This window comes from Myotis daubentonii, chromosome 12 (assembly GCF_963259705.1).
Source record: "Myotis daubentonii chromosome 12, mMyoDau2.1, whole genome shotgun sequence".
NCBI classification, from domain to species: Eukaryota; Metazoa; Chordata; class Mammalia; order Chiroptera; family Vespertilionidae; genus Myotis; species Myotis daubentonii.
Window position 1 is genome coordinate 78,245,001 of NC_081851.1, and position 68,614 is coordinate 78,313,614.

The 68,614-nt window shown below is 53.6% G+C and overlaps 1 protein-coding gene across 1 annotated transcript; it reads right to left on the reverse strand.

Annotated features, from left to right (window-relative positions):
• Positions 1–2,162: 2,162 nt before the first annotated feature.
• TAF1B (TATA-box binding protein associated factor, RNA polymerase I subunit B) lies at positions 2,163–41,347 on the reverse strand. Its single transcript, XM_059660583.1, has 15 exons — positions 41,248–41,347; positions 39,268–39,366; positions 35,876–35,963; positions 32,968–33,065; positions 31,745–31,840; positions 31,457–31,583; positions 29,965–30,121; positions 26,402–26,501; positions 13,494–13,641; positions 10,612–10,789; positions 10,005–10,051; positions 7,597–7,687; positions 5,921–5,991; positions 4,982–5,204; positions 2,163–2,611 (listed from the first exon to the last, which is right to left on the reverse strand). The coding sequence occupies exons 1-15, from the start codon at positions 41,263–41,265 to the stop codon at positions 2,410–2,412; spliced, it is 1,743 nt and encodes a 580-aa protein (XP_059516566.1). The 5' UTR covers positions 41,266–41,347; the 3' UTR covers positions 2,163–2,409.
• Between the last annotated feature and the right edge of the window lie 27,267 nt (positions 41,348–68,614).

A 68,614-nucleotide genomic window follows, 5' to 3' on the forward strand; every position in this document is an offset into this window, starting at 1 on the left:
GGAGACTTTCATTCTGGTGTGAATTGAACATGGTTTATGCTTCCTGACCCTCTGACATGGTAAAAAACATTGTTTTTCTACTTTTCACCTGAGAGTTGTAAAATTCAGAGACCACCTTTCTCATTGTAGGTAATGTTTACCTTAATCTGAATGACTGTGGATGGCAATGGTGACAAAAGGTAATTACATTTAAGTGATATTTTAACTTAAACATTCCTTTGGGAATACCTGGGAGTCACCCAGTTCAATACAACTATCCACCCAACATGCACGAGTTGTTCCAGAAGCAAACAGTGCTGCGGAGGGAGAGGGCCGCGCGGCGGCAAGACCGGGTCCCAAACCTCTAGTCCATAAAGGAACCCTTCCCGGCTCCTCACGCCCGCGCATTGCGGGCAAGCCTGGCACTGGCATCGCTTTGCCCTAAACACTTCACAGGGCACAACACGGGCAACGGAAGCTGAGCTTCTTGGAAAACATTCTGTGAGGACTTCATGCTGCGTGGACTTACTCAGCTCTCAGGAACGCAGAGGCATCTAAACGGAGGCAGTCGGCTGCGACCCAGGACACACCCGCCCTTTCTATGCCTGCGGAACAGAGCAGCTCACGCTCTCCGCAGCCACACTGGGCGTCTGCTCCGGCTTCCTGAGACCCAGGAAGAGGGCTCCTCCTCCTCTAAGCAAAGTGTCCTTCTGGGGAAAGATGTGCAGGGTGGATTAATACTGGGGTTTTTTCCCTTCCTCTTAGGTGGCTTTGTGCCAATGGAAGAAAAAAACACCCAAAGATAACAAAGACCTGTAGACACCCCCAGCCCTGGGCTGGCCTCCTTTCTTTGGGCGTTAAAAGGCTCCCCTTGTGTGTGGCAATGACAGGCCTGCCACCCCCTCCGGTGAGATAAGGCGCCCTGGCTCAGCGCCCTGTTAGCCATCATTACATCCCCGTAATCCTGCTGCCTGACCTGACGGGCCAGGAGCCAGAGCTGGCAGGGAGAAGACACGCCCTGTGCATTTAAGTCGAACACAGACTCTCAAACTGCCTAAAGAAACCCGCTTTTTTATTTTTTCAAGGATTATGAGGGAACAACCCCACACACATCAAAACTATGTTCAAAATGTATGAGATATCCCGGTAGATTAATGAGGCTTTGGGGCCAATGTTCTGTATTCTCATGGGAATAGACTCTCATTTACATTCACTGATTTAATTTTTTAATTAAAAAATTTAAAAGCTTTTGTTTTAACCTACTGTGCCTAAACCTTTAATTGCTATAGTTGTAGGTAGATTTCTCTAGTTATATTAAATGAGAAAATATAATATTCAGTACAAGACAGGTGTGTAATAACTGTTTCACGTGATGTTCGGATGATCCAAATTTGATGCTAAGCCCACTAAAACCATGACATTTAACTCGACTTCTGCACATACCTGCACAAACCTGCTGTATTTGCGTGGCTCTGAGCTGAGACGAACCACTGAGAGACCTGAAACATGTAAAGACTCTCTTCCCCCCCAAGGATCTCTGCCTTCCGTTCGCAGCCCCAGAAGCCTGCCTTCGCGCTCTTACAATTCTCACTGGGTCTGAGACCACGTGCAATCTCACCGCAGCGGTAAAGTTAGGTTTCACTGCAGTGGCATGGAATTCAATTTAAAAAGATAGATGAGATTCGTTCATAAAAGAGATTCCACCCAAGTCAGCAAAGATCGCAAGTCTAGTGGCGAGTACGCCTGAGCCGCCCTGGAAGGACATGGCCGTCAGGTAGCGTGTCTCTGGAGCAGGCGTGAGGCTGGGCTTCCTGTTACCTTTTTTCATATCTCCTGCTCAGCCTGTCACACCGCTAGTGCTTTAAAAGGATTATTGATCCATTCAGGAAATCATTCCTTCAAACGCTACCAATTTCTCTTCCCAGTTTCCCACTTGCCTTTGACTGTAGTCACATGATCAATCTTGCCTTCTGCCTCTGGTTTTCAGGCTTAGGAAGTCCTTCACTGTCCCAAGATCACCAAAGCCTTCGGACTTGTTTTCTCCTAATACTTATAAACGATGAGAGTGTTGTGACCTTTGATCCATCTGGGATTTCCTTTGGGACATAGAGAGTAAGGAAGCGATCTAGCTTAAAAAGCAAATTCAGCTCTCAAATACAATGAATAGAAATACCTGGATACCATTTATGTAACATTGCTTTTTAATTTTCTCAAAAATACTTTTAATTAAAAAAATAAACTCAAAGCTCATTTATATACACTTCATAAGCACAATCGACACATAGATGTACTATAGGTATGCATATCTATGTATGGATATATAGGCCAAAAAAATTATATTTTCCACACTTCTCTGGAATGTTACATTACTATTTGACATTATTGTCACTATTAAAATATTTTCCCTAGGAAGTTTCTATTTTATTTTTCTCATTTTCTCACTTTCCTGGATCTTGAAGATTTTGTTTTTGCTGTACTGTATTTTTTTTTAAAAAGTCTCTTTTCAATTAAGCTCACTTCTTCATGGAGGGAGTAGGTCTTTATTCTTAGCAGGAAGGAGAAGAGATTGATTATAAACTGGTAAGTCAGTGAGAAATTGGATTCTTCATAGGTTGTCACATGTTTACAGTAGCTGGAAGGAAGCAAAGGAAGATGTTATCTTTCCATGGCCACCTGGAAAGCATGCCTCTACCCCCTGAACAGCTCCCAAATAATTGAACAAGTAGATATGTTTAGGCTTAAAATAGTCATCTGAATTGAAAGGAAACTTAGAACAATTTGGTAAAACTCCTTAATTTTGCCAAGGGAAGAGCTGTGGCCCTGCCCCTGGCCTCACGCCAGGGACACACAGGCGGTGCTGGAGCCAGCTCTTCCCGCTCCTGGTTGGGGCACTGCCCCTCCTTCCCAGGATCCCCCACTTCTTACCAGGATCAAGGTAACCAAAGCAGAAGGGAGAGATTCTGGACCCATTTTTAAAACAAACCAAAGAAAGCAAATACTCCCCCACTCGCACTCAAACTAAGGCACAGACTTGATGAGGGAGCTCCAGTCCTGTGCGTATCACAGGAAGAGTCTACACAGCAGCTCCACTTATTCTAAAGCAGCAGACCCTGCATCTAATAAAACCTCTACCCACCACCACATCTCTCATTCAAATCGCGATCTCTACCTCTGTCCCGAGGCGGGCAGTCCGGGGACACGGGACCGTGACACCATCTATATGGTGCGGGAAGTTGTGCAGAACTCATGACTGCATTACTCAGCCAGTAAAACGCAAGGGGCCAGAGGAGATAAAGGAGGAATTTACCAACTAAACCCCTTAAGGGATATCTCAGCCACATCCAACGTATGGCTCTCATTTGGATTCTGGGTTATTTAAAAAAGTACACAACAATTGGGAAAATCTAAAAGTGACTGCATGTTTGATAATATGAAGGAATTGTTATTAGTTTATGTTATGTCTGGTCATGGTATTATGGCTTTGCTTTAAAAATATATATTTTGCCCTAACCGGTTTGGCTCAGTGGCTAGAGCGTCGGCCTGTGGACTGAAGGGTCCCAGGTTCGATTCCAGTTAAGGGCATGTACCTGGGTTGCGGGCACATCCCCAGTAGGGGGTGCACAGGAGGCAGCTGATCGATGTTTCTTACTCATCGATGTTTCTAACTCTCTATCCCTCTCCCTTCCTCTCTGTAAAAAATCAATAAAATATATATATATATAAATATATATATTTAATCAACACTAATAAAAGAGAAAAATGGTAATTGGCGTACGACGATACCCTTTTCATTGGCTAATCAGGGCTATATGCAAATTAACTGCCAACTAAGATTGGCAGTTAACTGTCAACAAGATGGCGGTTAATTTGCATATGTAGGCACAATGCAGGGAGGAGAAAGGGAAAGCAGGAAGAAGCCCCCTGCCACTGACAGTGATCGGAAACCCAGGGGGGAGCTAAGAGCTGGGGGCAGGGCATAGGCGGCCCTGGGGCCGCCTTTGCCCTGCCCCCCAGCCATAATCGGAGAATCAGGTGCCTTTGCCGCCCTGGCCAGTGATAGCAGGAAGTAGGGGTGGAGCCAGCGATGGGTGCTGGACACGGTCGAAGCTGGCAGTCCCAGGAGCTAGGGGCCCCTTGCCTGGGCCTAAAGAGAAGCCCACGATCGAGGGGCCGCTGCAGCTGTGGGTCCCCGCTGCCCGGGCCGGACGCCTAGGCCAGAGGCATCAGGCCGGGGCAAGGGGCCAATCCTGCGATTGGAGGGTGATGGGGGTCAACGCCTGAGGGCTCCCAGTATGTGAGAGGGGGCAGGCTGGGCTGAGGGACACTCCCCCCCCCCCGCCCACACACACCCAGTGCACGAATTTCGTGCACCGGGCCCCTAGTATATATATATTATTCTTAGCCCGGCTGGTGTGGCTCAGTGGTTGAGCACTGACCTAGGAACCAGGAGGTCACAGTTCTATTGACCTAGGAACCAGGAGGTCACAGTTCTATTTCCGGTCAGGGCACATGCTTGGGTTGTGGGCTCGATCCCCGGTTTGGGGCGTGCAGGAGGCAGCTGATCAGTGATTCTCTCTCATCATTGATGTTTCTCTTTCCCTATTCCTTCCTCTCTGAAATCAATTTTTTTTTAAATCCTTAGCCAAGGACATGGTTTTTTAAAAAACATTTTTATTTAAAAAAAATTTTTTTAAAAAATATATGTATGTATTGATTTAAGAGATGAAAGAAGAGGGAGAGAGATAGAAACATCAATGATGAGAGAGAATCATTGATCGGCTTCCTCCTGCACGACCCACACTGGGGATCAAGCCCACAACTCAGGCATGTGCCCTGACCGGGAATCGAACCATGACCTCCTGGGTCATAGGCCAACGCTCAACCACTGAGCCATGCTGGCCGGGCTATATGTGACTTTTTTAATTAGAAAAAAATACTCCTTCAGGGAAAACTAGAGATCTTATCGTGTTTTCGATCCTTTACTTCCGCGAGTCCCACCCACCTTTTACAGAATTTCTGTGTACTGAGCCAGTAGAGTGAGTTCATGGTCGTCACTGACTGGCCTTTCTTGTACAGGATGCCCTGGAGGCTGTGCCCATGGAAACAGGTTCCTCCGGTGACTGCTTCAGTCCAGTTGAACTGAAAACTTGAAGGGCTGTTTTTTGGAGCAGTTGGTGTTGAGTCAACCAGTGTGCTAAACTGTTTTTGTAGATTCACCACCATCTCTGGAAATGGAGGAAAAGGAAAGAAATAAAACTAATGTTAAATTCCAATAAAATCTGTAGTTCACTTGATAGTAAGGCGCCAATGCTGGTTTCTCAGTATGACAGACGCATCGTCAATAACATTAGGGGAAACTGAAAGTGGGTGAGGGGTGTAGGGGAACGTCTTAAAAAGGCTGAGATGGTAAATTTTATTCTATATGTTTTACCACATTTATGGGTAAGACAACCTGGGGCAATTCTCCACACAGAGTTCTGGAAGCCATAGGAAGAGTGTTGAGATTTGGCGGGAGCCTCTGCTATTTGGGGAAGTAGCTTCCTGGGGGATTTCCTGAGGGGGCGGGGGGGGGGGTGATGTGGCCCCGGGGTCCTTTGGGGGGGGGTGATGTGGCCCCGGGGTCCTTTGGGGGGGGTGATGTGGCCCCGGGGTCCTTTGGGGGGGGGTGATGTGGCCCCGGGGTCCTTTGGGGGGGGTGATGTGGCCCCGGGGTCCTTTGGGGGGGGTGATGTGGCCCCGGGGTCCTTTGGGGGGGGTGATGTGGCCCCGGGGTCCTTTGGGGGGGGGTGATGTGGTCCCGGGGTCCTTTGGGGGGTGGGGGGTGATGTGGCCCCGGGGTCCTTTGGGGGGGGGTGATGTGGCCCCGGGATCCCAAGAAGAATGTCTCGCACTCACTTTCCCAGCCAGGACCCAGGCATTAATGAGAGAAAAGGCGGCTCACCCCTTCGCTTATACACCACTGATCTGTCGATGGGCGAGTGGTAGAGTGGCTTCTTGCTTTTCCACACGAACCTGTGCGGGGCAGAAACACCGCTGGAGCAGGAGGAGAAAGGGCCGCACCCCGCCAGAGAGCGGCTCTGAGGAGGGCCTGCAACGCCTGCCCTTCGGGGTGAAAGCTCTGCCTCAGGCGCCCCCTGACACAGGCTGCAGAGCGACGCCCTGCAGAGTGAAAGCGCCCCGCTCGGTGCACAGAACAAGCCCCAGCAGCTGTGCTCCTCCCAAGAGCCTCCAGGGCCAGAGACCCCAGCTGTGCTCCCCCCAAGAGCCTCCAGGGCCAGAGACCCCAGCTGTGCTCCCCCCAAGAGCCTCCAGGGCCAGAGACCCCAGCTGTGCTCCCCCCAAGAGCCTCCAGGGCCAGAGACCCCAGCCTCCCAACCACACGCAGAGTGGAGGCGGTCCCGCGCCAGGAAGTGCCCGCTGCCCATCCCAGGGAGTGAAGCCACTGGCCCTGAGCGGGGGGTGAAGTCAGTGGTTCTGATTCGGATGCACAGACGCCTGGAGGCCAAGCTGACCCTGGTGAGGAGGAGGGGGGGTCTGGGTTCCAGCAGACACAGTCCTACCAGCCCCTGAGCTCACCCTCGCACCTAGACAGCCGGCCAGGGCGGTGCCGCTGTAAAGTGGAGGGACCGCAGTGCTCCCCCAAATACACACAGCGTCCCCTGCAGAGCAGAGACCCAGGGCATGTGGGCCCTCCCGGGTGGGGGGCAGCCCAGGCAGGAGGCCGGGGCGACAGGCTCCATTCCGAGCTCTTCCCTACGGTGGACGGGTCTCCCGATTCACAGCAGGAAGAGACCTGCCTCCTTCGCGCCCAGGCCACGCTCTTCCTCTGAGACAGCGTGGCAGCAGGCAGGGGCCGGGCTCTGCCACCTCCACGCGTGACCGCAGGCGTCACATGTGACAGATGCTGGAGTTCCAAAGGCAGAGCCCGTCTCCTTCCCGGGCCCCCAGGCTGGCGGGAACGGCGCGTGGTGAGGACTCATTTAAGCGTCTGGTGAGGACTGACTGGACGGATAAATGAACAAACCAAGAGACTCATCTCCAAGTCTGCCCACCTTCACGGGCTGTTGTGAGGAAAAGCCAAGGCCGTGCCGTAACCCTGCACCGCTGTAGGAAGCAGTTCCTACCCAGGCTGACGAAGTGTCTGGCTAGTAGACACTCAAGAAATATCTGTGGGTTTTCTACCCAAAAAAGCTGGCGAGGAATAGAGAGTCAGAAACAGAGGTTCATGTACGAGCAAACTCAATCCCCGTGCACGGAGACCACGGGTTCAGTAACTTGCCCGCGGGCACAGAGCGAGGCTGCCCACAGGCAGGGCCCCCAGCGCGCAGGCTCTCTCCCCTTCACCACAGGGACCCTCCTCGGCACAGAGTTCAACGCCAGGGAGACAGCCTGAAGCAGAGGCCCTTTGGCTTCCCTTTGTTGTCTTTTGGAGGGATCTCTATTTTAGGAGAACTTTCCAATTAAAGAAAAAGGTTATTAGAAAATAGCAGCTAATATTTCCAGAACAGAAGCGTGACAATGCTGATGAATCTATACTGATGACCCTTCATCTTCCAAATGTAAAGTAACAGACTTGGAAAGAAGTAGGTGAATCTAAAACTAGCAGAGATGACGTACTTTGCCCTGGCTTCCTCCCATTTTTGTTTTTTCTCATCAAAAGACTTCTTCATAACTTGGTACCATTTTCTGAAATCAAAACATGGCTTATCTGAAAAAAAAAAAAAAAGCATGATAATCAAATTAGTCACATTATAATAATATACATTATTCATCTGAATCTCCATTCGCTGGCATAATTAAACACCTCTACAACAGCTCTTGGAAATGACGGATGGAGTCCATGTTCTGGATTCTACTCGAGTCCTGAGCAACAGTCACCCCTCCTCTGAGTTTCTACCGATGTCACAGCCCCAACTAGATGCCATGGAAGCTGCCCTTTGTGTGTCTGCTTCTCGCAGATTGGACTCCCACCTCCCTGAGGACACAAGACATATTCCGTTTCCACTCCCCACCAGGCTTCTTCCTCCCAGCCCAGCGCCCAGCAGGGCCTGGCACACAGCTGCCCTGTGTCGGAGGCCACATGAGGAAGGGACTGATGGCCGCTCCGTGTGTGGAAGGGCACGACAACAGCTGAATCCAGAGCCTCGGGTTTCATCAGCTCCCACTCCCGTTCTCCCTACTCCGATTCCAAACCCAGAGCTTCGGGGTAAGTGGGCAAGCGGGCCGCCCCGCACAGCTGGCGTGTTTCGGATGTCAAGGTTAGAGCTATCGGGCTGCATGGAGTCCAGCTCGGCCACCCAGCGCTCTCTATTCACTCTACCTGGGGGGTGGGACGAGCAGGGAGGGGAAAGGAAAGGAAAGGAAAAGCAGAAAAGAGATCCGCGTGAGGGAGGTAGAGGGAAGGAAGGCTGACAGGAGGAGGAAAAGGCTGCGTACGTCTAGTTTTCCATGTTCTCTCATGAAGACAGTCTCCCTCCAGGTCTAGTTACAATTCTTTTCAACTGGCCTAAATGGTCATCTCTCAATCCCACAGGGCCTTGGAGGCCACACAGCCACCGGGGAGCGGCAACTAGCAAAGAGCTACAGACAGAGGGACACCTGCCAACAGACCCTAAGCAGTCACAGCTTCTCTAAGGGCAAGTTCACTGATGACATAGGGACGGTGGGCACCAGAGCAGAAGAATGGAGATGACCCTGCCCGCTGACAGCTCAGGCTCCGGGTCAGAGGAGGTAACATGTTCGCGTGCTCCGCCTGCTCCACTCGGCTCCACAGGCTGGGGCGACCCTACAGCCGGGAGGGCGCCAGGAGCCGGCCTGGCCACAGCCACCCTCAATCTGTGCGGGACCAACGTGAGGCGGCCGCTGAGCGAAGCACTTGCGTGTGCTCTGGAGTCACACACACCAAGGGCCACGCACGTGGAACCTTAGGAAGTGAAGCTCGTAGGAAGAGAGATGTGGTCGCCGGGGCTGGGGCGGGGGATCGGGACAGCTGGCCACAGGCACAGACTTCCAGCTCTAACATGAACAAGGACTGAGGATCCGACGACAGAAAGGCAGTGACAGCAGTTGATAACACTGTACGGTATAGTTGACATTTGCTAAGAAAGTTAAACTTCAATGTTTTCACACACACACACACACACACACGTTACATACGTGCGGGCATGAGTGTGTTAGCTGACTGGACGGCAGGAAGCCTTTGACATGGACATGCATCAAAGCACAAATGTTCACTTTCAATGTCTTATACGTCAGCTATTCCTCAATAACACTGAGAATTCAGGAAGGACAACCCACATGAATCCTAGTGAGGACACTGAGGAACTGGAATTGCGTGTAAGAGTTCGCGTATTTATCACGTTACTGAGTCTCTTCGGCCAGTCACCATGGAGGGAGCACAGATCCGTTTCTTCTAAAACAGTAGGAAGGAGATGGCCCCGCCCTCTCGCCGCTCCCCACCTACTTGTCTGCTGTGATGTATGTAGTGCCTATTGTAAGTCAAACGGGCTTCCACGCACTTTACAAATACGGACAATCTACTAGGGACAGACGTGCTCAGTCCACGGGCGGTCATTCAATGGGCTAAACATCTAATGGAAGTTGGGCGGGAGTGGCTGTGGCAGGAGCGATTGGTCCTGATTTGGAAAAGGGGATGGGGAGCAGGTGAGAAGAGACAGTGTTCCAGTGCACCTTGAAGAGTGCAGAGGGACTTGCCAGGGCTGGGGCCTGGGGGGCTGGGGGAAAGGGGGGAAAAGGGAAGAGCACTTCAGGTAGGAGAACCAGAGTGAGCAAAGGCTGAAGGCATCGGAACAGCGGCCCAGCCATAACGCTGCCCGGAGGTCACTGCCCGGCGTGGCTGCGAGCTGGCCTTTGCACACAGTAGGAGGGCACGGACGTTCTTGGTAGCCGAGAGCTATAAGCAGATAACTGTGTGAAAACAGAATCCGGTACAGTAAATCCCCACATTGATTGATCTTTTAACCCGCTGCTTATCTTTGAATGTGACTGATAAAAAAAGCAAGTACCTTCTTTGTTCTCTTCGTTGTATGTCTCAGCAATAGCAGACAAAGACCTGGAGACACCAACAGACAAGTCAGTTTATGTAGAAATCCCTCATCTGAAGAGTGAAATTTTGAATTCTTCGGAAAGAAAAGTACACGCAGTCCTTGACACTGAGGCGACTTCAGTGGAGAGGCCCTCCCTGACACAGGGGGAGGACACCACAAGTGCTGCCACTCCCTGCTGGTCTCCGGGAGGGTCTCATTTTACAGTTCCTTTACTTCCCCAAAGGATCTGAGACGCACGGTGCCAGGAGCCGCAGGCATGCAGATGGAGGGGGAATGATTCTCTAGGACTGTGAAGGCTAACACTCAGGAAGGAGCCAGTGGAACAATGAGAAACGTGTATCTACCCAGAAACTAGAAATAAAACACGATACAAGAAACGTACTAAAAACACACACGCACGAAGTCAGGATGACACTTGCCAACCGCCGCGTCCCTCCGGCGTCAGGAGGAAGTGCTGCTGCCGGCCCTTGCCCAGAGCCGCCGAGCTCGCTCTCCACGGGGAGCGCATGGCGTTCACTCCGATGAGGTACAGCAGCAGTCTCCCCGAGACAACCGACACACTCACCACTCTACGTTGTCATCCAACAAGAAGAGCAGCTTCAACACTGTCACAATGACGGCCACCGCCTGCACATCGTACTTCACGGTCCTTCCCTTCCTGGCTATGGGGTCGAATGTCAGGAAGTCCGCCTCTCCGACGCCAGCCATCTTCACCACCTGGCAGGTGAAATCGTACATCTCGTCTGTGGAAGGAAAGACAGTGCAATAGGAATAACAAAAACACTAACGTGTGTGTCTAGACAACGAGCTTTATCTTCAAACACCGTGCTGCCCGGCCAGTGTGGCTCAGTGGTTGCACATTGACCTCTGGGCCAGGAGGTCACGGTTTGATTCCCGGTCAGGGCTCATGCTTGGGTTATAGAAGCACAGTCTCTTCTCACATAATTTAGAAATGGGAGCCATGTTATTATTATAAAGAATGACATTTCTTGAAAACTATTTACTTTATTTTATTTTATTTATTTATTTTTTTAAATATATTTTATTGATTTTTTACAGAGAGGAAGGGAGAGAGATAGAGAGTTAGAAACATCGATGAGAGAGAAACATCGATCAGCTGCCTCCTGCACATCTCCCACTGGGGATATGCCCGCAACCCAGGTACATGCCCTTGACCGGAATCGAACCTGGGACCCCTCAGTCCGCAGGCCGACGCTCTATCCACTAAGCCAAACCAGTTTCGGCTACTTTATTTTAAATTAATATCTTCAACTGCTTCTCTTACCAAAAGTACAGAGTAATAAAAAGGCAAATGGGCCCTGGCCAGCAGGGCTCAGGGCTGGGGCGTCAGCCTGTGCACCCAAGGGTCTCGGGTCTGATTCCAGGTCAAGGGCATGTTCCTGATTGCAGGTTCAGTGCCCAGCCCCGGGTTGGGGCGCATGCAGGAGGCAACCATTCGACGTGTCTCTCACATCAATGTCTCTCTCTCTCTCTCCCCCTCTCTCTCCCCTCCTCCTTTCTACTCTCTCTGAAAATCAATGGAAAACAAATATCCTTGGGTGAAGATTAAAAAGAAAGAAAAGAAAATGGAAGAAATCATGGGAAAGGAAGAGCGGGGGAAACTGAGGCGTGCGGGCTCTGACCCAGAGCGCAGCGTGGTGGACACTGGCTCTGGGACGTGAAGACCGGGTGCCAGCGTGTCCTCTGCCACCCGCCGGCCAGGCCCGGAGCCTTGCTAGCTCTCATGTCAGTGAGGCTCTGCACGTGGCAGTGCGGGAAATGCTCAACTTCCCCACAAGATGCACACAGGACGGTGAAAGCTGCCGGGAACCCTCTGGAGCGGCACCCAGCCCGGTATGAGGAACAGGACCGGAAAATGGGTGGGAGCTCATTCAGAGCCGGCGGAGCCAGTGCTGACTCAGCAGGGCGTGTGCGCTGGAGGACACCTCCGGCTGCTCCGAGACCACGGGTCACACGGGCGGGCTCTGGGGCGGGCACTGCTGGCAGCGAGCTGAGCACTGCGCTCAGCTCCTGGGCACCCGCGAGAGGGCCGCCAACATCCTAGTCCAGGGGTGGGCAAACTTTCTGACTCGAGGGCCATAATGGGTTCTTAAACTAGACCGGAGGGCCGGAACAAAAGCATGGATGGAGTGGTTGTGTGAACTAATATAAATTCAAAGTAAACATCATTACATAAAAGGGTACGGTCGTTTTTTTTTTTTTAGTTTTATTCATTTCAAACGGGCCAGATCCGGCCCGCGGGCCGTAGTTTGCCCACGGCTGTCCTAGAGTCTCCCTACAATCCTATGGGTGGTGTGCAAACCAAGGCCACAGTTCAGACTCTAACCCCCGAGGTGCAGGGGGAGCACATCTTAATTTGTAGGTCATCTGTTTGTTGTTTCCCCCACTACTAATAATACAACCTCAATACAGGACATTCATAAGACACGGGAAGGTAGAAGGAAGGAAAACGCATAACCGTACCCTAGAATAGCACTGTAATAGCTGGCATATTTACTCCTAATATTTTTATGAATACTTTCATGTTATGTAGCTGTAGTGATGTTATATATAATTTTGTAATTTGGGTCATTTCACTTTTTTATTGTATCACAAACATTTTATTGTAACACAAAAAGCTTAAAATTATTTTTGTTCCTTCAAAAATATTTTTAAATTACAGACTTAATGTTTATACTTGTGTATATGTTACTAATTATATTTAAATTATAATTAAAATACTGTACAGTTTCACAAGCTGCTTTTCTCATATATTTCTTTTCCTTGTCTATTAAAAATATACTCGGTCACAACTTTGATACTCTAAGCAATAGTAGAGTCACCCACGTTTACATTTTCTCCTAAAAATAAAAGTCCTGAACTCACATTTCTGGTTCAGCCAGAAATTCAAGGACTCTGCGGGCAGCCTGTGCCGGCGGTGAGCGCGTCTACGCGGCCCTGCGTCCGGTGTGGCTGCCTCCCGAGCTCACGTGCGCCACTTGGAGCGCCACTTGTTTTAGGGACGGGAGGCAGCATTAGGTTTCCAAACCATAAACATGTCGTCTAATAAAAATTAGCTTCTGGGTTTTTTTAAAATTAGGGTTCCTTATGCAATAATCCTGCTTCATGCACATGAAGAAGTGCTGCTTGGGGGGCAGCGGGCACGGGTAACACGCCGGAAGCGTCTGTCCCGTTACCTGCACGCAGCGAACTGACTGTCAACCCACTGTGTGCTCTCAGCACAGCCTCGCCCCGCAGAGCCCCTCACTCCCGAGCAGCGCCCTGCCGCTGGGCCAGGTGGCCTGCGATGCCCTGGGAAGGGCTGTGAAATGAAGTTCCTGTTGCGACGGCTCTGCCGGGTGGAGCTGCTGGTCTGGGACCTGCGAGGACGCCCCACTGTGCTCACCAGGGTTCTAGAAGCTTCTCACCACCGATAGCCTTTCTTACCGGGAAGGTTGACTTCCATCAAGTACTTCCGACACAGGATGTTCGGGTGGAGGTAGCAGTCCTCCGTGATGGCCGGGAAGCGAGGCAGGTCCAGGAAGGTGGCGACGCCAATCATCTGCCTGTAGACGTCCTCGTAGCCGGGCCACGACTGAAACCAAGTCCAGCAGCAGTTTCCGCACGTGAGTGAGTGCTACAGCGTTTTCTGACCTAAAGTCTCGTGTCCTCACTGAGCAAGGCTGGGGATGTGGGGGAAAGCATGCGGGAGAACACGCACACATCCCACTGTCCTCGCTCAGCACTTTAGACGGTAGTAACACTGAATCAAAAGGGCACTAAGGTTCGATTTGGCTCATAAGACTCTTCCTGGGCGATGTGGCGAGAGCCTAACTTCCTGCCAATCACAGAAGAATCGGGGCGCAGACGACGCTGCGGGTCGGACCCCCGTGGAGTGAGTGTGGTCAGGCCGCTCTAACGCAGGCACCGCCTCACTAACCTTCCAGCTCACAGCTAACACGTGGAGGTCACGTTACATCCCATTCACGTGCTTCCACGGGACTCACACGGATGCTGGAGCCCATGTTCACAGCAGCATGACTCGTGAGAGCCAAAAGGTGAACAGCGAAGTGTCCAGGAATGCCTGGCTCCCCAGACGGGCCTGTCCATACCACAGCCCACGCGTCGGCCTTAAACAGGAACGCGACCGACATGGCGCACCGAGCCTCCCGTTGGGAAGATGGGAAGGCCGGCAGGCGGACGGTGGTGATGGCGCCACGTAAATGCATTTAATGCTACTGAACCGCACACTTCAACATGGTTTGCTATGTCATGTATATTTTACCACAATTTTAAGAAAGTATAAAAAAGGAAGCTAAACATCACCTAAAGGAAAATTATAAGCTAAAGATGTAAAAAATGCAAAGTACATAAATTCTACAAACATCTTAGCAAGAGAGGCATACATCTGGGGGGAGTCAATGATTAAACTGTAACTATTACACATACAGCATCAGGTATAGCGAGTGCCTTGCCCACAAGACCAAACACGCTGAGCACAAAGCAGTGTGCACGCGCTGGGCCCCCTGCTCAGGGTTCTCTGCCCAGAGGCCGTGCCGGGGACACTGGGCGCTCAGGCCGAGGCTGGCAGATCGAGTGCCTCAGCTGAGGGAAGCCCCGCCACTTCGGTCCCAGGGAGTCACCAGGAGGACCAGCCACCTCCTGCCTCCGATATCACCTGAAATGGTGGCCCAACTGTCCCTGCACATCGGCTCCGATTCCTGGGGGCCGGCCCTGCACGCTCAGCAGGGACCTAACTTGGCAGAGGCCGAGAGCACCGTCCGCAGCGCTGTTCTAGAGGCTCAGCCCACAGTGAACCCTGTTTGCTTCTGTCCCACTGGCCTTGCCCAGGGAGGCGAGTCAGGCTCTAATTCTGACAAGATTCTAACACATGGAAAACTATCACGATAATTACAGCAAACGCTTAATGACTGCGTTAGAATGATCTTATTTTGACTTTTAGAAAATGTGTTCGTGCATAGGGAAGGGCCTCATAGAAGCTGCCAGGTAGTCACACCACATTTTCACTGGGAATCTCTGATGGATTAAGAAGAATGAGAGGCCGACCAGAATTCTGGGATAACAAGGTAGAATGGCATCTGTTCTATACTGGACTTTGGTTATCTGCTAATTAGTCTAATTCTACCTCAAATATTTTGTGGAACGAGCTGGAAAAATAAGAGGCAGAGAGATAAGACTGGTCTGTCCTGCTCAAAGCACCCTCTCTGTCAGAATCCTTTGCAAGATGCTTGTTAAAAAGGCGCCTTCTGTCCTGGCTGGGGTTGGTCAGTGGTTAGAGTGCCAGCCCTCAGACGGAAGGGTCGCGGGTTTGATTCCTGGCCAAGGGCATGCACCTGGGTTGCAGGTTCAATCCCTGGCCCTGGTTGGGGCAGGTGTGGGAGGCAACCAATAGATGTTTCTCTCTCTCTCCCTTACCTCCTTACCTCCCTTCCTCCCTCCCTCCCTCCCACTATCTCTGAAAATTCAAGAGAAAATCAAATACACATTCCTAGACCCCACACCAGACTTACTGCAGAACCTGACAGTGGGTCTAAGAATCAGGGTTTAGACAAGCTCTCCAGGATATTCTCACGCAAAATAAACGAAGTGAAATGAAGCACAGTGTTTCCCAACCTCGTCCCTGCCGCCTGAGGAGACCCTCTCATGGTTTACCCACAAGCCTGACGACAGAGCTGCACCCACACATTCCAGGGGTGGGTGCGATGCTGTGGGAGGCCGGGAGGAAAGGAACCATCAGCTGGTTTCTCCTCCTGGGCCTGGCAGGAGGGAGGTGTGGGGGCGAGAACACCTGCTACCCTGACACTCACCTCGATTCCTCCCAGGAGGACCTCCAGCCTGTCCGAGTGTCACCCTAACAGGCTGCACAAACTACCCCTGGAGCTAGTGTGACCTACAGAGCCACACGTGAGCACATGGGAGACTGTCCGAAACTCATCCTGGAAGTGACTGACGGCCTCCGGGCCTCTCCCCGTCAGTCTGTCAGCAGGGACCCAGTTTCACCTGGGCGAGACTGCTCCGGGCGGAGTGAGTCACCCTGGCAGCGTGCCTGCCCTCGGTGGGGCTGGCTGAACCAGTGACACCTTTTCTTTTTACTCATTCAGAGAGATCAGAATGTTGTTGATCAACATTCAAAATCCTGGAGCAGTGCTGGGGGGACTCCCAGCCCCCCCCCCCCCTGCGGAGCGGGAGGGGTGACGGCAGGACGGCCTCCTGCAAGGACTGGGAGACACTGCAGGGACCACGGCAGAGGCCTGCTCCAAAGGATCTGTTTAGAAATTGGTCTGTGGGTTGAGAACATACAAAAATGAAGCAAATCAAGGCTGAAAAGACAGAAGCAGCGCCAGTGGCAGGAAAGGCGGCGTCTGTGGTAGAGACCGGTGTCCGGCCAGCCTCGGCGCCAGCAGTGACTGGATATTTGGGGCCTGCACAGGCAGGGTGTCCCCGAAAGAGACCAGATGTTCAGTTCTTTCCACCAGAACAACTACAAGATTTTTGCTGGAAGAAAATGATGCTTCGAATCAGTACCATGCTCCAGAAACTCGAGTCAAAAATAAAACAGCAGATGAGGCAAAGGCAGATAAAGGAGGTTGTCTTCAGATTAAGTCAAAAACAAAAACAAAAAAGACAGACAGAACGGCTACCGACCTGGAGTTGGGAATCACAAAGAGAAATACCAAACGTAATTAGCACCCCTGCCCGCCCCTGCGCTTCGCTCTCCGCCGAAAGGAAAACAAACCCCCATCTCCGCACGCTATGCAGGCCCGGGTCTGAGGGGGCCTCGTCAGCTGTTTTTACCGGGACAGAGGGGCCCACTTAAATCCGAACAGAGCAGCTTAATGGAAAGAACAGTCCACGGGGATGAAGGTTTAGGGTCTTTAAAGCGCTCTCTCTTTTTCTGGCTTGTTTTTTAAGGTGTGCTCGGCTTGCTGGAATAACAAAAACAAACTAAAACCAAACACAGAAGGAAAACAGTCCCAGCAGCCCACACACACTCCGCACCAGCTCCGCCGCCAGCGCCAGAACAATCGCACCTTTTGTCATTGCTGGTGGAGGCACAGCTGCCGGGGAGCCAGGCCCGGGAGAACGCGGAGGCATGGAAGGAAGGAGAAAATGCGTCCTTTGTTAGCGAAAAGCGTTTCCATTTAAAAGTTTCAACACACTGTGGAAGAGTGAACGCACTTCTGCGAGCAAAGGCACAGCATGCGATGAGGAAAAGCTGCCTGTCGATGACATCAACTGTCATTTGAACGTGAGAACCTCCCCCCTTTTCCCTGAAAACCGAGGGGACAGGCAGGAGGGACTGTGGACTCTAGCTGAGGCTGAAGATGAGTCTACAGGGTACATACAGCCCTAGCCGGTTTGGCTCAGTGGTTAGAGCGTCTGCCTGCGGACCATAGGTCCTGGGTTCCATTCCGGTCAAGGGCACGTACCTCGGTTGCAGGCTCCTCCCCAGCCGGGCCCTGGTGGGACCTCGTGCAGGAGGCAACCAACCCATGTTCCTCTCACATGGATGTTTCTCTGTCTTTCCCTTTCTCTTCCACTCTCTCTAAAAATCAGTGGGAAAATATCCTCAGGTGAGGATTAAAAAAATGTAACAAAAAAACAAAGGGTACGTCCATACAGAAAACATGACACACTGGGCTTGAGTGGTACAGATTCATTTCATTACAAAAGTGAAAAACCACAGGGTTACATTTTCCGAAAGACCACGAGGCTACGACGAATTGTCCTCGCACGCATTAGAAACGAGTGCTGGGAAAGCTTTTTATTGAATTTCACAAATATTTCAGCGCGTTTATTTTCCTTCGTGAAGCAATGCCCTAGGACAGGTCAGGACACGCTGGAGTTTCTGTTGCACAACAGCGGCCTGTGATAGCCGACTGCAATGCCTGTCAGAGGTGAGCGCTGCGAGCCTCACCCTTCACTCACTGTTGTTCTGCAGCGCAGATGCGACTGAGAAGCTAATGCTACCGGCACCTGCTAATCCAAACGTAAAGCCAGACTCTGTGTCCCAGAGCACAGCCAACAAGGAAGAAAAGCCGGTCAGCAGTGATGACAAAGCTCTGCTCTGCGCTGTGTGTGGAGGGAGGGTATGAATTCCACACGCATTGTGAACCTCCGCAGTGCGCCTCGCATTTCCAGCCGCTAGGATTATCTTAATGGTTGTAAACCTACCAGTCGTCACAAACAATACTTTTCTATGTCAAAGTCTAGTCTGCTGGGCGTCTGCGGCGAGCACATTGCTTTCTGTGAAATACAGTCCTGGTCCTGGGGGTGAGTTTAGAAATGGTGTCGGCTGCACAGACACATCTTATGAATAAACACAAATGTATGGCCCTGACCGGTTTGGCTCAGTGGCTAGAGCATAGGCCTGTGGACTGGGGGACTCCCAGGTTCGATTCTGGTCAAGGGCATGTACTTTGGTTGAGAGCACATCCCCAGGGGCGGTGTGCTGGAGGCGGCTGGTCGATGTTTCTCTCTCATCGATGTTTCTGACTCTCTATCCCTCTCCCTTCCTCTCTGTAAAAAATCAATAAAATATATTTGAAAAAACAACGAACAGCCCTGACCGGTTTGGCTCAGTGGATAGAGCGTCGGCCTGTGGACTGAAGGGTCCCAGGTTCGATTCCGGTCAAGAGCATGTACCTTGGTTGCGGGCATGTCCCCAGTGTGGGGTGTGCAGGAGGCAGCTGATCGATGTTTCTCTCTCATTGATGTTTCTAACTCTCTATCCCTCTCCTTTCCTCTCTGTAAAAAAAATCAATAAAATATATTTAAAAAATAAAAACAAAACAAAACAAAAAAAACACACACAAATGTATGAACTGATGGCCAATAAAGAATTGCCAACAGACCTAGCCAGTTTGGCTCAGTGGATAGAGCGTCGGCCTGTGAACCAAAGGGTCCCGGGTTCAATTCCGGTCAAGGGCATGTACCTTGGTTGCAGGCTCCTCCCCGTCCTGGGCCCTGGTTGGGGCACATGCTGGAGGCAACCAATTGATGTGTTTCTCTCAAATAGATGTTTCTCTCTGTCTTTCCCTCCCTCTTTCACTCTCCCTAAAAATCAATGGAAAAATATCCTGGGGTGAAGGTTCACATAAAAAAAAAAAAAAAAAAAAAAAAAAAAAAAAAAAAAAAAGACTTGCCAACAGAATGGGAGACAAGAACTTGTTTGGCCCCAGGATCAGAGCGAGGAAAAACCCACAGAGTCCTACTCCTCCTTTTTTTAAAAATATATTTGTATTGATTTCAGAGAGGAAGGGAGAGGGAAAGATAGAAATATCAGTGATGAGAGAGAATCACTGATCGCTGCCTCCTGCACGCCCCCTACTGGGGATGGAGCCTGCAACCGGGGCATGTGCCCTGATCGGAATAGAACCTGGGACCCGCCAGTCCACAGGCTGCCGCTCTATCCACTGAGCCACACCAGCCAGGGCAAGTCCTCCTTCTTAAGGGCCTCTATTCTCCAACTGTTCTGCTGATGCTGCAGGACTTGGTTGAACCCACATATCTGTGCTGCGGGGATGAGAGCTGGGATCCAGAAGAGCGGATAACCCCCAAATAAGTCTTATCTGGTCTCGGAGGGTTATGGGATTATCTTTGCAGCGATGCACCTGTGTCATGACTCAGTCTCCCGTGGACTAGCACCCAGCCTGGCCCCTACTCTGCTCCTGGAAGCAGAGGTGAGGGCGGACTGGGCTGAGCATGCCAGCTACTGGGAGGTACTGGCCCAGAATCAGACCAAATCACAGACAATCCACATTAAGACACTGGTTTCACTTAGCAAATCAGTGTAGCTCACGCAGACATTTTCTGACCGAAGCAATTCACTCCTGGGTTCAGTATATTGGTAAAGAGCACAAATTAACTGATAAGATTATTTATTTCACACACTGGTTTTCATGAGTGATACTGACACACCCATAATTTGCATTGTTAATATCCTTGCTTATAAGCAGAAATTATATCACTTAGATATTTATCACTAAAATATCAATAGAATGCTTTTTTATTTTGTCAATCAAATGCCACTACTTAATGGCCTCCCGATATGTTACATAATAAATACACCAGAAGCAGTCTGGAAGTTTCCTACTTACGTGGGAAAGCTCCCCCCAAAATTTGCGATCTTCTAAAAATAAAGTATTTAAACGTATCCTGTTTTCTTTAGCCATTTCAAGTAACACAGACCGAGTCCTGACCATGTGTACAGAACTGCATCAGGTCTATGGATAAGAAGTATTAAATGTGGTCCCTACTCTCAAAGAGTATTGGGGTGCAAGGCATACAGAAATAAACCCATGCATTACACACTGCCTTTACTCCTCTGGGTCAGAAATTCTATTTAGACAACACCTCTAGCTGCCTTTAAAACCTTGAAAAACACAGAAGAATACATGTAACATACTGTAAGCTATGTAATAAAATGAGTACCCATGGGATGAAATGTTAACAACAGTTGAATCTGGGCAAAGGACATATAGGTGTTCCTGGTACTTTTTTGTATTGTTTGTATTTTTGCGACTTTTCTGTAAATCTAAAATTTTTCCAAAATAAAGTTTACTTAAAAAAAGAAAAACTCTTCAAGATGTAAGTGAAAAGGGCAAAGTGCAATGGTTATTGTTACGAAGGCACAACATGTAACTGGCATCCCAGAAAAATCCAGGGTGGACATTATTTCTTCAGCCTGTACTTTCTACCACAATGTCTGTAAGAAACTGCTCACCTATTTTACCCAGTCCCCGCACTCAAGATTAACTTAGAAACAGCCAACAAAAGAAATTATTACTAGGAAAAGAATTCTGTGTAAACAACAGCCCATAACCAATAACATGGTCAGCTGGGGGAAATGTTTAAAGCAAAGATTAGACTAGTGACAATATTCATGAATAGAGATTGCAATTTTTTAAAAACCCAATAATAAATGAGCAATGAGATACTTTCGGCTTTAAGAAAAAAATCTGACTATTGACTCTACTTCCAAATAGACAATCAGAAACTGACAATCAGAGAACTGGAAGAAAACATATAAAATAACAGTTCCTGGCCTGGCCAGCAGGAAGCACAGGGCTAATCTCTGAGCAAACAAATGGGCCGTTTACTGCCGGGGTGGATTCCAAGCTGGCACAGGGGTGAGGGGCCCAGGGGTCTGGCTGAGCGGAGGAGACAGTCTCTGGAAGCTGCGTGGCTGTAAGTCGCAGGCAGAGCACCAGAGGTGTAATTAACAAATCAACAATGGAGAGAAATGAAACCAAAAAATCTTAATTCAAAAGAAAGAAGGAAAAGAGGGAGAAAAAGGAGTAACGACTAGATGGGACAAATAACACTAAGATGGTAGATGTAAACCCAACCAACTTTAGAATTCCATCAAATATAAATGCCTGAACGCTTTAATTAAAAGGCAGAGATTATAAGACTGGTTAAAGAATATCAAGACTTAACTACATATTATCTACCAGATACCCATCTACACTAATAAAAGAGAAAAATGGTAATTGGCGTACAGCGATACCCTTTTCATTGGCTAATCAGGGCTATATGCAAATTAACTGCCAACTAAGATTGGCAGTTAACTGCCAACAAGATGGCGGTTAATTTGCATATGTAGGCACAATGCAGGGAGGCGAAAGGGAAAGCAGGAAGAAGCCCCCTGCCACTGACAGTGATTGGAAACCCAGGGGGGAGCTAAGAGCTGGGGGGCAGGGCAAAGGCGGCCCTGGGGCCGCCTTTGCCCTGCCCCCCAGCCATGATCGGAGAATCAGGTGCCTTTTCCACCCTGGCCAGTGATAGCAGGAAGTAGGGGTGGAGCCAGCGATGGGAGCTGGGCACGGTCGAAGCTGGCAGTCCCAGGAGCTAGGGGTCCCTTGCCTGGGCCTAAAGCGAAGCCCACGATCGCAGGGCCGCTGCAGCTGCGGGTCCCCGCTGCCCGGGCCGGACGCCTAGGCCAGAGGCATTAGGCCTGGGCAGGGACGGAGCCTGCAACCGCGGGGAGCTGGGGGTCCCCTGCTCAGGCCTGACACCACTGCCGGAGGCCTCAGGCCTGGTCAAGGGGCCAATCCGGTGATTGGTGATCGGAGGGTGATGAGGGTCAACTCCTCTGGCCGAGGCATCAGGCCTGGGCGGGGGCCAGAGCCAGTGATCGGGGGGAGATGGGGGTCCCCTGTCCAAGCCTGACACCTCTGGCGGAGGCGTCAGGCCTGGGTAAGGGGCAGAGCCAGCAATCGGAGGGGTCTGGGGGTCCCCTGCCCAGGCCTGATGCCTGGGCCAGAGGCATCAGGCCTGGGCTGGGGGCAGAACCAGTGATGGGGGGAAATGAGGGTCCCCTGCCCAGGCCTGACGCCTCTGGCAGAGGCGTCAGGCCTGGGCAAGGGGCCGATCCTGCGATTGGAGGGTGATGGGGGTCAACGCCTGAGGGCTCCCAGTATGTGAGAGGGGGCAGGCTGGGCTGAGGGACACTCCCCCCCACCCCCACACCCAGTGCACGAATTTTGTGCACCGGGCCCCTAGTTTTAAATATAAAGACCTAGGTTAAATACAAAAGACTGGAAAAAGATATCTATAATAATAAAAGTGCAATATGCAAATCGACCAAACAGCAAAGCAACCATCTGGACGACCACGCTATGACACACAGTGGCCAGGCCAGCCAAGGTGGGTGCAATGCGACTGGTCAGGGGGCCACCATCACCCCATGATCGCCCCACAGAGGGAGGCCCAGGCCATCCTCTGCAGAGCGATCGATGCGGGGGGGGGCGGTGGTGGCAGGGGGGATGCCCCCACGATTGATCGGCCTGCAGAGGGGGGCCCCGGAGATCGATGGGGGGTGGGGCGGCTCCGTGATTGCCCCAAAGAGGGGCAATAAACAGTTTAGATTAGGTCTGCTACTGAGAACACAGTATTTCAGGCTGGAACCCTGAGTCATCACCAGAAATACATGGGGCTACAGCAGCTGCAGGCACTCCTGACCACACTGCCCGCGGAAGGCAGTGCCCAGCCTCCCTGAGCGCCTGGCAAGGCCCCTGAAGAGCGCGCGCCGTGCGGCTAGCACAGCACAGCCTCGGGACTCTGCACCCGCCTGTCAGGTTGCAGTCATTACACATTGGCCACAATGGGGCCCATTCCTATTGGAAAGGGTACAGAGAACACATTTTTATTTATTTATTTATTTATTTTTAAATATATTTTATTGATTTTTTACAGAGCGGAAGGGAGAGAGATAGAGAGCCAGAAACATCGATGAGAGAGAAACATCGATCAGCCGCCTCCTGCACATCTCCCACTGGGGATGTGCCCGCAACCCAGGCACATGCCCTTGACCGGAATCGAACCTGGGACCCTTCAGTCCGCAAGCCGACGCTCTATCCACTGAGCCAAACCGGTTTCGGCGAGAGAACACATTTTTAGAAACGTGAGTGTCCAGGAGCGTATATACAGAGTGAAACCAAAGGTCTGCATCCAAAATGCAATTACTGGTCAGGTACCAATCCCAAGCACATAACCCGAGTCCAGGAAGCACTATACTTCGCAAGAAGCTGAATGATGGGAATCAAATGATGAGATGGCATAACGAGAAGGCTTCCTGGGATCTGCTTCGAGGAAATTTGGAAATGGGCACAAAGGTTTAATTTTCTTTTCATAGACTTTTAAAATGAAACTCTGCTTCCAAAAATGATACATTTTTCTCCCCCAAGCAGCTTGGTTACCCCCTGTATCCCCACCACCTTAGAGAAAAAGCTTTTCCAGCCGCGATATGCCTGCATTTTGAATCTATTATCGCAAATAATCCTCATTAGCACCCTGATGAAGCAGAGGTCTGTTTATTCCCAACTCACATTTCTTGTTAGGACAGTTTCCTTATTGGAAAAATGAGAAAAGTAAACTAAATACTCTCTACGTTTCTCCCGGCCTTCATACTCCATGGCTGTACTGAAAGTGCTGGGGTCCATCCTGAGAAGCTTAACACTGTTAAAGACAACTAAGTAATACCTTTAGGCACCAGAAAAGTGTACAAATCACCTCAACCAAGCAAATTATCAACGTACTCAACTGAATGGTGAATGGCTCTGAGAAATCAGGTTAAACCCCAGGCAATTAGGATGTAAGATAAAGAATATACGAGGGATTTAGAGGAGAGAGAGAAGGGGAGAGGGACGAGGAGGGGGAGGGAGCCAGAGGAAAGACAGAATTTCTTATTAACCAAAACTAAGCTGGTAATTAACACAGAAAGGATAACTCGGTTCCCTTAGTTCCTCTAGGAAAGTGGAATAAATGGACAGACACCTGGAGTCACTGAGCCAGGTGTCTTTTCCTCTGAGCAGAGCATTTAAACAGGGCTCAGATGGCTGGCCGTGGACAATTTCTGGCAGCTAAGTTTAAAATTACTAATCAGTGCATTATACAGACTTTAAAACCAATTCTTCTAAGAAAAGCTTCAATGCGACAGTTTCAGGGCAGTATCAGCAGTGCCCACACTCCTGTGGCCTTGACACGGATGCCATTAGAAAAGATGAAAACCCAACTGACCTTGAGTCCGGCTAGTTCCAAAACTCAGGGCTGGTGCTACCTCCTCCCAGACGTGAGCGGCCTCCTGAGGGTCAGGTGCACCTGATACCCGGGCCTTCCTCCCCGACTCCAGCCACGTTCCACCACGTTGCTGATAAGCAGCTGGGGCCTGGAGTGCCGCCTGCAAGAGCAGACGGGTCCTCTGTCCCCAGTCCTTTAAGTCAGAGACTGCAGCCCTGCCCAGGCGAGAGGTAGACTAGCCGCCCTCCATAAGGTGCACCCTTCCGCAGGCTGCTCCAGCCAGCCGCCTGTGCCTCCTGCAGATGCAGGTACGCATCCCCCCCCCCACCCCGTCCCTACTAACCAGCCCCCTCCAGCTGGCTCCTCCGCCCCCCGCTTTCTGTCCTGGCTGCCATCACTGCCACAGGCCCACATCTTGGTTTCAGTAACCAGTTTGGAGCCCCCTTTTGACCCCAACAGGCTCCTCCCATTCCTGCCCGTTGTTCCCTGCTCCGTCTCATTGCTTGGTATGGTCCCTCATTTTTGTCTCCTTCCACACTAGGGCTGCCCGAGCCATGCCAGACTACGCTCAGAGTGAGAACACCAGGCAAGTACCTAGGACCTCTGTCTGTGTCTGTAACACAGGGGTGACAATACTACTACGTACTTCAGAGGGTTGGTATGAATAACAAATGAGCTCACAAAGTCTTTGAAACAGGCCTGGTACATAACAAGCACTCCCACTACTAATGTATCTTTTGTTTTTCCAGGTCAAGAGGGGCTGCCGCTATACCCTCCTTCCTCGCGCGTCCCACGGGCGGGCCAGGGCGAGCCCTGGGCACTGCCTCTCTCTCCTGCGTCGAAGGGAACAGGACCATCCCCGGGAGCCCACCTCCGGCCAGCGCTGCGGCCCCGTCACCTGAGCTGCTTCGCTCACGTTGTCCTGAGGGTAGAGCCCCCTGGTTTACAAATCTAAGGTTCTCTACATCACAAATTCAGGAACAAATCTAATGTTCTCTAAACCATTCACAGTGACCAATATTCTAGTCCGATGCAGAATGCTGCTAGTATTTAACAACCTCAGGTGTAAAATGTTCAGCGTCTTGCAACCTTCTGTATGGTGGCTCCATTTCCTGCTGGCTCAGTGCTTCAACAGCACGTGCCAGTTATATTTTCACAGCCCCTACCTGAGGGTTCTGGAGAACTCGTGTGAGGAGGAGGCAGAACAACAGGCAACGGAGCAAAAGATGATGCAATGAGCATAAGGCCTGAGTACAAAAGTTCCCAGTCTGGGACCACCAACCGCATGACCCGGGCAAAACACTCCAGCTTCTGAGTGTCTGCTCGTACACAAACGGGGTCAAGTGAAATAATTACCAGATCAGGTTTATAAGGGTCACAAATGTCTCTCAAGTTAAACTGCAAACACGGACGGTGGTGAAGACCAGGAAGGCCTATCAGTGGGCAAATGGAAGACACTGCTGAATTTTAATAATGTTTAGTAAACGGAAAGCCTTCTGACGATGGAAGAGGGAGGATAACCTTTGAGTAGTATAAACAGTGATGAAGACTCATAATTAAAGGACAGAAGCCCTTCCACAGGGGACACCGGAGAACAGATCCAGGACTCACGCGAGCAAAGGACTGACAATACTGCCTCTTGAAACAAGATAATAACTTTCTCCAAAGCAACATAGTTTACAAACAATAACAAAAAACACCTGTTAGGAAATTTGAAATTACTTAACGGTTTCTATATTGAACTTTTAAAGTTGTATACTATTCTTGTGTCTTATTCGTGATCATAAAGCTAAAAAAAGAAAATAACTTACCTCTATAGCAAAGATTCCTTTGTCACGCCCATACAATTTCATCTCTTCTGGAAAACGCTCAAAAGCATTTACATAAGGAATATGGCCCTCTTCAACAAAGCTGTTTTTAAAAAGAAAGAGTTTCAATAAGAGATATGTACTGATTTAGCAAAGTAATCAAAAGAGTTGAAAATGCTGTGTTTCAAAGACAAGGTCCCAGGAAACACTGTCTCTATTTATGATTTTATTACATTTTTCAGAAGTCTCCATTGGTGCCAGACTGGAAATTTAACAAAGGGGTTCTTCATCGCAGATGATGTGAGAGGCACTGCATTGGAACTGAGCACATCTACCTGCAAAACCTCTCCTGCACCCACTCGCCTGGTTCCACTTCTATCCCCGCCGCCCAGCCCAGCCCCGCTCCTTCCTGAAGCGTAGCCGTGGCCACGGCCCCCGCCCCACCGTGCCTTCCTGGGGCCCACCTTCCCGCTGCCCGAGTGACCGGGTCTGCCTCTCCTGCTCATCTCCCAGGGCCTCACTGTCTCACTCCTACTGAGCATGCGTGTCCCTTGCTGTGGAAACAGACAGAGATGGCTGCACAGCCTTGTAAATGCGCTAAAAACCACTGACTGTCATTGAAAAGGGTGAGTTTTATTGGGTATGAATTATATCTCAGTTAAAAGCATCCAACCCCCTAACTAGGCTAACGAAGACCTGTAGGCCCCTGGCCCCACCCTCCGACTCCTCCAGATCGCTCACTCCGGCCACTGGCCCCCTCCTCCTCGACCACACGGAGCTCTGGGGCTGGGCACCGACCTCCCTCTGCCCGAGCGCCAGTACGTCTGAGAGCCGCCTCCGGCTCTATTTCACTGAAAGTGCGGCTTAAGCCCCACTTCACAGTGAGGCTTCCCTGTCGACCAGTCCCAGCAGCCGGCTAGTCACTGTCAGGAGAGGGAGGAGGAGGGAGGAGGAAGGGAGAGGGAGGAGGGAGGAGGAGAAGGAAGGGAGAGGGAGGTCACCAGCTCCCGTCTCCTGCAAGCACTTCGCTCGGGGTCAGCTTTTACAGTCAGGTCCTTGCTCATCTGCTCCCACCTCGAGCCTGGGACTTGGTGAGAGCAGGGACTCGATCTACATGGCATCTCAAGAGTAACCCCTGCATGCAATCAATATTCAGTGAGCATCTGTGGACTGAACAGGGTTGGCTATCTTCACTTATTCCTGTCGTTGCTGGGCAGGCAGGGTCCCTGAAGGCTACTGGAGGGGTGATGAGTTCATCCCCAGGACCGGAGGATTTAACGGGAGTGACGCGTAGGGTAAGAGAGAGACGCAGGGGCTGTAGCCAGGCTCGCCGTGTGTTCTCTTCAGATCAGTGTCCTTTAGCTGTCTGCTCAGTTTGGCAGTAGCTCTGTTTAGCCTCTACAGGAGTCTCTTGGGGGCTTAGGAAAGCAGAGCTCACAGGCCCACGCAGGCGGCTGGGTCAGAAGGTGAGAATGGGCCCAAGGCCCTGTGTCTCTCAGGGTGCCAGGGGACACACTTTGAGAACCTAAGGAAAGCGGAGAAGGAGGACAGGCTCTTCTCCTTTATTCCCAGCAGCTGAGCTCGGTCCCCAGACCTGTGTGTGAGCAGAGAGAGGCCTGCCAGCTCCCTGGGAGGAAGGAGGGACCGAGGGAGGAGGGGGGGAGAGGGAGGAGGAAAGGGAGAGGGAGGAGGGAGGGAGAGGAATGAAGGGAGAGGGAGGAGGGAGGGAGAGGGAGAGGGAGGGAGGGAGGGAGAGGGAGGAGGAAGGGAGAGGAAGGAGGGAGGGAGAGGGAGGAGGGAGGGAGAGGGAGGAGGGAGGGAGGGAGGAGGAAAGGGAGCCGGGGAGAGAGAAAGAGACGAAGGTGCAGGTTTTCACCCTCGATCTCCCAAACACATATAACCTCCCCAAGAAGAACTTCAGGTAGATATTTCTCTCCGTCTCGTTAGATTTCTAGACGGGTTCTGGTAGCCTCTCCAGCCGCCCTGGGAGGGTGGGGAGCCTGCGCCGGCATCCGCAGGTGATGAGACCGCTCTTCCCATAAGGTCCCTCTGGTTAGGGAGGACGCGGGGAGAGGGCACAAGCCTGCAGCCACAGGGCTCACCTGGGAGGCTGCTAAGCAACCCAGGTAAAGACAGACAGGGATGGGGAGAAAGGAAAGTGGTTTGGAGAGTTACTCTGCAAGTCTGGCTGACGGGATGTGTGTGCCTAGAGAGGGAAGAGTCGAGGCTGATTCCTAGGCTGCTGGATCGGATGCCAGAGGCGTGGCGTGTGGAAGACGGAAAACGCTGGGTGGAGAAGGAGCTGGGCTGAGGGGAACGACGAGGAGCCTCATTGGGTCATGCTGACCCTGAGGTACCACGAAGACAGCCCAGGAGTGGCCGTCCCGCGGCCTCCTGTGTGATACATACGGGCCCGGCCCTCAGTAAACAAGTCTGGGCTGGAGATATAGACTCGGGCGTCATCACCACAGAGGCGGTAATTAGGGCCCTGGGAGAAGATGAGGTCACCCCAGGGGGCAGACAGAGCAAGACGGGGTTTCAACTTCACAGTAAAGTCCCTGAGTCATGGACGATCTGCATGCGGTGAATCACCCTGAGAAAAGCCTTGTTATCTGGTTGATGTGGCCAAACTCAAAGGTACTAGCATCATTCATTGGAGGCGTTTTATTTAATCAAAGGGCCTAGTGCCAAGAACGATGGTGGTGGCAAAGAAGGAGGAGAAGGAGAGGAGGAGGAGAGAAAAGGAAGATGACAAAGCCACGATAACAGCACTGCTCCCGTGTCAGGCCTGGTCTAAGCGCTCTGCGTGTGCGAAGTACTGAAGCAGCTGCAACCCTAACCCTACGAGGTAAATAGTGTTATTCCTGCTTTCCAACAAGAAGACAGGCAGAGAAAAGTGAAAATGAAATTTACTCAAGGCCACATAACATATAGCAGAACCCAGGAGTGCGGTCTAAATCCATGCTCTTACCCCACTCCACACGCCGACTCCACCCACGTTATGAGAACACACGAGCAAGGGGAGCAGGAAGACATGGCTGGGGCCCGTGGTGGCTGTGATGAGAGATCCTCGGCACATGCCCTAATTTACTCATTAGCCAGAAAGCCCTGCAGATTATCTTGGACAATGTAAATGCCAGCTATCTGCATAACAGGTTCTTCCAACAGCTGTGTTTCAATTTCACATACAAACGCAGGCAGCCTATGTTTAGCTCTTGTGTAACGCCATTAATAACCATTTGCCACTGTAAAGTCATCTGTTCATCTCCTTCTTAGAAACAACACCACAAATACCACCGCCTGAGTGTCACTTTTCTTCTTCAGAGCGGCTTACTCACAGAGGGTCAGTCACGCCCCACGCCCACGCCGGGCAGGTACTATTATTCCCACTTTATGAATAAGGAGCCAGGAAGGGGTGCGTTACTGGCCCAGGGAGGACTGAGTTACAGAACTGGAACCCAGTTGCCCAGTCTTTCCAGTCCCTTCCTCAATGCAAGCCTCGTAAGTCACACTGTCCACGCTGTCCCTGGTCCGCACAGGAGACCACACGCTCCGAGGCCGCTTACCGCAGGAGGTCGGAGAGAGCGAGTGCCTCCCGCTGCCACAGCAATGACAGGCCGCAGAGAGCGAGGGTCGCGGGCATGGTCATCTTCACAAGCCCCTTCTCCTTGCGCAGAGAGTACTCGACTCCATCCAGAGACCCGGAGCAGACGGAGGCCATTTCTTAGGGGACAAAAGGAGGAAAACAGTAAAATACAAAGAGGCGTTCAAATCTGTGGTTCCCAAAGCATCGTCCCTGGACCAGCTGTACTGGGGCCACCTGAGCCCCGAGGAGCTGCACCAACCTGTCCAACAAGCCTGCAGGGGCCTGAGGATGCCACAGATGGAGGATGACTCCTTTACAAGGCATCCGAGGCCACAGATCCCATAAAATACGTAAGACACTATGGTCTGCACATGTGACAACTCGCAGGAGCTTCCCGTTAAAACGGCAGGTTGGAAACCTGCTGTTTAGCGTCTGCTGTCTCACTAAACTAAACGATGATAAAGGCCATTTTAAAACGGTTACCCAAGAACAAATAAGGTGGAAAGGAGAGAAGAGCAGCACAGTGTGGAAGCTGGAAAGCGTTGGACAGGCGATGGCGCCTTAGCGGTCCTGAGACAGCCGGACTGGAAGCCATGGCGGGTGACTTTACCCTGGGGCCTCTAAAGAGGGCGAGGGATTGGTTCAACAGGGACCCCTGGCAACAGCGATGGTCGACGGTCGGGCTGACCCCAGGACTGCTGGAGTCTGATCAGATTCGCACCCAGCGCCACAGCCACGTGACTGCCCGCCCCAATCTTGGCCGGACATTGGAAGTTTCTCCTCTGGGACAGGGACCCTCAGTCACACTCACAGCTGAGCCGGGCATCTGATGAAAATGGGGGAGTAAGTGAAAGGTCACGTGTGGAGTCCTGAGACACCCCTCTCCCGGGCCCTCTTCTTCCCGCCGCTTTCCAGAACAGCCAGGATGACCCCTCCGACCAGGAGGCGCACAGAGCGTGCCTGGAAACTCCTATCAGCTCCGGGGGCGGGTTCCCAGGTGGGAATGCTGGATCCACTAAGGGAAGGACCAGTAGCTCAGCCTCTCCCCCGGGTACAATCGTGGAATTAAATCAGAAAATGAGGTACACACACATGTACCATGGGCTCATTCCGCCTGCTTTAGTCTGTGCTTAGAAACGGGGCACGTCCTCTTTGACTCCTGTCTACCCGACAACCAGGGGCTAAGTTCTCTCATGCCCTGCAGCGGCTTTTCTGGGGGAACCCTGGGCCCCCACACATGTACAATCTTTACTGAGCTGGCCTCCGTCTTTCTAGACCCACTTCCTGTCTGGCTCCCTTCCAACATCACACAGCAATGTTCCTGTGGAGACAGCGTTCTCCATAAAATGACACTGAGACTTCGCTCCTTTGCCTTTTGCTGGGCCCACCTCCTTTCCTGGAGCGAGGAGACTGGACTGCGTTCCTTCCGGACGCCACCAGCTCCCGCCCTGGGCAGCGAGGCTCCCCGTTACCTGAGTGGGATGCTCTGCTTGGGGGGGAAGGCTTCCGGGGGCCGTCACTTTCAACAAAAGGGCCGCTGGCGTCACTCAGCAGCGCAGGCTCGCTCTCCCAGTCCGAGTGACTCGGACTGCCCAGGACCTATCGCAAAACAACATGAAGTTACTGCACAGGAATTTTAAATTAAATTGCAATAATTCCCATGAACTTAATTCCTCACCATCACAAACCCCGGAGGCGGACCCGTCCTCACCTCGGCGTCTCCCGGAGTGTCCCTGTCCCAGGCTCTGCCCGTGACTTACCACGGCTTTCCTCTTTCTGGCATGAACTGGGTTTTCGCAATACGCCTGCTTGCTCTTCTGCAGGTAGCGCTTCCAGAAATTATGCAGAACTTGAGTCTGAGGTGGAAGGGAAACGAGTGGGGATTTGTGGTCTGGTGACAAGTACCCAGCACATCTCACCCACAGCACCTCTGTGCTGCCCGGACGGCGCCCTCGCCTGTGCGGCTCTACTTCCCTCTCCAGCAGCCGGACTGAGCACTGACTGCGGGCAGGCGCCCTGAGGCCTCAGATGCTGGGTTTCTAGTTCCTACAGTGACCTCTGCCAGCACAGGCCAGTGCCTCTTCGCCACACCCGGTCTAGTCACCTGAGCGGCTGCCCCACCAGCAAAGCCCCCTCCACATCTCCCCTTGGCGATTCGGTCCCCCCGTCTTCCTCCCTTCTCCTTCTGCCCTCGTGTCACTGTGAGCACCCGGGATCGGACTGTTCGCGCGCTCCCCTCTCTCCAGCTAGGCTTCCCGTGATGGGCATGAAGCAGGTGTACAGTGACCACGGTGCTCAGTGACTGGCTTTTACAGAATTTTTGAAAAGGCTTTAACTAGATGGGGAAATACGAAATTCAAATAATAGAAAAGTCCCTCTTGAGAGGCAGCAAGGTCAAAAGATGGTCCCTGGACCTGCCCTATCAGGTCACGTGGGAACTTGCTAGAAGGCCAATCCTTGGGCCACTCCACACCTCCTGCCCCAGCAGCTCTGGACGGGTCAGCAGCCTGTGCTTTCACAGGCCCTCCCGGCTCCTGACACAACCCACGTGGAGAACCGCTGGCTAATGGCTCGCTCCCCTGGGAGCATCTGGAACTCAAATCCTGCTGGAGGCCACCCACCGGCTTCTGTCTCAAACCCCGAGCACGGCCCACGCCGTCCCCAGGCCCCGGGGAACGGAACCAGCACACGGCCACATGAAAGGCAGCCGGAAGCTTGCGAAGTTACTTGTTTTACATCGTTTAAGTCAATGTTTCCTAAGTACATGATGAGTAAACCCTTTTGTTTTCTTTTAGATGTATTGCTTCTTCACATCCTGGAGAATGTAGTGTGGGAATTACTGGTCTAAAAAAAAGACTAAAGCAAAAACATCAGAAGAAAGATTCTCCCGCAGCCCTCCTGTTATTACTGGTTAGTTTCACTCTAAATCTTGCTGTTCTTCGAACAAGACGGAAAGCTAACATCTAGGCACACAGGGACTCACCTTTAACTCTGGGCCGACCCCCAGGGCCTTCAAGGCCTCTGCTTGCTGATACAGGACGTGCTGAAAGCCTTCGCACACGTACCAGTCCCAGCCTTTCTCTGAAAGACAGACAACGTGTCTCAGACACCGCACTCCTGACTGACCGCTGTGCGCACCACAGGGGTCCCCTACGTCCTCCTGCGCCTGCTCCGGGCACGGCTGTTCCACACAGGGCAACTGCAGTGTTTTGTATCCCCGAAGAAGGTTTCCATTCTTACAGTCTCTTGTTTCCAACATGGCAGATTTGTACCCAAATGCTAACGTTAAACACTATTTTTATCATTGATGAGATTTTATATTTCACATTATCCATAATTTTTCTGAAACAATATAATAGGTAGGAAAATGGCAGTCACCACGTTAAACAAATGAAATCAGCTTTAAGAAGCATACTGTGTGAACGATGCCCACTAAACGTTGCCCGGGGACACGCACCGCTCCGCCCCTGGCACCAGGAAGGCAGCCGTGGGCAGGTGGGGAATCGAGGCACAGAAGCCAGGATGAGCGGGTGCAGGCTCCCGGAGAGGCAGTGCCACCCTCCACACAGTGCGCGTGCATCTGCTTCCTGAGCACGGACCCAGGCACTCGGGAGGAACTGCAAGCGAAGAAACCCCTGTCTGGAGCTCTGCCAGGTGCCAGGGGCGTGCCCGGTGCTGTAAGTAGGTTCTTTCCTTCAGTCCTCAAACCGCCCTGAGAGACGGTAAGGAAATCCACCACATGGCAGACAAGAGCGACGCGTTTAAACAGAACCACCGGCTAAGACCCTTAGGTTTCACAAATGCTGTCCTTTCCGGAAGGTGGGTTAGCAGCCTTCTCACACAGCTTCTGGAGTCGGTTACCATGACTCCAAGGTCCCCTCCCCTTGCGGGATGTCACAGGACTGCCGCTCTCCCTCACCCGTGTCACCAGGCCCTGACCCAACCTCTGGAGAGGGTCTCGGGTTGTACATGAGTGAGATGGAAAGCCTGTCTCCGCTGCACCCCAAGTGCAGGGAGGGAGGGGGAGCTCTTCAACCGGGGACTGTGCGCTCCTCCTCCTGCGCACTGCTCTCACCGGCCCACCCTGCATCTGGGCTCCTCGTCCACGTAACAGGCGGACATAACTTCCCCTGCACCACCGCCATTTCACAGAGGAAGGAACGAAGGTCAAAGAGGCTGAATCTAAGACCTGGCATCTCACGGAAGCACCCGAGTTCCTGCAGCTACTTCACACACTGCGCAGCAGTTTTACTGCTAGCTCTGCCCAGTGGCCAGGTCAGTTTCTATTGAACGAGTACAAAAAACATTTTACAAAGTATCATACTTTAAAAAGATATTAGCTTGTAAGAACATGTAATCCCCGTACGGGCCACCAAAAAAAAAAAGAAAGAAAAAAAAAAGAACATGTAATAAATAGCTTCAAGATGCAATGGGTATTTAACTTTCAGGCGCGCCTTTAGCATTTATGTAAAACACTGTGTCATATGAAAACACAAGAATGCTCATGATCCGTCGCAATGTGTTACGTTTAACTATACATTTTAACTGTTTACATAGGTCAAATCCAAATTAATCAGGCTTACCCTAATAAAATTTAATTAAAATTAATCAGGTTTCAGCGTAACAACAACAGTCACTATTAAAGGTTAATCAGGGATAGAAGTTGGCATTTAGGCACTCTCTCTGTCGTTCACACAGAGTTCATTCACACTTTTACACATTTATTTCAAGTGTGTGCGCCCTTGGAACCCTCATGTGGAAGGAGCCGTCATCAGCCGGGTTTCAAACCTGAGGATCTGGTCCTATCAGTGATGGCGAACCTTTTGAGCCCGGCGTGTCAGCATTTTGAAAAACCCTAACCTAACTCTGGTGCTGTGTCACATATAGGAACTTTTTGATCTTTGCAACCATAGTAAAACAAAGACTTATATTTTTGATATTTATTTTATATATTTAAATGCCATTTCACAAAGAAAAATCAACCAAAAAAAATGAGTTTGCGTGTCACCTCTGACACGCGTGTCATAGGTTCGCCATCACTGTCCTCGGTCATCAGTCACAAAACGAAAAGCATCAGGTAGACTCCCTCAGCTTCTTCTCAAGAAGGGCAATTACAGGCACTCCCTGGGTTAATGAACAGATACCTTTCAAAGCACACCCATGCTGAGGCTATTTTTTAAAATATGTTTTTACTGATTTCAGAGAGGAGGAAGAGGGAGAGAGAGAGAAACATCAATGATGAGAGAGAATCATTGATTGGCTGCCTCCTGCACACCCCCCACTGGGGATCGGGCCTGAAACCCAGGCATATGCCCAGAACGGGAATCAAACCCAGGACCCTTCAGTCCTCAGGCCGACGCTCTATCCACTGAGCCAAACCAGCCAGGGCCTGAGGCTATTTTAAGGGAAAATAATCTTACCTATTTTAAAAGGGTATGTTCAAAATTCAGTGTGAGAAATGGGTTTCTGAAAGTTGAATATCAGGTTTAACCTGCCTAACCTGACAATTACTGCTGAATCATTTCAGAAAGTAAGCATTTTTCTTTAAAGCACAGAAAATCACATTCATGAGATGACAAATACAGAAGAAAAAAGCATACGCCAACAGATAGAAAGAGATATGCACCTTTTGTCATCATTATTTTTTTGCATAATAGTTGCTCCACTGGAAAAGCAACCTGACAACAGCAGGGTAAAAAATGACATGCCGGCAGACATCTGCCTCCAATTTCACCATCAATAACCACCCACTTTAATTCCACGTTGGATTACCTGCTTAGAATTCTGGCAACTTCTCTAGAATGTACTTAATATTCCATTCCACATCCCCAAATCATGACAGTGAAAACCATGGCTGAAGAATGCTGGGCACACATGAGGAATGAGCTTACCAAGTTTATTTCTCTTTTTAAGCCCGCGGTTGATAGCTTGTATTTTAGTATTAGGAATCGCCTCACTGTTTAAAACGTCCTTAGATCTCTGCAGAAACGGAAACATCATCATTAAAACCGTAGCTTTACATCTCCCACGTTTCCAAGCTGTTCTGGAAGCACAATGAACCCAACTGTGAGTGCCAGAACCAATGATGTAACACGGGGGGAAATTATATGAATTGGAGCATTCTGATTAACCTTTTTGTTGCTTTCTCATTCAAAATTACTCTCTACCTAAAACAGTGCCTGGAATATAGTAAACACTGAATAAACGTCTGTCAAATGAATAAACTTTTATTTCAAATCACATTTGTGTGTGTGTGTGCATGTATGTGGGTTAACCTTTTCTTTTCTTTTTTCTTTTTTTCAATTTATTGGTGAAAGTATTACAGATGACCCCTTTCTCCCCCATGGACCCCTTCCCCAGGCCTTAACCACACTACTGTCTGTGTCCATGGGTTATGCAAAAAGCATATAAGTTCTTTGGTAAAATCACTTTCTAATTGTCTCAAATCAAACCTAAAGTCAAATATATTCATGTTTTCTGCACCAAAAACACTTTGGAATTAAAATAATTCTGTATTTATTGTAATCAGCAATGCCTAAGCTACACATCCTACTTTTCTATATTTGAATAATACTCTAAAACAGCTTTATTTATAAAATTATAAAAATACTACTTTTTGTTTTTTATCCATTTATAGGATTTTGGAATGACTAAATGGTGGGTACAATTCATTCCGAAGTTTTCAATTCCAAGTGCTCTCAGGGACTGGTACCTAAGATTCTGGCTTGCTCTCTGATTATAGCTCTTTCTCTCTCTCTCACATATATTAAATCTTTTTAACAATTTTATAAATGCCTTTGATTGCATATATACTTTCCCTAATGGTTACACCAATAATATTATTTACAAATGAGCCATATTTTACAAATAACACACACACACAAAAAAAAACCACCCTAGAATTCAGATCTTCTAACACTTGGTCCAGTGTCTGTTCACTTTTTTACTAATACTGACATAAAAATATAGCCATTACTATGTAATTTTAAGAATTTGTAATTTACTCTAAACTCTCTCCTAAAAAATTATATATATATATATATATATATATATATATATATATATATATATAATTGAATTACTTAATACTCTTAACATACTTACTCGTAAATAATGTAAAAATATAGAAATATGATCAAGTATATATTTTTCTTAAATAAATCTCTGACTTCAGTAGTACATATAGACTAAGTTATTTTCTTCCATGTAATCAATACTTCATACCTTTGTTTAGTACCTTCAAATAATATGTAGGCACTTACTGCAGACATAATTTTATGTGCAAATAATATGTAGACATTCTACTCATAAATGTGATTTTCCAAAAGCATCAGCTTTTGTGTGTGTATATCCAAAACCGTCACCATCATCCAAATAACAAACATAGCCCCTAGCCCAACCCTTTCATCAGAGGAGCACTTACTTATCTCTTAAACACTCTGTGTGACTACATGGAAGCCGACATAGGAACTTCCGCTGCAGACGTAAGAGCAATGACTGTCTCAAGGAAAAGCTCGTGTGACTGAGTTGCAAGCTAAACCAACCACTTTTCTCAAGGGAAATTTTTTTTACTTGTTTCATATATTTTTTCCAGGTTTTTTGTTGTTTGGGGTAGGAAGGTAAACCTGGGTCCTGCTACTCCATCCTGGCCAGGAGCAGAAGTCTACACGTTCCATTTATCTGCCCCAGATGTGCCTTTCTTACGGGAATGTGGTGGAGGTAGGATCTGCTCCTTCCTGGCTCTGTAGACTCTGAGCAAATCCTTACCCAGGGAGAAGAGACTGTCCCATAGCAGGCTGTCCACTCCCTTGATTATTGGGGTTATGTTGCCCTGAGGTGTGTAACCAGAACAGGACCCAGCCCTCCCGGGAGGAGGTGCCTCACTTATCAAGGCCATGCAGGGCAGAATGGCAGTCTCTACTGTAAGAGGCAGGCGTGATGGGGTAAAATGAACACTGGAGTCAGAAGACTCAGGTTCAAGTCCTGGCTCAACACTTGATACTTGTGTGACTTTGGCAAACTCACTCAAGTCGTGAGCCCTGCCTGCCCTGTCTCTAGAGAGCACAACAGCACAGCTCACAGGTGGTTATGAGGAGGCAGTTAAGGGCCGGGTAAGAAACACTGGGCAATGTGTAAGGCACTGTACAAAGATAAAATAACAACGAAGCACATTTCCAACAATCCTCCATCTTCCTAACATCCTGCTGGGGTCCAACCCCAGCGGGTCCAGGGGTCCCCAAAGGTGTGGACGGAGTCGGCGAAGAAGGAATGACACAGAGGCAGCGTTCAGTTGATCAGCATGGTTGGGTTCTCTTGCCTGGTTCTATTGCCAGGTTCTGTAGGTTCTCCAGCCAGGTTCAGTCACCAGGTTCTAGTCAGGTTCTCTTGCCATGTTCTATCCAGGTTCTGTAGCCAGGTTCTGTCTCTAGGTTTCTGTGTCCAGTTTCTGTCCAGGATCTTTTGCCATGTTCTCTCCAACGAAGTTCTTCTGTCTCTAGGTTCTGTGTCCAGTTTCTGTGTTCTATTGTCTTGTTACATCTGTATTTATACCAGCTGATTCCAATCCTATCAATCTCTATTCCAAAGGTTAGGGGGTTTCTTATCTCCATTCCAGGGAGTAAAGATTATGTAGCTTAAGCATGATTGTTCGTAGTTAAAGTGATTAATTACCCGCCTGGCACTTAGTTGAGGGGTTTTATTCCCTCCCTAACTTCAGGGGAAAATCCCTACCTGGGGAAACAACCTTTCTCAGAGAGGTGACCTTGGTTAAAACACATAGTGCCAAGAAGGTGAGAAAACATATTAAGAACAGTATGCCATATATGCCAGGTCCCTTGAAACAGCAAGGATGGACCGGCTCCCGGCAACATCCCGTCTTCCAAACCTCTAAGATCCCACCACACATTAAAAACTCGTAACTAATCAAAAAACTACAGTTTTAATTATTTCCCCTTGAGACTACACCAAATATGTCAAACTCAAAGGCTAACATGGGCCAAATAAGCGAGGCATGCAGCCCGTGGGCCACGAGTTTGACACGCCTGGACTACACAGTCTGAATCAGGAAATCATTTATATGTATGGCCCAACATAATTTCAAAAACTCATCCTAAATCTAACTCACAAATTCCCTCACCCTGTGTAAGCACTGGAAGATGACCACCATTCGTGGAATTGGGGTATTGCAAGCCCGGTAAGAATCGATCAATTCTTTGCCACACAAGAGTCTGAACCTGCACTGTTTAAAACATAAGTAAGTTCACGGATGAGATCTGTCACTTACTTCTGTAACGTTGTGGCAGGAAGTACAATAGTATTTGCCTTCATCAGTCAGACCCCAAGACACCGCATCGCACTGAGCACAGCGCTCTCTGAACTCTTTCTGCAGGAAAAGAGGAAAGCCACTTTCAGCACACGGGGCCCACACCCAGCAGGTCTCCCCCATAAATACAAAGTCATCAAAGTAGAAAATATGTAAGAGAGGTTCTCTATAAGCAGGGAGAACAGCAGCTCAGGTTCCTGAGCAGTTCGGATGGAATTAAACCAAAGACAAGTTTCTAAAACATGCAATGGGTGAGGAGGGGAATGAAGAAAAGGTGGGAGGGGTGAAATAGGAAAAAGATGAGTGAATACTAGTAAAACTCCTTGAAAATGCTGTGATGAAAAAAAACAAAAGATAACAAGAGTTAAGTATAGAGAAGGCTTAACAAATAGAAATAGCAGACCATTTTTTTTTATTTTTTTTTTTTACAGAAAGGAAGGGAGAGGGATAGAGAGTTAGATACATCGATGAGAAAGAAACATCGACCAGCTGCCTCCTGCACACTCCCTACTGGGGATGTGCCCGCAACCAAGGTACATGCCCTTGACCGGAATCGAACCTGGGACCCTTGAGTCCGCAGGCTGACACTCTATCCACTGAGCCAAACCGGTTAGGGCAGCAGACCATTTTTTAAATAGATTTTTAAAATTGATTTGAGAGAGGAAGGGAGACGGAAAGAGAGACAGACACATCAATGATCATCGAGCAGCAACCCGGGCATGTGTCCTGACCAGGAGCCCAACCCCAACCTCCTGGTTCCCAGGTCAGTGCTCAGCCACTGGGCCAAACCAGCCGGGCAAGGATCAGATTTTTATTATAGTTGTTTCGGGTTTCGATTTATTCACTTGGCAGTACAAGGAGCATCAACGACCTATGTACTAGGCATGTCAGTGGGTGCTGAGGGTCCAACGGGGAGCCAAGCAGGCCTGGTCCCTACTCACAGCATATTCAGGCCAAGGGTGTCGGAGTGACCAGGGTCCTTCCCAGGCGTTACCCACCCATCACTCAGCAAACATCTGCTGGGCGTCCCCCATGGGAAGGCCTTCTGCTCCCAGCGCTTCTCTATGTACCTACCAGTGGTTCTCAACCTCTGGCCCTTTAAATACAGTTCCTCAGGTTGTGACCCAACCATAAAATTATTTTCGATGCTACTTCATAACTGTCATGTTGCTACTCTTATGAATCGTCATGTAAATATCTGATATGCAGGATGGTCTTAGGCGATCCCTGTGAAAGGGCCGTTCGACCGCCAAAGGGGTCGCGACCTACAGGTTGAGAACCTCTGATAGACTGTCGCTGGGCGACTGGTCCCCGATCCTGGTGTTTGACAGGATCACCGACCTCATCACAGGAAGCTTTAATACCATGAGGCTCCGGCCTGTGACCAGCGTGTCAGAAACGAACGCCCCGTTTATTCCGGCAATGAGTTGGGGAAGTTTTCTTTAACCCCGTATCGATGACGATCGTCCATTTCCTGGAGGGTCCCCCAACCCGAATTTGGAACCCCTGCACGAGGTGGAGGCGAGGACCCCCCAGGGGTCACCAGGGGGCGTTCTGGTTCCCAGCCCGCTCCGACCCCTCCCGCCCCAACATCAAAGGGGACTTGCGGGCGGTCCAGAGAGGATGCGCCCCGTGGATGGACACCCCACCAAGCCCACCGGTCTTCCTCCCCCTGAAGCACACCCACCCCTACAGGCCGTCACGCACCCTCTAGGCGCCCACACCCTTCTCCGGCCCGAAACCCCAGCCTCTTTCCCCAAAACACGCGCGCGCCGGCCGGCCGGCCCCGTCCCCGGCCCCGCGCGCAGCCCTGCGCCCCGGCCCCCGCCCCCCGCGGTCAGAGGCCGCCCCGCAGCCAGACGGCGTCCCCCCGCCCCTTCTCCTCAGCTCCGTCCCCTCCCGCCCGGCTGTGCGGACCCGCCCGGCCCACCACCCGCTCACCGCCTCCTCTCGGTCCATAGCGACGCAGCGGCTGCCGACGCCGTCGGGGCCCGTTACCTGGGCAGCGAGCGCAACTTCCGGGAGGAAGCGGCGGGAGCGGCGTTCCGGGCGGAAACCGAGACCCTGGCTTTGAGTTCCGGGCGCCTGCGGCCGTGGTGAAACCTCCCTTCGCTCCCTCCCGGGGCGAAGCCGCAAAGCCTGTGTCCGCCTCCCAGACAGCATCCCTTTCCAAGCCCAGGAAACGAAACACACCCCAGTAAGAAGCTGGGCGGTGCCGCATGCCCAGCGGGTGCGATCGCGCCCCGCCGGCCTGGCGGTAATTCGGAGACCCGCGCACTATTGGGGCTGCAGGGAGCTCTGCACGCCACGCTGGCTTCGAATAGCACGGGGAGGCGTGGGCTCCGCAGGGAAGAATGCAGGTTGCTGGGTGAGATCTGGGTTTCTAACCACGGCTTTCCTGCTTCCTGTGCCTCAGTTTCCTTCTCTGTAAAAGCTAGCTATCACCTGTGAGCCTCACACCTACGTAAGTGCTCACGAATTTAGCTTTTATTGTTCCTTCCTGCTTATCCATGAAGCAGGCGCTGTTTCGGTCCTGAGGATCCAGCAGTCCACAAAAGTCCCTTCTTGCTTACTCTTCAAGGAGGTTACACTCTGGTAGGGAGACCCAAAAGATGTAAGGAAATGTTTGGTATAAGTGGTGATGCGTGCCCAGGAGAAAAGCAGGAGCGGAGAGCGGGAGCTACGGGGCGGCGTCCATTTCTAATGGGGTGGTCAAGAAAGGTCTCGCCAAGAAGACGACCTTTGAGGCCAGGAAGGCAGAGCCCTGTTGGGAACATCATTCCAGGCAGAGGGCACAGGAAGTGCGAAGGCCCCGAGTCCTGCGCCTCATGCATGTCGTTTTAAGGATCCGCAAGGAAGTGGGTGAGTGGCTGGAACTGGGAGTTGTCTCTCTGTCCAGATGGCATTAAAGAGAGGAAGTGAGATCACCAAGGAGTAGCTCTTTACTCCCTCCCTCCCTATTGACTCGCCAATCCCTTCATTTAACAAAGTCATTACACACCCACTGTGTGCCAGGCAGTCGCCAGCCATTGGGAAGTGAGGGGTGAACAGGACAGCGTTCCAGCCTTCGAGAGGCACCAGTCCCGGGCGCGCAGAGCAGCCCGTCTCCCTGTTTTATCACGGCTCTGCTAGTAGATAAGGCTCCTCACCACTTGCATCAGCCCTGCCGTTCTCCAGGCTCGGCTCTGCCGCTGGAGACTCCTTCCAAAAGCCCTTTCCCATCTTCAAAGCGTCAAGGATTCTCATGAACAGCTGATCACAAGCCTTCTGTTTTCTAGACCAGCTCCGACTTTAAATGTTGCGATCTGAGAAAGGGGCAGTACTGAGTGTCCGACTCAAACAGCTCCATGACCTCAGGATTTGTGTCTTCTGGTTTTTTGCTATACACCCCATGCCTAGAACGGCATAGCTCCTAGGATGTGATCAATAAATATTTGTTGAATAAATGAGTGACTTTGTAAGATTTTTATGTATATATGAAATATTTTAAAGATTTTGTTGGTGTTAGCCCTTGCCTGAGGATATTTTTCCATTGATTTTTTTAAAAATATATATTTTATTGATTTCAGAGAGGAAAGGAGAGTGAGAGAGAGAGAGAAAAACATCAATGATGAGAGAGAATCATTGATCGGCTGCCTCCTGCATGCCCCCTACTGGGGATGGAGCCCACGACCCAGGCATGTGCCCTGACTGGTAATCGAATATTGACCTCCTGGTTCATAGGTCAACACTCAACCATTGAGCTACACCAGCCGGGCTCCATAGAGAGAGTGGAAGGGAGGGGAAGAGACAGAGTGTGAGACCCATCAATTGGTCTCTTGGGGATCGGGGTCTGTGACTGAGGTATGTGCCCTTCACTGGAATTGAACCCGGGACCCTTCAGTCCGAAAGCCGACACTCTATCCACTGAGCCAAACAGCCTAGGGTAGTGATGGCAAACCTATGACACGCGAACTCATTTTTTTGGTTGATTTTTCTTCGTTAAATGGCATTTAAATATATAAAATAAATATCAAAAATATAAGTCTTTGTTTTACTATGGTTGCAAATATCAAAACATTTCTATATGTGACACGACACAAGAGTTTTTCAAAATGCTGGCACACTGAGCTCAAAAGGTTCGCCATCACTGGCCTAGGCCATATGTGACATATTTTAAATGGAGAGGTTGGGTGAGCTTTTGAGTAGATGAGTTGATGTTCAGGGGGAAGGTCGTCTTCTGCTTGTTCCTGCTGACGTGGGAAGCAAGTCACAGTTGCGAACAGACGTGGGGTTACAAGGTCTGAGAGAGAGCGGGCGTGTGATAGCTCTTGGCAATGGGAGAGTCAAATCAGAAATCTGGTAGATTGTCAGGCAGCACCGGGGGCCCTGGGCGTCTGTGACCGTAAATATAAAGATAAGGCGGCCGCACACCCGGTCATCCAGCTGCTTGCTTGGTGAGAACATCCCCTTTGCCCGGAAGGGACAAATGAAGCGTGTTCACCACTTGGAAAGTATCCGCCAGGCGGTGGGCTAGGCGGCCATTGTCATCACAGGAATACGGCAGCCACTGTCATCACAGGAATACGGCCGCCACTGTCATCACAGGAATACGGCCGCCACTGTCATCACAGGAATACGGCCGCCACTGTCATCACAGGAATACGGCCGCCACTGTCATCACAGGAATACGGCCGCCACTGTCATCACAGGAATACGTGCCTTTTTGTTTAAGAAGAAGAAAAACATGACTCATCGCTAAGTCTGACAGGCCTTTTAAGAATCTTGCTGTGAGATAGCCAACAACCTTCTACGTGAGCGAAGAACTTGCACGGGTGCTCAGCTCCCTCAGGTCACGGGACAGCTCCACGGTGGGAGTCTCTGTGTGCAAACCAACCGCATCCACGGCGCCTGGCTTCCCGCTGGGGAGTGTCGCCGAGGCACTGTCACCGTGGCACTGTCACCATCAGCATCGGAGCGCAGCGTCCTCTCATTGTTTCAGGCAAAGCAGCCATCCTTCAGGGGGTAGGTGGACACAATGTTGCCACAGAATATTGCTTTGTGGGGTTTTTTCTGTTTTTTTTTATTATTTTTTAAATATATTTTTATAGATTTCAGAGAGGAAGAAAGAAGGAGAGAGAGATAGAAACATCAGTGATGAGAGAGAATCACAGACCGGCATGCCCCCTACTGGGGATCAAGCCCACAACCCAGTCATGTGCCCTGACTGGGAATTGAACCCTGACCTCCTGGTTCATGAGTCGACACTCAACCATTGAGCCACGCCGGTTGGGCCACAAAATATTGTTTTTATGAAAGAAATGATTCGGCGTCCAGAGCAGCTGTCCCTGGGCACTTCCCATGAGTGGCTCCTCCGCTTGCCACACTCCATCGCCGGGACCGAATCCAGGACCACCGCCCCCCACCCCCCCCCCCCCCCGCCCCAGGCAGGGCCCTGTTAGAAGTACCTGTGATTGATCCAACTGAGCAGCGGACCTTCCAGTCACAGACCTCCTCCATTTGTTGCAACACTTGCAGCTTCTACATTTTCAGCATTTTCAGCGCCTTCCAAAGTGTTTGTAACAGTATTTGTCGCCTGTGGTCTCAGCCGTATTTATCATGGCGCAGCGGTAGAAAACGGAGACGTATAACACACAGTGATGCGGGCTTTGCTGCTGGACAGGTGCACGGGGCGAGGGCTGTTTGTAGGCCATCAGGGGCGGCCGGGAGGGCAGTGGGGGAGAGGGAGGGTCATGGGCCTGGGGGGCGGGGCGCTGGGCAAGGCCCTGCCTGCTGAGGCCTCCTGGCCCCCGAGGCTGATGCTCGGCCAGGACACCCCTGCGGCCCGGATCTGTACCCCTCGTCAGACCCACCTCCTGGCCACCATCCCGGGGCCCCTCCAGGAAGGGCGAAGGGACGCTGCGTGGGTCAGCCATGGCCAGCCAGCCTGGCTGCCTGTACTGCCCCCTACCCCAGGCCGCCTGTGGAGGTGAGGGCGTCACAGGATTTGGGCTCAGAGAGCTGGGGAGAGCCTGGGGGAGCAGCCGAGCGAGTGGGGGACACACAGGCCCTAGCCCGCCTTCGGGCCTCGTGAGAGCACGTGGGCAGGCGGGAGACTGGCGGGGGGAGGGCCTGAAGACCCCGGGTGCAGCTCCCTCTTTTCACCCTTCTTACTGGCCTTTGCTTCCATTCAGGGCAGACTCTTGTTTGTTTTTATTCGTTTGTTTTTTTAAATGTATTTTTATTGATTTCAGAGAGGAAGGGAGCGGGAGAGAGAGAAACATCAGTGATGAGAGAGAATCATGGACCAGCTGCCTCCTGCACACCCCCTACTGGGGATGGAGCTCGCAACCCGGCATGTGCCTTGACTGGAATTGAACCCGGGACCCTTCGGTCCACAGGCTGATGCTCTAGCCACTGAGCCACACCAGCAAGGGCAATAACAGTATATTTTAAAATAAAAAATTTTGAAAAATGATTGGGACCTGTGAGGTCTGACGGCCTGTTAGACACACGGGAGGAGATACTGACTAGGACGTGGGACAGAGGAGTCTGGAATTCAGAGGAGATGCCGGGCTGGCGGCTGGGGACAGGGCCCTGGCGGGCGTCTCATGGAGGAAGATGCGGCAGGTGCTGGTAAGAGCTGGTGAGCTGAGCAGAGGCCTCAGCAGGATGCAGGCGCGGACACGATGCTTGGGGGAAGCGGGCAGGATGGCGCTTCCCTGAGGGTCCAGGAGCGCAGAGGAGGAGGAGCGGGAGCACAGGCAATGCCTGCGGGGGTTTCGCCGAAAGGAGGGGCGGAGAACGGGCAGCAGAGAAAGGAGAGCCGGAGGCTAGAGATGGGACGGTGGTGGCGCATCTGCACGCCGGCGGCAAGGAGATACGGGTGGCTGAGCGGGGAGAGCTGTTGCGAGAGAAAGTCCTTGAGTGGGTCATTCCTCGGTGACAGGCCCTGGGAATTCCAGGAATGTGGCCCCCGGTCCTCCAGGCCGGGCCCTGCCCGCAGGTGTGGCCACAGTGGAGCTGGTCCCACTGCCTCCTCCAGGCGCCCGGATGCCACCCACATCCCAGGCCTTGGGGCCCAGGACAGCTCAGCCAAACGTTTCGTGGAAGAGGTGCTACCGTGTGTGGGAAAAGCTGAGTATTTCCAGGGGGCAGCAGAGCAGAGACTGCACTCAGGGGAGCAGATTTAAATCCTGGCCGGAGCCCTGGCCGGTGTGGCTCAGTGGATGGAGCGTCGGCCTGCGGACCGAAGGGTCCCGGGTTCGATTCCAATCAAGGGCACATGCCCTGCTTTCGGGCTCCATCCCCAGTAGGGAGCGTGCAGGAGGCAGCTGGTCCATGATTCTCTCCCATCACTGATGTGTCTATCTCTCTCTCCCTCTCCCTTCCTCTCTGACATCAATAAAAATATATAAAAATTAATTAATTCATGAAACGTAAATAAACTAACTAAAAATAAGTAAGTAAGTCCTGGCCTGAAACTCCCCTGCTGGTTTGGTGACCTGGACCAGCCCCTTCTGTGAGCCTCAGTTTGCTCGTCCGTCCGCAGCCCGGAGATGAACACGGGACCACAGCACCCTCTGAGGCGTGAGACACAAACGGTCACGTGGCCGAATTTACTACATCCGCCCCCCACTCACCCACAAAACAGGCCCAGCTTGAGGAGGCGGCCTGTCTAGGGCGCACACCTGGCCACGCCCCCCGCGGCTTTAATTCCTTAACTAGACTCCTAAGTCTCTTTATTTACTTATTTTTCTTTATTGATTAAGGTATTACATGTGTCCTTATCGCCCCATTGCCCCCACACCCCCCACGCATGCCCTCACCCCCCTGTTGTCTGTGTTAGACTCCTAAGTCTCTTTGGACGATGAGGGCCAGTCCCGACTGCCTGGCCAGAGCCTCCAAACACCCTCGCAGACACGCATGTGTCACGGCAAGTCACCAGCCGAACGGGAAGAGAGACATGCTCTAGTCTTCAAAGCTCCCTGGGAACCTAGTCGCTGCTCATCACAAGCTCAGGATCTTCCAGGAAGCAAACAGCATCCCTGGCACCTCCCAGGCCCACGAGACGCCCCGGGGCTCGCGAGGATGTCCGCTGGCGGCGAGAGAGAATCAGGCGTGTCCCGGCGATGGGCCCTGGGAGCGCTCCGAGGCCTGCCCGTGGCCCGCGCTGCCCGTGACTGGCGCCCAAGGGCCCTGTGGCTCGCAGTGTCCTGGAGCCCAGCGTGGAGGAGGGAGGACTGGGCGGGCACACAGCCTGGCGGGCGCTGTACCGGGCCCATCCCCCGGCCATCTCGCCATTGAGCTGGGAGGTCATCTTTCTCTTCTCCTCCCACAGGAAGGGAAACTGAGGCTCAGGAGGTGCACGCAGGAGACGTGGCCCGGCGAGAGGAGAGGGGCCTGCCGTCCAAAGGGCACGCTCTCTGTGCACAGAGAGGCCGTTCTCATGAGGGTTCTCTGGTGAACAAGTGGTGAAGGAATCAGGCCTTCTGGTCGCCAAATTGCCTGTCAAAGGCCGCCAGCAGCCAGAGGGGCCGCCCCAGTCAACAGCCGCAAACAGCCTCCTAGGATGCGAGGGCGGTGCTGCGTTTGGTGGAAGGAACTCAGGAGTTTCTCAAACACCCCCCCCCACACACACACACCCAGTGATACCAGCGATAAGATCTCAGGTGAGTTGCGGAGCCTGTTGGGGGCCAGTGCCTCCATTTGCAGTCTTGGGGCAAACCAGGCCTGGCTCCTGCTTCCCTCCCAGGCACAGAGTCACAGGCCTTGGCGTCCCTGCGACCGTCCTGGGCCAGGCCTGGCTACATAATTCGCGTTCTATTTTTATAATCTTTGCCCAGCCCGGCCAGCCTGGCTCAGTGGTTGAGCATCGACCTATGAACCCGGAGGTCACGGTTCAATGGTCGGGGCACAGGCCCCGGTTGAGGGCTCGATCCCCAGTGGGGGGCGTGCAGGAGGCAGCCCAGCAGTGATTCTCTCTCATCATTGACGTTTCTCTCTCTCTCCCTCCCTCTCCCTTCCTCTCTGAAATCAATAAAAATATACTTTAGAAAAAATAAAATGCAATCTTTGCCTAACCCAAGATCACTAAGCTTTTCTCTTGTTTTGTTTTGAAGAAGGTTTGTGGTTTGGGCCCAGCGGTGATTCCAGCACCTTTTGCTGGAAAGCTTGTCCTTCCTCCCACTGAATTGTCTTGGCACGTTTGCTAGGACATCAACTGACCACGTGCGTGTGCAGGTCTGTCTGCGGAGTCTCTGTTGTCCCACTGGTCCGCGTGGCAGCCTCTCCTTGGGTCCTACCCAGTCTCCGTGGCTATTCGCTCCAGGCAGGTCCTGAAATCACAGGCAAGTCCTCCAACGTTTTCACTCTCGTGTCTATTCTGTATGGTTTGCAACACCCATGAATCTCAACGCTTGTTTACTAAGGTTTCTCCAAATAATTCTGCCGATGTTTTGAACGTCACTGCGTTTAATCTGTAGATCAACTGGGGGGAGAATTGGCCTCTTTTTTTTTTTTATATATATTTTATTGATTTTTTATAGAGAGGAAGGGAGAGGGATAGAGAGTTAGAAACATCGATGAGAGAGAAACATCAATCAGCTGCCTCCTGCACGTCCCCTACTGGGGATGTGCCCGCAACCAAGGTACATGCCCTTGACCGGAATCGAACCTGGGACCCTTTGGTTTGCAGGCTGACGCTCTATCCACTGAGCCAAACCGGCTAGGGCGAGAATTGGCCTCTTAACAACATCGAATCTTCAAGCCCTGAGTGTGGCACCGCTCACCGTTTACTGGGTATACTCCTCTCTCATTCCTCTCAGTGACTTTTTATAGTTTTCAGAGTGTAGTTATTGCACCTACTTGTTGAAGTAATCCCTATTTCATAATTCTGCATGTGCGTGTGTATGAGAGAGAGAGAGAGAGAGAGAGAGAGAGAGTTTGCTTTATGTTCTCCAAAGTTGAGCAAAGAAAATTGGTTAATTAAGGACTGTGGTTTGCTGAATTCCAGTTAAGTAAGATTTGACTGTACTTAGCATCCACACTAATGGCTCTGGTTACGTCATTCCCACGTTCAAAAGCCTTCACTGGGAAGTAATTATGGGATGTGCTCGAAGAACGTCGCATCAGTTCACCAAGGGCAGGACGGGCACAGCCGAGCCGCTGGCTGGAGAGAGGGTGCTGTGTTCTTCCCGCGCAACAGCGGCTTTCAGATGCGGCCGGGACGCGCTATAGGGTCCTGCAGGCGCCAGGCCCCCACGCGTGTTCTGATCACAGGACTCTAGTTTGATCCCTTTTGGTTTTGGAGGTTCCTGGTAGGATTTTGTTTAAAGACAGTTCCAGGGCTTAAAAGCCATTATTGCAAAATAATTTTTAATGGCCGAGGAAGAAAGATGTTAATGGGATTAAAATCAGATTAGAAAAGAATCTACCTAGTACATCTTATGTCCCTGATGGTGGGGGGGTGGGGGGGGGAGAAGAAACATTTGTACAAAAAAAATGGGAGATTATATGTACATGTATCAAAACATTAATAGACATGATATCTGGGTGGCTGTGAGCAGAGCCCAGGGCTGTGGGGCCCTGTGGGCACTCCAGGAGGTGACTGGGGCATCGCCCACTCCCGACAGGCAGGGGCCGCAGGCACAGGCTGCAGGGCCCCAGGAGCTGTTCACAGGCCAGGCAGGAGGCCAGGGCTGGGCTTCCCCTGTCGGGCTCAGGAGGAGTGTCGGGGGGAGCAGCCCGGTTTGGGGATAGGCTACGGGAGCCCCTTCCTCAAGCCCCAGATCTCCCTCTGAGCCAGGCCACAGCCCTGTCCCCACAGCCCTGTCCCCATCAGCTCCGCCAGCGTTTGCTGAGTGACTGGGTGACCTGGGAACTGGGTCAGGGCCCCGCCTGCAGAGGAGCTCGGGCCTGGGTGCTGCTGCCCCCTGGTGGCTGTGGCCGGGAGGGCCTCCCAGAGCCTGGTGTTTTGGGAATGACCCAGCCTCTGGAATGTGAGGCTGGGCGCCTGGTACCCTGGACTCAGGGCCGGTCAGACACTGGAGGGGCAGCTCCCAGGCACCCCCAGGGCAAGGGCACATGAGGGTCATGCCAATGGCTGACCTCAGTCTAGCTCAGGCCTCCTGAGCTCGGCCGGCTCAGAGGCCCTGAGACCCTGCTCAGCCCTCACCACCGAGACCACAGCCCAAGGAAGGTCACCTGGACTCAGGCTCCACCTCGGTGACCCCTGTGGCCAGAGGCACAGGCTGTCCCCTCACGACCTGACATCACTCTGTCCCTGAAACTCCCCCGGAACCTTAAAGGGAACCAGAGAGGAGGTGCCATCCAGGGCTAGTGCCGGCCAGCTAGTGGGGGGCTTCAGGAGGTCACCCCGCACCACCTGCCCCTCGCAGGCCTGCAGCCACGAGCAAACAGCACTCCACCTGGCCTTCCGTCCTGCAGGCCTGGAGGTTGGGCGCCCAGGAACCCACCCACCCACCCCGCCTTCTCCCTGGTGCTGGGCCAGCGCTCCAGCTGCTGTGCTTGCCTGCCCTCTGGTGGCAGGATCTGGAAATGCTTTGCCATTGCTTGACAAGCTCCCCGCCCCACAGCACTGCTAATGGAAACTGGGCACCTGCTATGCATCAGGGGCTGAACTGGGGATCAAAAGAGAAGGGTGTGTGTCTAACCACTCAAAAGTTATAAATCGAGCTCACAAACCAGATTTCACAAGGACTGCAGCTTCCACCTCCATCTCTCGGACCTCTAACCTGACTTCACAGGTGAGGAGAACGAGGCTGAGAGAGGACTTGCCAGGTAAAAGGGAGACCAGGGCTCTGATTTCCAGGCTCTGAAGGGGGAAAGGCAGCATCCGGGGCAGAAGACTTGGTCGGACTGTCCGAGATCGAGTCCGGCTCTGCCACTCCCCGCAGTGCAGCCTTGGGCTGGTGGGTGAACCTCTCTGTGTGTGCGCCTCCGCTTCTGTAACATGATGGTAATGGTGCCCACCTCACAGAGCTGCCGCTGGGCTAGCTGAGAGCAGCACCTGGCGCCAGGAAGCCCGATGCGTGTTAGCCGTTACTCACTGCCTTCCACGGGCTCCCCCAGGTGCCGGGGATGGGGCCTTCCCTGGGAGATGCCCTGGGCTCCTGATTTAGCGCTGCAGGTTGTTTTTATTAAAATACTAGAGGCCTGGTGCAGGAAATTTGTGCACTTGGGGTTGGGGGAGGGTCCCTCAGCCCAGCCTGTGCCCTCTCACAGTCCGGGAGCCCTCAGGGGATGTCCGACTGATGGCTTAGGCCTGTTCCCCACATCACTAGGACCTCCTTAGCGCTGCCACAAAGGCGGGAGAGGCTCCCACCACCACTGCTGCACTTGTCAGCCGTGAACCCGACTTCTGGCTGAGTGGTGTTCTCCCTGTGGGAGCGCACTGACCACCAGGGGGCAGCTCCTGCATTGAGCGTCTGCCCCCTGGTGGTCAGTGCACGTCATAGCGACCGGCCGTTCTGCCGTATGGTCGATTTGCATATTAGCCTCTTATTATATAGGATTGTTTAAATGTTTTTATTGCTTTCAGAGAGAGGACGAGGGAGGGAGAGAGACAAATAGAAACATCAGTGAGGAGAGCATCATCGATTGGCTGCACCCTGGTGACTCAGGGTTTTTTTTGTTTGCAGATTATTTTTAACGGGAGGCTCACGCCCTCCAGTGGGGTCCAGGCCAGCCTCGGCTGTGCTGGTCTGTGACTTGTGTGTGAGGAAGGAAGCTGGGTGCAGTGCAGAAGGAATTAGGAAAACCCCTGTTTCCCACGGGTCGCCCTCTGCTTCCCTCTGGAAACCACAGAGCCATCCTGGGGGCATAGGAGGGGCGGGCTTTCCCCTTGGGGTGGGGGGGTCCTCCCTTCCCCCGGGGCCCGGATATCCGAAACCAGGCTGAAGTGTCCACTGGCCGGGGGAGGCAGCAGAAGTGCTGTGTCCTCCCCGAGCCCGGAACACCAGTCATTTTGGGGTGTGAGCCAGAAGGCCGGGTGGGCCCCCCAGCCCCTGGGCAGGGTCACCTCTGCCGGCTCCCCCAGCTCCAAGGCCTGTGAGGCCCCTGGTGCTCCCAAGCCCCCCGGTTCCCATGAGCCTCCGGGCGTTCTCCCTGCGGGGTGTCAGCCCTTCTCCCAGCGAGGAGGCTGCAGAGCAGCACAGACCCCTGCGGGGAGCCCCCCCCCCCCCCCACCAGCGGCCCCTCCGCTCTCCAATCCGGCTCCTGTCCACCGCCTGCCTCCCCAGCCTCCGCGGGCTCCTCTCTCCCACCTTTTCTCCGAACTCAGATGGCAGGCTGCCCCCTTGTCTTATGCAATCTAAATAAAAGTGTCCTTTCCCCTTTCAGGGAAGAACCGGGATGAAAGTCTGGCCCACGGTGTCTCCCGGGCGCCAGCGCCCCGAGCCCCGGGGCTTTCCCGGGGTCCAGGCCGAGCCCGCGGACCGGAGAGGAAGTGAGCCCCGGGGAACACAGCGGCTCCCACCTGTGACGCTAAGAAAGCAGGATCCGCTTCCCGCTGATGTCCAAGGTGAGCGCGAAGAGCCAGCTGCTTCCCCCGGTTTGCAGCCTGGCTTGGGGTTACCTTGGCAACAGCTGTGGACGGGAATACGGCCGCCGGCGGGTCACATCCGCTCCGCGGAAGCGTGTGCTCCTGTGCGAAGGGCCAAGCCGCGCGGCTCCCTTCCGCCGAGAGCTGCTTATTTATAACCGAGAGGAAATTTGCCGTGAAAACAGGCTGTCCGAGCTCCCTGGCCACTTTTCTCTGTAGTTTCTGTAAGGACTTCATGGGGAGAATGTCCCCATTTGAAGAGGTGGCTTATTTTTAGAAATATTTTTTTTTATTGATTTCAGAGAGGAAGAGAGAGAGAGAAACATCAGTGATGAGAGAGAATCATGGATCCGCTGCCTCCTGCACGCCCCCCACTGGGGGTCGAGCCCGCAACCCGGGCCTGTGCCCTGAGCGGGAATCGAACCCGGACCTCCTGGTTCCTAGGTCGGCGCTCAGACACCGAGCCCCGCCGGTGGGCGAGGGGCTGCTTATTTTCACAGCCGTGTTAGGCTGAGACTCAACGCGGGATGTTAGAGACCCAGGAGGAGCCCCCGCCGCACCCCATCGCACAGACAGGACACGAAGGCCCCACAGGGCTGCCTGGCCCACAGCTCACGTCACTTATTGGCAACGCAGGGCTTGCACTTGGCTGGACGCCTGGCTGCCTTTTAGGGGCTGGCCTTGCTGCAGGTCTGGCTTGCTGGCAGCCCATCGCCCTGCGGAAGGACACAGCTCGGTCACACTGCCGGAGCGATGGGGTGCACCCTCCGGGACCCCACTTAAGCCGGTGGTTCCCAGCCTTTTCCTGGCCACGCCCACCTGAGCATCGCTAACATCCAGATGCCCCCCTGTGACACCTAATTCTTATTATTCAAAAAGTGACTCCTGTCCACGGGGAGGAAGCCTAAAGGGCCATGAACTTGGTCGAAACACGCTTCCAAAGAACATGGCATCCATGAAAGAGAAAAATAGAAGAAGGAAAGGACAGTGGAAGTACTGAGGAAGAAATCACTAAGAAATTGTTTTAAAAAATAATATGAAGTGATATGAAAAAATAGCAAATAAAGTTTCAGGATATATAGAGAGCTGAAATGCATAAATCTGTCCAAATATATGTTTACATACTGTATATGAGGCCCCTGGAACCATAAAAAATGCAAAAAAATTACTATTACTACCTCTTTCTCAAATTGCCCCCCTTAAAAATCAAACTGCCACCCCTGTGGGGGGTGTGCCCCACGTTGGGAACCATTGCCTTAAGCTGTGGGTACCCCAGGGGTAGGCTCCAGGGAGAGGCCAGAAGGTGCAGGGTCCGTCGGGCAGGCGGGGAGGACGCCTGGCGAGGGGAGCTGAGAGCCTGGGTGAGATGCTGTCTGTCATGCTGTCTGTCGGCCCCCCGCCGACCCCAGGGCTGCGGCATCGCCTTGGCGGACTTCCCCTGGAGCAGGCGGGGGCTGTGGGCGGGGAAAGAGCTGGTCCAGACTCCGAAAGCCAGAGACCACCCCAGGCGAAGGCCCTCCCTCACCTGGTGCTCCCTCCCTCGGCGCCTCCCGGCCATTGGTTCCCTTCCTTTTCTCAAAGGCCTGTCCCCGAGGGGTGGACATTTCTCCAGGTTGTAGACCTACTATGTGTCAGTTCCAGGCACAGACAGGACCACCATGGACACAGACTCGCTGGATTCCTTCAACAACTTTGAGAGGAGGGGTCACGACCCAGATGTTCCCTGAGGAAGGGAGCTGGTGGCGGTGGAGGGCCAGGGTGCTGACCGCCGCCTGTTCGCCACCGTGTCCAGGGCCTGGGCCCCTGGCCCAGCTCTCTCAGTGGCTTCTGTCCCCTCACACACAGCGCGGAGGACCGCTGGGCACTGAAGGAGCTAAGGGAGGGAGGGGACTCCAAGCACAGGCCACTCGCACCTTCTCTAGCCAGAGGCTCACGGCCCGGGGCCTGTCGGGGGACACTGTCACAGACCCCTTCAGAGGCCCTTGCTCCGGCCTCTGCTCCCACACACTGCTTTAAAGAGAAATCTAGAATGAAAGAGAAGAAAGTTTCTATTTTTGATGAGGCAACGATGAAATGGAGGCTTTTACATTATTAAAACCCAGAAATAAATTATTTACTCAGGTCAGATATAAAGCCTCCTTTCATGAACATGAACCCCCACACCATCACCCATCTGCTGTCACTTCCCTCTGTGCGCCTCAGTGTCCTCATCTGTGGAATGGGTGGGGGCTGGGCTGGAGGAGCCTCCTGGGGCCCTCCGGCCCTTCTGTTTGCCTTGCCCATCTCTCCTCATCCTTTACCCTCTGCCTTCAGGATCCGGCAGACGCCCCCCTGCTCACACCTTCTCTGAGCCACTCAGTGGGAGGGGAGGAGATCAGCTATTATTAATAACTAGAGGCCCGATGCACAAAAATTCATGCAAGAGTAGGCCTTCCCTTCCCCCAGCTGCTGGCACCGGCTTCCCTCCGGCACCCAGGACCTGCGCTTCCCTCCGGACCCGGCTGCATCAGGAAGGACGTCTGGAATGACGTCCGGAAGACATCTGGTCTAATTAGCATATTACCCTTTTATTATTATAGATAATATTGCTACGTGCCAGGCCCTGCACAGTGGTGTCTACATCCTAGCCTGTATCCTCCAGCAACCCCGAGGTGGACAATATTATGATCTCTGCTTCACAGACGAGAAAACCGGGCGCTCAGGGGTGAAGTGCCTTCTCGAGGTCACCCGTCTCGGAAGTGGCACCCGGGGGTCCAAGTGCAGACAGCTTGCTCCTGAGCTACCCCTGCCCCCAGCCTCGCCTCGCCTGGGGGGAGGCCCTCAGGCGCCTGTCTCCCTGGAAGTGGCCTGTTCTCTGCCTTTGCCCCGCTGCTCCCTCTGCCTGCACGGCTCTCCCTGCCCCGGCCAGAACAGTGTCACCTCTCCCAGGAGCCTTCCTCTGAGCTTGCACCCCCGTCTCCGCTGCCCTGTGGAAACCCTTCCCCTCCGAACGGTTGGCATGTACACCCGCCTCCCCACCACACTGTGCGCCCCTTGAGCAACAGGGCTCAGTGGGTTTCTGCATCCCTATGGCCAGGTGCCCGGGGCCGCCCGGGAAGTGTGCGTTGAATGAATGGGTGAGTGAATGAGTGTGTGAAGGGACATGGCTCCCTCACCCTTTGGGGTGAGGTTCTTGGTTGCCCCAGGGCCCAGCCCAGGAAAGCCCCCTAAGGTATCCTGTTCCTGGCATCTCTGGCATTCACCATGAGGGACTCAGCTTGGTCGGGAAGACATTGGGTTGCCATGGCAACAGATTTTTTTTCTGCCCAAGCAAACATTTCCACAGAAACCTCAGCAGAAGCCAGCGGTGCACCCCTCCCTCCTCCTGCACCCCCCTCGCCTCCCCGGAGCCTCTGAGCCCAGAGCCAGCCCTCCTCCTGGGGACTCTGGCTGGGTTTCTCGCCGCCGCCCTATTTAATCCTGTGCCCAGCTGGCCTAGCTTCGCCTCACACCCTCCCTGGGCAAGAGGGGGCAGCAGCCACAGGCTGACCACACTGGAGTCAAGTCCATCACCCTTGGATGGGAAACCCCAGCCCAGAGTGGGAAAGGCTCAGCGCTCCTACCCTCCGCCACCCGCCAGTCCCACCCCTCTCAGACCCAGGTCCATCCCACCTCTCCCCCTTCTCTTCCCCTGGCCCCCGAGGTGGGGTGGGCAGGGCCCTGCTGGAGTCTCCCACGCCGACCTCCCTGCCTCCTCCCTCCCTCCCCGTGATCCTGGATCCGTGGATCCACCGCCCACGCTGGAGCCTGCCTCCCAAGGCGGCATCGCAGGCTCTCGTCTCCATGGCAACACACCACCCTGCGCAGGACCACTGCGCTCAGCTACCCAGCGGCCAGCCCCCGCTCTCCCGCTGCCCATTTGGGGGGGGAGGACACCCACGCACCTGCTCAGGCCACGACTTGGCGCTCACTCATGTCCCCGCCCCCTCCCCGCAGGCCAGAGTGACAGCGCGGGGGTGTCACAGGTGTGCTCAGGCGCAGGGGTCCAAGGCATCAACGCTCGCCTGACGCAGGTCCCTGCAGCCTGGGAGCGGCCCGCGACCCTGAATTGCATGCTGTGTGCCCTCTGGGCGGGTGTGGGTGTGTATCTGGGTGCTGTGCCTCTCTGGTCAGCATGTCTGTCCATCCGTCTGTCTGTGTTTGTCTCCAGCCGAGGTGGGGGGCGGGGCCAGGTGTGTCCTCCTGGGTATCAGGGATTCGGGACCCCAGCTCCTTCACTTCACTCCTCCAACAGCAGGTGCAGGGCCAGACCCCAGCCGTTCTCCTAGGAAGTTCAGGCCCAGCAGCGGCTGACGGGGCACCCACGGGCCACCTGTGCCTACTTTCCCCCCGCCCCCCGCCCCCACCGGGGCCAACACCTAATCCACAGACCTCCACGCTGGCCCTTGGGATCCACAGCATTGCTCCTGAGCCGTCACCCGATTCCGCTTTCCTGTGGAATCCGGGCCAGCGTGGAGGGAGGGATGCCAGCCTCAGTCTGTCAGCACCCGGCCAGGTGACCTGGCCCGGAACACAGTGCCGCCGGGCCCCAGTTCCCCTGTCTGTCACTGATTTCTCATGGACGTTCTGGTCCCGACTGTCCAGAATTCCATGATGTGTCAACTGGACAGCCCTGGCCGGTTTGGCTCAGTAGCTAGAGCGTCGGCCAGCAGACTGAAGGGTCCCAGATTCGATTCCGGTCAAGGGCATGTACCTCGGTTGCTCAATCCTCAGTCCTGGTCAGGGCACATGTGGGGCGAGTGTGGGAGGCAACCAATCAGTGTGTCTCTCTCCCATTGATGTCTCTCTCTCTCTCCTCCTCCTCCCTTCCACTCTCTCTAAAAATCAGTGGAAAAATATCTCGGGGGAGGATTTTTTAAAAAGTGCCAGTGGCTGACACTCGGTTCTCCTCTCGCTCTCACTCTCACCCTCTGGGGGTGGTTCTGCTGGGAGCCCTGTCTGTCCGCCAGTAGGAGGCCCCCGGCAGGGACCTCCCATTCCCCTCTGTATCCTCACACCAGCCGGACAGCTGGTACGTAGCAGGGACTCGTCAAGGGCTGGCGGGCGGGTCAGTGACCACAGGACCCGGTGCATCCTCTCCCCGCCCCCACCCCTCCCTGGCGCCAGGAGGCCCTCAGTGTTATTTCAATTGAACTGAATGGATTCTGGGAGTTTGAGACCAGACATCCTCACTGGGCGGCTGTCAGGGAGACCTCAGGGCTATGGGCTCTGCTCCCCAAGGGCGCAGGGAGGTGCTGGAGGTTGAGGGGTTCCTCCTGCCGCCCCATTGCCGAAGCCTGGTGGGGGTGTCGGGCGTTCTCCACCCCCCAGGGTGTTCCCTAGTCGCTGGCAGCAGCGTCTCTGTCGGAATCACACTGCCCACGTACCCCCTGCCCACCTTTCTAGAAACACCCAGGGCTTCTGCCTGGTGCATTCTTTTCCTCCGTGACCATTCTAGAAACCCAGTCCTTTGTCTTTGGCAATAATAACCCAATTCCCAGGACCCCAAATGGAAAAGAACAGCCTTAATCCCAGGCCGGGGAGCGGGGCGAGCCAGAGGGAGCCCTCCCAGCCACGGAGCTGTGTCTGCCCAGGGCAAACGCGTCGCGCCCTGATGACCCCGGAGCACGGTTAGGGTTCAGGTTGCCCGTCACCGCGATTCTCTCGGGGCTGGGAGGCTGGGAAAACAAGGGGATTGTACAAAAGCTGAGCTACATGACGGCCGGCACTTCCGATGCCTGGGAGCCCCCAGAAAGTGGCCTGGGGGGGGGACAGAAACCAGGCTCCCCGAAAGGAGCGGAAGATGCGCTCCACGCCCCCGTGCAAAGTTGATGTCGCCTACCGAGTCCTCCTTGCCGTTTCAAGTGGGATTTCTATTAGCCGCCATTGTCTGCATGCAAACACCTTACCGAGCTGGGTGATGTTCCTGCAACATCTGACTGAGATTTGGGGGAGCAGGAAGGCCACGCCCGCACATGTAACAAGCGCCAGGGCTTTCTCCTTCGGCTCTGAGGCCACACCTATGATCCAAGGAGCAAGTGGAACACGCAGGCTGCATGGGCGCTGCCAGAGCCCATTAAGAAATTTGCTCTCGCCCGGCAGGCGGGGCTCAGAGGCCGAGCGTCCACCTATGAACCAGGAGGTCACAGTTGGATTCCCGGTTGTGGCACATGGCCGGGTTGGGGGACTCGATCCCCCAGGGGTGCGTGCAGGAGGCAGCCGATCCGTGATTCCCTCTCATCATGGATGTTTCTCTCTCTCCCTCTCCCTTCTGCTCTGAAATCAATAACAATATATTTTTTTTAAAACGAGAGAAATGTGCTGGGAAGCAGAGGAGACGCTGGGAGCGGAGGTGGGCAGGAGGCGGGTCTCCGTCCCCCGCGGACCGGCTGTGATGTCTGCACACCCACGCTCACCACTCCCCGTCCCCACCGGCCCGGCCCGCCAACAGCCAGCCTGCAGGCAGCTTCCAGCGGCCCCGCGGCCCCCAGGCACCCAGACCCTTCCTCCCCAGAAGCCTGAGACGCGGTGCCTTTCCTCTAACTCCCAGGCACACACCCGATGGCTTCCCGTTTTCCTTGCCTTTCCTCTTCCAACAGCACACAGGGCCCGCCTGACACCTTGCTCCTCCGCTGGAGACGCTCGGCACCTGCCCGTGGTTTCTTACTTTCCTCTCACAGGACGCTCCTGCCCATGACGCCTCAGGAGGAGGGAGAATGAGGAGCCTCCGACGCCTGGAACTAGGACAAGTTCATGGAGGTTGAGGGCAGCCTCACGCACCCTGGGTGTGGGCTGGGAGACTCAGAACCCACCCCTCACCCCTGGGACCCGCCCGGCCCCTCCCCCCGGCCCCTCCCGCCAGCCCCCTGTGGCTGTGGACCCACTCCATGAGCATCTGTCTCGGGGTCACCCAGTTTCCCTTTCCATCCATCCATCCATCCATCCATCCATCTGGACAAGATGCTGACTTAGTGCTATTGTACCAAAACAAGCAAGAGAGGGCAGGGGGGCAGGAAATATGGGTGGGGTGCATTGTGAGCCTGCAGGAGACAAGGGTTGGTGGTGAAGTGCTCACCCACTGCTGGGGGCCCTAAAGGACCGGAAGGGCGGCCCACGCATCCATAGGGGAGGCACCCCCAGCTCCGTGCAGGGGGGAGGGGCAGGCACAGCTGTCTCAAGGCAGAGCAGGCTGCCTGTGGGTGCCGGGTCCCCATCACCGAGGCGCTCCAACAGGCCCTGGGCAGGGAGGCTGCGGGGGCAGGAGCCTGGGCAGGGACCAAAGTACCCCAGGGTGGTCCGTCCACCCCTGCAGACTTCTGCATCAGAATCCTTGAGTGACTCAGTGGTTGAGCATCAACCTGTGAACCAGGAGGTCACAGTTCGATTCCCAGTCAGGGCTTAGGCCCAGGTTGCGGGCTTGATCCCCAGTGTGGGGCGTGCAGGAGGCAGCTGATCCATGATTCTCACTCATCATTGATGTTTCTCTCTCTCTCTCCCTCTCCCTTCCTCTCTGAAATCAATAAAAATAAATATATATATATATTTTTTAAAAAATACACAAAGAGCCAAGTGCCCAGCAGAAGGCTGCATCCACTCACAGGAAGGGCTTGGGGCCAGTTGCCAATGCGGGCAGAACAGCAGCAGATCTTGGAAGCCAGGGCACTAAGCTGGGCATCTGACGGGCAGGGGGTCGAGGAAGGCACGGGGTGGAGTGACCTGCCCGGGTCAGCAGCAGTCCTGGGCGCGCCCGGAGCGGCCCGTTGGCTGAGGCCGATTCCCAGGCTTGTTGAAAGGGGCCACGTTGCAACGTGAGCAGGTTGTCGGGCAAGCTGCTCCCAGGAGCAGGCCCCGGCCGCCGGAACCCAACCGGGTTGGGAGGTGGGGGTGGTCGGCCAGTGCCGAGCTGGAACGAAACAAGAAAGCCTTATTCCTGGGGGCCCAGGGTCCCCGAGATAAAGGCTGTCCCTGGCGCGTGAGGACGGCCGCAGCGTGCCCAGGAAGGCTCGCTGGGGGCGGAGGGGACAGCTCGCACCCGCAGACCCGTGGCCCCCAAGGACTCCCAAAGGTTCCCTTCTTTTTCAGGCGAAGGCGGGAGAGCGTGACCCACTCCTGCCCACACCCCCATGTCCTCGCCCACCATCAGTTGGGGTGTGGTGGGGCCTGTGACGGCCTCGCGGGGAGAAAATGAAGTGTCCTTCAATCCTCCTCTATTCGCAGCGCTGGGTGGAGGAAATGCTCTCCCAAATTCCCGGGAAGAACGGGTCCTGGAGGCCAGTGCCCAGCGATGCCCCTTGCGGACTGGGAATCGTCCGACAATCAGAAAGGGTCACAGGCTCTGGCATCTTCAGACCCCACTGCTCCCTGAATCATCTGGCTCAGTCCCTCCCCCGCCCGGTGGGCAAAGGGAGGCCGAGACGGTGAGAGTCTCTAAACCCGAGTCCCTGGGGGCACCCAGCCCACCCTCCCGCCTTACAGCCCAGGACAGCCCAGGACGGGGCCAAACCGGCAAGTTAACGTATTGGCCCCCCGCCGCCAGCAGCCCTCGGCGGACGGCGACCCAGGTCTCCGTGTCGGATGCCCCTTCCTCTGTCCGGCCCGCACCCCAGTTCCCGACCTTCTTGCACGATCGAGAAATCCACCCACCGCGGCCTGTCTCCCTCCGTCTCAGGACACGCGGACGGTGTCCCAGGCCGTCCGGCTCCAGCGACAGCCCCTCCGGCCCCGGCTGAACTTTCCCTCGCTTTCGAAACTCGGGATTGATGCCCCCGTTTCACAACCTCAGGATGACAGCTCTGGGAGGCCGCACGGGCTCCGGGCAGGCCGCGGGGTCCCCCCCCACCCGAGAGTCTGAGATGCACCAGCCCCTTGCAGAGATGAGGAGGCCGGTTTCTGGAGCCGCCACTGGATGTCCACCAGCGGATTCCCTCTTCCATCCCGACAGACCTCCTGTGGGCCCTGGGGGCACAGCCCAGCCTCGGACAGTGACTCCTGGGCCAGGAGGAGCAGAGCCCACAGAGGACCGACCGGGGCTCCCGGGGCCGGAGGGGGACACGGTGGCTGACGGCAAGGTGCTGATGGTTTGAGCCTCTTCAGGAAGGAGCTGGACAGAGTCGGCCAGACAGGAAGCTTGTTCTTTGGGCTTAAGGCAGACCTGGCTTCACTTTGTTGGGCAAAGCCCAGGGTCACCTGGTGGACGAAGCCCGCGGTCCCGGACCCTCCTGAGACCCCCTCCAGCTCATCCCTTCAGTGGCCCTTTAACCATGGGCCCCGCAGGCGAGTTGTAATAACGGGGATGATAGAGGCCTCGCCTTTGGGGGCGTGGGCAGCATGATTTGGGGGGAAGCGGGGTGGGCATGCAGCAGAGGCAGCCTCCTCTCCCGCCTGGCAGCCCTGGCATCGGACGCTGGCGGAGCCGCCGTGGGCACGTGGCTTCGTGAGGCGGTTTCAGGCCGCAGCGGGGCTGCCCCATCGATGCTGCTACTCCCACCTGAGCTGGAGCCACTGTCCTGTCTTCCAGACGTCCCCTCCCACTTCCCTGGCTCTGCTCTCTCGTTGCTGCTTCTGTGTCTGGTGAGCTCCTATTCATCACGCAAGGCCCTGCTCAAGTGTCCCCTTCTCTGCCCCCTTTCTGGCCCCAGTGGGGTGACTTGCTGTCCTGCCCAGGACTCCTTCCTCCCTCCGTGACCACCCCGTTCACCTGTGGCTGCCTCGGGAAGCAGAGTAGGCAAAGCCTTCCTCTCCTCAGCCCGTGCGCAACTGGGTCAGGCTTGGAGCGGGCACCACGGGATCCGGGGTCTGAGTCAGCAGGAGGGACCGAGTGGAGAGGACGGGTCCGGAGGAAGCAGGAACAGGCACCGAGCCAGCCCGCAGTCTGGTCGGGCTCTTCCGCCGGGCTGTCTCCTTTAATTCTCAATAAACTGGGAGAATCGTCCCCATTTTCCAGATGAGGAAACTGAGGCTCAGAGGCTCCAGATGGGGCGAATTCACCCGGCCTGAAAGCCACGGAGCTGGAATGTGCTGGAAAGTGGATGTGGCAGAACCGGAATGGGCTGCTCCCACCTGACCACACCCAGGAGCCGGCCGGGCTGCTGGCAGGCACCTAAGCCTGGCACAGAGCCGGGCCGGGGAGGCGGCAGCCGGCGGGCCTTGGGAGCCGGGTATTTTTAGTCACTCTGTCACCGGGACCAGGCAGGGAGGATGGGAAGCCACAGGGGCTGGCACCGGCCGGGGATGAACTCATGAGCCCGGAATAGCGGAGCGCAGCTCTCAGCTGTCCGCGGCCGACAGCCACAGGAGCTGGCTCTCCGGCTTTTTCCTGGGCCCCGGACTCTTGTAGAAGGTTCTGAACGGAAGGACGTTTGAGTTGGAAAGAACCTTAACAATCTCACATCACAGTCTAATCCGGGGGTGGGGAACCTTTTTCCTGCCCAGGGCCATTCGGATACTTATAACATCAATCGAGGGCGATACAAAATTATCAGCTTAAACATTAGCCTGCTCTGCCCTAGCTGGTGTGGCTCAGTGGATAGAGCGTTGGCCTGTAGACTGAAAGGTCCCGGGTTCAATTCTGGTCAAGGGCACATGCTTGGGTTATGGGTTCAATCCCCAATAGAGGGCATGTAGGAGGCAGCTGGTCAATGATTCTCTCTCATCATTGATATTTCCCTCCCCCCGCCCCCTCTCTCTCTCCCTCTCTCCCTTCCTCCCTGAAATCAATAAAAATATATTTTTTAAAAATTAGCCTGCTCTGTTTGGTCAGACACTTGATTAACTCCCCCCTAATGCCTCGCCAGGGCCAGACCAAATGACTTCAGGGGCCTTATCTGGCCCGAGGGCCAGGTGTTCCCACCCCTGCTAACGCCCCACTTCTGCTGATGGGGCAATCGAGGCTGAGAGGAGGCACGTTTCGTGCGAGGGGCAGGCCCGCTGGCTGCATCCTGTCCGGCTGCCATGCCGTCTCAGGGTGCGTGGTGGCGGGGGTGGGAGCGTAGTGCCGCGCGGGGTTAGGATGCCCTGGGCTCGGGCCTGCTCACACCTGGAAGCTGAGGCCTGTGGCCCGCAGGCTCACCTTGTCTGTGAGGCCCATTCCACGGGCGGGGAGCCTGCGGCTCAGAGGGCGGAAAGCACCAGACCCAGGCGGCAGTCTGGTCCTCTTCGCTCCGGAGCCCGAGTTTCTCCCGGCACCGGCTGCCCTTCCGGTGGCAGCGAGGACAGGCAGTGGCGTGGCCTGGACGAGCCACGGCTCCCGCACCAGGGAGATCTTACCGCGCTGGCTGCTCAGGAAAAACAGACGGGCCTGTTCCCAGTGCTGCCGCTGGGAGCCTCCCCAGGCCTCCCGCTGCCTGGATGGCGCTTCTTCCCACCGTCCCTGCCCTCGCCTCTGCGCCTGTCCCTCCTCCGGCCCCATCCAGCGGGACCGCAGGCGGTGGGAGCTGCGGTGTGTGTGCTTCCGCTTGGGCGTGTAACTCTGGGTGTGGGTGTGTCTGTGCGTCTGTCTGAGGGTAGCTAAGACCTGGCTGCTGGGGGGAAGGGGGTGTGAAACTAACTCATGAGTGCGTGTGTGTGTTTATGTGGCTACGTCCCACATAAATTGTGTGTGTGCCTGTGTGTCTGTGTGAGTGTAGCTAAAACCTTACTGTGGGGGGTGGAGTCGGGGGGCGGGTGAAATGAAAATGTGACTGTGTGTGTCTATGTGGTAAAGACCCACATAGATCTGTGTGTGTGTCAGAGAGAGAGAGAGAGAGAGAGAGAGAGAGAGAGAGAAAGAGAGAGAGAGAGAGAGAGAGCGACCTACGGTTGTTTGTGTCCGTCTGTCTGTCTGTCCGTCTGTGTGAGGTGAGGCTGGACCCCAGCCCAGGCCGCTGTGGTGGGAGCGCCCTCCCCCTGGCCATGAGGAGGCGGCAGGACTGGATCCTGGCAGGGCTCCGGGACCAGCCGCACGGCTTCCTCCCCGATGGGCCTGCACAGGTGGGGATGAGTCACCGGTGGTGAATCTGCAGGCCCCATGCCGGCGTGAAATTCCTCTCTGTTGGCAGGAATGAGCAGAGCAACTCGGCCACCGCAGATCAGAGCCTCCAGGGGTGACCTGAGGTCACCTCCCAGCCCCTTGTGTTCTTGGGGCGTCAGGGCTGCCAGAACTCAACCACCTCCTTCCTGACAGGTGGCCAGCGGCAAAGGGACCCCTCACCGTCCTCCCTGCTGCGGCTCCTGGCCGGGAAAGCCCCCCAAGCACGCACTTCGGGGACAGGGACGCCAGGCACCCACACAACCATCTGCTTCCTCTCTCCCAGGGCCACTTGCTGGGGATTTGCTGGTGCCTCCCGCTCCTGCCCTCACTTTTAGAGACCCCCCCACCCCCCCACCCCCGCAAGCTCTCCCTGTGCCAGGGCCCAGAGGCCCACCTCTCAGCAGATCTTGAGCCCCCTCTCTTTGCCAGGACCCCGGCAGCTTCTTCTTCTCAGGCCTGAGGAGGCGCCCTGCGGGTGGGAAGGGCACCCCTCTTGTGGTTGGAACCTTCACCCCGAGTCCTGTCTTCACCCCTCAGCTGGGGCTCCTGGGCTGGCCAGCTGCTTCCTGAGCCCTCCTTCCTCCCTCACCTCTTCCCTCACAGAGGTAGGTTTCTTTTCTTTTCTTTTTAAATATATTTTTATTGATTTCAGAGAGGAAGGGAGAGGGGGAGAGCTAGAATCGTCGATGATGAGAGATTCATTGATGGGCTGCCTCCTGCACGCCCCACACTGAGGATCGAGCCCGCAACCCGGGCCTGTGCCCTGACCGGGAACCGAACTGTGACCTCCTGGTTTGTAGGTGGATGCTCAACCCCTGAGCCCCGCCGGCCGTCAGCAGAGGTAGGTCTCTCCTCTCTCAGGTGCGCTAAGGAGCGTGCACTGACTTGCGTGGTGCGTCGCCTGGCGGTGTAAGAATTTGCCCAGCCTTTCCTGTCATTGTCTGTGCAAGTTTCCTTCTGGTTACTATTTGCATAGTATATCTTTTCCCATGATTACAATAGACATTTCTGAGTCTGTATGTTTTAGATATAAATAGCATAAAGTGGGAATTTGTTTTTCTAAAGTCTCACAGTCTTTGTCTTTGACAAGATTATTTAAATTTACATTTAACACAATTTCTGATATATATTCCTGTTTAAACATACCATTTTTGTGTGTGATGACGGCACTGTGGTGCTATCGTTTTCAAGTCCTTATCTGATAACGGTGCATACGAAAATATTCATGAGTAAAATGATGTGGTGAGTGAGGATTTGCTTTAAAACACTCAAGGGGGGAAATGGGGAGGTAAATGAAACTAGATTCGTAAGTGTTGGGATTATGAGTGTGTAAGGTCCGTTATCGTATTCCGTCTATTTTTGTACATTATTTAAAGTTTCTCAAACAACGCGTTTTTCCATCTGCCATCTCAATTTCTACTATTGTCCTGTCTGTTTTGTTCCTTTTCCTCTCAAATCTCGGCTCCCTTTAGATGAGTTATGTTTTCACGATCCACTTTCTCCTTTGTTCGTTTGGAAGTGTTCACGAACAGTCTCTCTCCGGCAGTGCCGCTCGGAGCAGGACAGGGCGTGGTGCTTGTCTTTCCTTCAGCCCTTCTGGAACTGTCTGCTGAGCAGTTTGCTATTGGTGCTGAGCAGCTGTTTTGTACCCAGTGCTCGGATTGACCCCAAGCGACCAGAGGTACGTGCGCTGACCTTGAGCGGCCCGGCAGTTAAGACAGAGGAACACGGACAGGTTATGACTGACTGAGTGGGCCCCGCAATCCGGGAGGAGGGGAGGGGGACAGGCAGCCTACCTTTTGGGGGTGGGGAGGGTTGGCATGTGAGCTGAGGTCTGAAGGTCAGTAGGGGCAGGTGGTGATGCCCAGGCTGGCAAAGGGGCACAGAGCATGAGACCCAGCAGTAGGGTGCTGGGAGGGTCCCCGGGTGGGGGGGTGGGCGTGGGAAGGGCCAGGGCTGTGGGCATGCGGTGGGAGGTGTGGCTGTGGGGCCTCCCTCGGGTGGGGTAGGGGGCTGCCTCCACCCTCCACAGGAGTCCTGACGAAGGAGACATTGGAGGCTGCAAAGTGGAGGCCTTTTGCAGGAAGAAGCGTCTGGCAGCTTCTGGCACCTTCTAGGATTGTTTGCGCAAGATCCCAGACTCCCTCTCCGTCCTGGGTTGCCTTTTAAAACACCTTTCTGGGCTGGGGAGCGTGTGAAGGGCTGAGAAGAGAGGAGCCAGAAGCGAGGCCTGTGAAGAAGGTGTGTTTTCCCAGCTGACGCCAGGCTGCCGAGGCGAGAATTGCTGCGGGTGTGCGCTGATATCACAGCTCCCCCAGGGGCCGCTGTGAGGGCGATGAGACTCCTTCACAGCTGTCCTGGTGTCCCCCACCCCGGCCACACACCCCCAGCCACATGGCTTCCTGAGGCCCGGGCTGGGACCGCTGGGAGCACCCAGCCGAGGAGGAAGGACGGGGGACAGAGGAGCAGGCCACGTGTTTGCAGAGGTGCGGTTCCATTTTGTTCATCCTGCCTGTTTATAGCCACGCTCACCGAGGAAACAAATCGTGGGTGACATGAGCAAGCCCGGGAGGTTGGCTCCTGAGTCATTCTCGAGAGGGTGAGAATGAATTCGTTGAATTCTGGTTCCTTGAATTCTATGGCTCCATTGAGTTACCACGGCGACAAAGGCTAGATGTACCGAGGGCATGGAGACATATGAGAGCGAGAGCGCACTGACCGGTCCGCAGCCGAGAGAGCCGTCTTCCTGGGAGAACGCAGGGAAGGCTGACTCACCGCGATGAGCGCGGGCTCTCTCTGCCCGGGTTCTGGACAGGAGGTACTCAACAGCTTCATGCTGGTCTTGGCTCCAAACCCTTCCCGGCTCCCGGGATGGCCAGATTCAGCAAATCACAACGCAGGGTGCCCTGTTAAATTAGAATTTCAGGTGCCCGGTGAAAATCGTGTCGTGTGTGTTCATGCAAATGTGATTTGTTGTTCGTCTGGAATTCAGATTGAACTGGGCACCCCGGATGCACCTGGCAGCCCTGGCCCCAGGGGCTGCAATTAGAGTTCAGATTCCAGCGCCCATTTCTCCCCGGGATGTTTGCAACTTCGGTTCCTCCTCGCTGTTTCCTTTCTTGTATCCCGCTTGACGGCCTCCTCGTCGTGGCTTTGCCTTTTGCTTTCTCGCTCCCCGGCCTTTGCGCACACGGCCCCCTTCACTCCCCACCCTACAGGTGAGGTTTAGGGTGCTATGGCTGGTCCCCAGCCGGAAGCCCTCCCCTCTGTGAACGCCTTAGTGTCCTTGGAATGGGGACCTTCATTGTGGAGGACGCTCCCTGCTCCTTTGCCGGGCCCCTTCTTCTTTGTTCTGGGAAAAGCACCCCCTTTTCGAGAACTGCGCCTCTGACCACAGCCACTTACCTCCCTGCTCCGGCCTCTCTGCCCCCCGGCACCAGTGATTGGCCCTGAAGTGGACACTGGATCCAAGCCCAGCCTAGGAGATCCTTCCCTAGATGTGTGTTTTTTAAAATATACTTGTGTTGATTTCAGAGAGGAAGGAGCGGGAGAGAGAGAGCCTTCGTCTGGAGACCGTCAGGACCACCCCGCGTCTGAGATGTCCGTCCCGTGTTACTCCGCTGCAGAGAAGTGCTTGCTTTTTGACAAGAGTAAGCGCTGACTTTCGTATTCACCAGGAAACACGGCCTTAGACAGCAAAGCCGCCGGGGCAGAGCCGTGAACCTGTGCTAACTGCCCTG

Coding starts and splice junctions, on each gene's coding strand:
- TAF1B (XM_059660583.1), bottom strand. Junction 5,992..7,596: donor TGGGAGGAAGCCAGGGCAAA/GTACGTCATCTC, acceptor TGCCCCGCACAG/GTTCGTGTGGAAAAGCAAGA. Junction 5,205..5,920: donor AGTGGTGTATAAGCGAAGGG/GTGAGCCGCCTT, acceptor CTCCATTTCCAG/AGATGGTGGTGAATCTACAA.